The sequence below is a fragment of the Cibotium barometz genome, chromosome 29 (assembly GCF_041138505.1).
Source record: "Cibotium barometz isolate CiBa-2024 chromosome 29, ASM4113850v1, whole genome shotgun sequence".
In the NCBI taxonomy this organism is placed as follows: Eukaryota; Viridiplantae; Streptophyta; class Polypodiopsida; order Cyatheales; family Cibotiaceae; genus Cibotium; species Cibotium barometz.
Window position 1 is genome coordinate 15,396,835 of NC_141074.1, and position 72,089 is coordinate 15,468,923.

At 39.8% G+C, this 72,089-nt stretch overlaps 1 protein-coding gene across 1 annotated transcript; it reads left to right on the forward strand.

Moving 5' to 3' along the window:
• Positions 1 to 25,762: 25,762 nt before the first annotated feature.
• LOC147621897 (uncharacterized) lies at positions 25,763 to 28,746 on the forward strand. Its single transcript, XM_086822915.1, has 6 exons — positions 25,763 to 27,058; positions 27,198 to 27,265; positions 27,442 to 27,619; positions 27,702 to 27,818; positions 27,892 to 28,049; positions 28,330 to 28,746. The coding sequence occupies exons 1-6, from the start codon at positions 26,809 to 26,811 to the stop codon at positions 28,510 to 28,512; spliced, it is 954 nt and encodes a 317-aa protein (XP_086679041.1). The 5' UTR covers positions 25,763 to 26,808; the 3' UTR covers positions 28,513 to 28,746.
• The last annotated feature ends 43,343 nt before the right edge of the window (positions 28,747 to 72,089 follow it).

A 72,089-nucleotide genomic window follows, 5' to 3' on the forward strand; every position in this document is an offset into this window, starting at 1 on the left:
GGGACCATTCTTTTCACTAAAACAGGTCACCTTGAAGATATTCTTCTCTTTGTGTGGGGACCATGTCATTTCTATGACTATTAGGGTCGAGTACTGCTACAACCAGTGTCAAAGAAACCGTCCTTTAGTGTAATTTTCACAATGCAAATTGAGAAAAACATGTTCTAATTTTGCATAGCCTTCAATTAAAAGATTCAAAATTTTAAAGTTTGTCATAAAACTGATTAACTTATGCATTAAAAATAGATTGAGCTTGAAGGTCGTCCTTTTTTCACTAGCCAGAAAAAAGGGTTTATTTTTGACATTGGCTACAACTACCACTCCTCCTTTACCTCTCGTGAAAAAGAAGAAGAATGGGAAGGGCACTAAGGGTAGTTCGAATTCTCTCGGAGACTTTACACGCACATTCATAAGTCATAAAGTATAGCTACAAAAGTAATTTCTTTTGCTTTTCACTTCTCATCTTTCAAAACCTAGGATACATCATATTTCATCAAGTATAACTACAAAGTGATGTTTTTCTTTCGTGTAAATAAGAAAAGATCCCTTTTTATGTGGTGAGTTTTTGTACAATATATTTTTGTAAATGTAGAAAACCATCCATGGAGGCCAATGATTTTATATTCACGTGATCACAATTTTTTTTTGTTAATAACATGTGTTAACATGTTAACATGTTAACATGTTCCCAAAAAAGCCGGTGGGAGGTTCCCTAGTAACCGGCTAAAATCCCGCCGGGATTTTGCAATACCCGGCGGTCCCGCCGGGAGTATTAAAACCCCAGCGGTTCCCGCCGGGGTTGTCATCTAGCCTGGTGGGCTACAATATTGTATATATATGGGCCCGAGGGGCCCTTTGGGAGTTCATTGCTGACAGTATACACAGGTAATGACAGTTGTGGGTGTGTGTGTTCGTGCGGGCAGCCGCCCATTGTCGCAATGCGCGGTAGGATGTGGGTGGTCCGCCACACGAGGGGTGTGTGTGTCAGGCCATTCTTCAGAATGGTGCTTATCCTGGGGCATATAGTCGGTAACGCGGCTAGTTTGTGTCCTATGGTAAGTATGGCACGCCGTAGCGGTACTAGTCGGTAACGTGGCAAGCATAGTATCGTTATGGCGATGTCACCTTCCCTTCCCTTCCCTTTGTCAAATACAGGCATATGGTCATTAACGCGACCAGTGTATGTCCGTATCCTATTCGTATTTCCATAGAATCGGGCGGCATTTTGTGCGGCAAGTTGGTATCGTCCGCTAGTGCATATATTATTTTTTGCATATTGCGGCATTTGATCGTTAAAGCGGTCGAAAAAATGTCGTGAATTTGCTTGATTTGACTTGCATTGTTTTTATTGTGTGTGATCCATGCGATACTTGGTTGGTAACACGGCATGAGTATTTCATGGATCAAAGTTTACATCATATTGTCTTTAAGTTTAATTTCATGATAATGTGACTCGAAAAAATAAATCTCTCTCTCTCTCTCTCTTCCTCCCCCCTCTCTCTCTCTCATGATACACTTCACAACTCTCTCTCTCTCTCGATACACTTCACAACTCTTTCTCTCTCTCTCTCTCTCTCTCATGATACACTTCACAACACGATAGGTATGTAGATTAGGAGTTCTTTTTTTCTCTTAAAATATACATAATCCCTAATAAGTTTTCTTTTCTCTCTCTATTTTCTGCTTTCCCCTGAAGAGCGTAAAATCGTTCTACGAGCAATTCACATTGAAGTAGTCATCGCAGTATCACAATGTGCAGAAGACATCATCAAAAAGACAATGAGTGTGAGATACTCATGGGAGATCTATTAGAGTAGATATGGGAAAATGCACAGCGTCGACTTCCAAGCGGAGGCAACACTGAGTTGCTTGATAGGCAAAAGATAGCAGACTTCAACCATCAACATATAACATGAACTATTTTGGGGAGCATGCGTGTAGCATGCAATGATCTTAGAGATGCTGCCCCGCGTGAAGCTAATATGCATCGTCTACAGTTATGGGACGTTGTATGGAGTGAGCAAAGAGTCAAGAGCAAGGTGCTGGATGGAGAGTCCCTCCCCAAAAGAGTGCGCATTGCCCAGGACATCGCTGCAACGTCCAGCCAGGCAGATGCGAGTGGGACGGGTGCCATTAATCGCACAATCTACAATTCTATGTGCACACACCTCATTGGCATCCCGCACGAGGCTTTGCTCGAAGAGCGAACAATAGGCTCTGGTGTTTTTGGCACAGTAAAAGAGTATACAGTTAGAGGTATATCATTTTTGCCAGAGCACATTACTTTTTGCGGAAAGCACTACAAAGGAGAAGGCAGCGCCAAGTTTGAGAGCTTCCAGGTAGAGCAGGGCATGCAGGTTCTACACCCATCAATTGTCAGGTGTATTTCCTTCACAAAAGAATCTCCTTAGATCACTATTTTCCCATACTATAATGGCGGTTCGCTTGGTGATACTCTTCTAAAGGTCCCCTTCAGATTCAGTGAGTTCACCAGAGTAATTTTCCATTTGGATCGAGGATGGAGAAAACTCCCCGCCTGATAATATTCCTTTAAGTCATCTAGAACTTTCTAAAATAAAACAAATAGTAATAACCATGCCACATATTATGCATGCCCTTGTGGAAGGCCTAGCGGCTGCACATTTGGCAGGAATTGTACATACCGACCTACATCCATTCAATGTAGTGTTGGATTTTACAAAAGAGTTGAAGCCACGCGTAGGTATTATCGATTGGGGGTTACTGCTGAGAGTGCCCAAAAAACGAATGTCTCTCAATTTTGTATTTGAAGTAGACAAGAACCCTGAGAAGGTAGCACAGGCGGTCTCCTACACAGACACAGAGCGAAAAAAATGGCCGTGGATAGCCCCGAAAATTTATGATCCGTTTTTGGCAGATGCATACACTCCTGCATCTGATGTTTTTGCTTTAGGGTATTTGTTACAAATTTTATATGACTTTTGGCAGAAAGTACAAGAGTTGTGGATGGACAATAGTTCCTATGACAAAGTTACCATGGATACTATTATTTATAGAGTCAAAAATTGGATGTGTCTACCTAATCGCGACGAGCGGAAATCTATTTTGCAAGTAGTGAAATTTTTTAGATCACTAAATACTGACCCAACGAGGGCACAACGTCCTCTTGTAGAGCTATCGGTGTCATTCACCCCAATTTTGTAATGATACAGTATCAGGAGATTAAGTTTCAAGAATGGCTCTTTGTTTGTCTCTCTTCAAAATTTGATATGTGTGCATTGTTTGAAATATTTTCTCATTGAGTCTTTGTTATATCTCTCTCCTCTTGTGGTGTTTAAGTTTATGTTTTCTCTTCAAAATTTGATGTGCACGCATTGTTTGAAGTATTCTTTGAGTCAAATGGATATTTCTCATTGAGTCTTTGCAATACATATCTCATCTCGTGGTGTTAAACTTTAAGTTTTTGAGAGTAATGGTAAATTTATCTTACGTTGATCTTTACAGTTCATTAAAATCCTAAAGTCATTTACGTTCATGCAGATATGGCAGAAGCGCAAGCAAACGAGCATCAAGAGTTAGCCAAGAAGGCATATGAGCAAATGAAGGCCCTTGCACATGGACTGATAGCCCGCGAAGCTACGAGAACAGCATGCAGGTTGTCGAAATGGACAAATCCTACTTATGCCCAATGGAAAGACATAAATAAACGCATAACCACAGAGATGATAAAGGAAATATGGCCATGTCCAGATGGCGAGATTAAGAAGGGAAGATGGAAGGTTTCACGTTGCACTCATAATGATATCAAAATTAATGGCGAGCGCATTTTCTTGGAGGTGTACGGTCGTCCTCTCCATAACGCCGATGCTCAACTCTATTTTGCTAAGATGCTATATGCACAATTTATCCTAGAAACTCCAGTGGACTTCACCTCTAGAGAGGCCACTGTCAACACCCACGACATACGTGAAGAGACAGTGACATTCACAAGGGAGGAACTTGATCTCATGGTGGAGGGCGCTGGATTGGAGTTAAACAAGGTCAAAGAAAGCTTAGGGACACAGCTAGCAGAGAAGGAGAAAGAAGCTGTACGATTATCTCAAGCGTCAACTCCTCCCCCGGCCAATAGATGGATTCAAGAGTAGCTCACAAAGATCAGCCAAGATGTATAGACCATCTTTTCACGTATAGCTCTTGTGCGCCAAGGGAACCACATCTCTCATTTTTTGATACATCCTGATCTTGTGGGAGTTTCTGCTGAGGCTACTAGTTCCTCCACCCCCCAATGTCCTGTATGTTACAAAGTATTCGATGGGTGGAGCGGCCAGTATATACTGCCCTGTGGACACTACTACCACTTAATATGTTTAGTGAGGCAAATGCAAAATATTTCCACATGTGCATTGTGCAGTGTCCCAATAAATCAAGGTATTTATACAGTGTTCAGCATGGCTAGCGAATATAAACCACCAGGACCTTTAGATGCAACTCCTAGTACAATTTGCAATTTATTTCAAGATGAAAGCTAAGAAAGACATAAATCCTACTTTTGTATTGATAATTTCTCCAAATACAATCATTTGTACAAGTATTTTTTATGAAATTAATGAAATGACTTCTTCCTCTATGTCAGTATCTTGCTCCAAAATTCTTTCACCGTTTACCCTCTCGTCTGCTAAATTAAGCTCGTCTAAGTCAATGTCCAAATTGTCTTCTATCTCAAGGCTAGTGCACGATGTACGTCCAACATCAAAGTTCTCATCTACTACATCGTCACAATCGTATATCTATCTGGGCATATCTTCTTCATACTCTTCGCTTTCAATGTCTCGCAAGATCTTTTCATTGCAATACATGTAAACAAGTTTATCTGCTCGATCTGCAAGAAGTCGATTGCGAATAGTACTGTGAATATATTTGTACATGCTCCAGTTTCTTTCTGAGCCTGAGTTTGAAGAGCACTGACTTAGAACCTTCATCGCAAGGTTGCGCAATAAAGCATAATGCTCACCACCATTCATCATCCACCACTTCCATGCAGGTTTCTCTTTAGCCATTTGTTGAACAAGAGAGTTGGAAAATAAACCCTCTTTCAATCGAAATGAGGTCATCTCCTTTATGCACTTTACACGATCATCAACATTATTATAAAAAGTGTTTACCACGTTATAAAAATCTTGAACCACCTCAATGTTGGACATCAAATCCATATTCTAGTATTCAAGATCTAACATGTAAGCAGCACTGTGTAGTGGTGAATGCACTCCAATCCATCTAGCATGGAAGTACTTCAATAGGACTTTTCTTTGTCTAATGGAGAATGGTACACTCCATTGCTTTTCCACCACTGAATGCTCTAATTTCTCAGGACACTCCAAACTCCGCTGGACAGTCCACCATTGCATCCATGCTTTCTCGAGATTAGGCGCTCTTTGATCAAGACTTCGTATAGCATACATAACAAGCATCATTACATGGTATGCATCTATCACACTGTTCCACCAACTTCTTCTCGTAAGCGCTGCCTTCAAGAATTTGATTTTCTCTTTCACTTTTTCAGGTTGAGTGCTCTTCCAGTCATGAAATGTCATGCATGTAAATGTTTCGCAAACTGCATCTTTATTTTGAAGAAGAGACTCAAAAGTGTAAAAGTGAGTGCAAAACCTGGTCTCCGCTGGAAGCTTTAACATAACTCACATGCGAGGTCGAGAAATATCTAACACTCTCTTTATCTTGAGCATGAATCTCACAAGCTGGCGAGAAGTGTCGAGGATTGAGGCAAACCATTTGGTATCATCACTTTTATACCAATCTTTTAATACAAGATTCAAACTATGAGTATTACAGCCTATCGAAAAAACATGTGGATAGTGTCGCTTTAGGATTTCGGATGCATTCTTGCAATTCTTTGCATTGTCCATGACGATTTGGACTACATTTTTGGAACCCACTTCCTCTATCATCACAGAGCTAATGACTTGAGCAATGTAAGCCCCCAGTTTTGATTGAACCAGCAGAATCCACGGCACGGATGAAAGTCTCACCTCTAGGTGAAATAACCATTATATTAATTAATGGTTTTCTTTGTACATTAGACCATCCATCACTTACTATACTACATCTAGAAAGCTCTATATTGCTAAGAATTATTCTTTGTACACGTTCTTTTACTTGCGCATAACATTTCTCTAATAGATCATTTTGCATAGCATGTAGGCGGTGAAAACCCTGGTCCAAACTCACCAATTTTCTTCCATGCTCTCTTCCAATGCTCATTATCCACCATCATCATAGCACTCCCAGAAAAGTAAATCGCTGCCAGCAAGAGCGAGTTGTGCATCATTGAGCTGACCTTGACGTAGGCTTTCTTGCAATGAAGTTTGATGCATGGGTATATTTCCTACGTCAAAGTTTCGTTTGCAGGAAGATGCATTGGGTAGATTACTTTCTGGTTGCACATTGACATTCGGAGTACAAGCAGGCAATGTAGCTAGAGTTTGATGATTAGAACAACAGTGTTCTTGTTGCCTTGATACATTAACAGTAGGAGTGTAATGTTTTCTTGAATCTTTCTTTTGAATTTCTTCTCTTATGCGTTTGGCCACTGCAGGTGCAGAGGGGTGGGTACATGACTTTTTCTTCGCTCCACCTAAAAAGTGTTCTCTTAGTTGAGGTGCCCCACTTGATTTTACTGCGTGGCATAGCTTACACTCCCAATCTATGAATCGATCACCAACGTTAATTGCATATTGCCACTCTATCCCAGGTGCCTTTTTTTTCCTACTATTTGGAATTTGGACTCTATTGGAGGTATCACTGGATCCAACATTGTCCTCCATCTCAAATAACCTATTCAACCAAGCATATAACAATGAATACACAAATGAAAAAATAACAAAGTCACTCACGTATTACAAAACATACATTAGTAGACAAACTACTTCGAAACTATCTTGACAAACACAAAAGATCATCACATAACACAAAACTACTTCGAAACTATCTTGCAAGGTCTGACTACAAAACTACTTCAAAACTATCATGCACATTGCACCTCGAATGAAGGATGCCTTTTGTACCCAATTAAGGATACTTTACACAATCAAAGATCTATGCTTGCCCAATACTCTAGTATAGGACAATAGACCTTCTCTAACATTCACAAAGAAAATCAAAGATCTATGCTTGCCCAATACTCTAGTATAGGACAATAGACCCTTGTCTACTCTAAACTATATCAAGTATCAAGAACCAATACAAGCCCCTAAGCAGGACTCTTGGCTCCATCAAACCATTCATAAAGCAGAATGAGGTAGATTACCTACGTAGCTCAAATGCAAAGCTGAATGACTCCAACTTTATCCCTAAATCTCCGCAAGTATTAGCTACGAACCACACCCTGCCCCCAATTCAAAGAACTAAGGACGAAGGCTCAATAGCCTTAGGCCCCTAAGATAAGGACGTTCTTCCCAAGAGGACACTTCTAGCAACTCGAGAGCTCTACAAGTACTTTGAGGAGAGATATCACGTCCCCAAAACAAGGACTATCTCCCCAAAAGTTGCATGATGGGTGTTGGGCAATGTTTATAAACATGACAATACCCCGCCGGGTTTCTTTGGTTTTTTCAGTGGACCGAGAAAACCAAAGAAACTCGGCGGGGTTACGGGACTAGTAGGTTTCGGCAGGTCATTGCTCTCATGTGAATATATAATGTGATCACAAGTTTTAATATGTTAACAACAGGTTTTGTTAACGTGATCACGAAATTGTGAAGACGTTAATGAAATCCCTGATGGAGGCTTTTCATGGGCCTAAATTTTGGCACTTCAGCAAAACTTTTGCTACAGCTTTATAGTTATCATGTGCTCAAATACATTTGGGATGTGATGAATGCTCGCACTGCCTGCATTCAAAAACAGAGGTAGATGTGCCTACTTTTGAGTCTTGAATTGGCACATTAATATTCGAAATGTGGCACGACTGTTGTTTTTGTGGCTCGACTGTTGTTTATATACATACAATACGTAGCGTGGACCGCCACCATCATATTGTTTATCTACCACCGATAGCGACATCTCCGATGAGCTTCTGAATGCCGCCGCGAGCTACCACCATGGCTGTGCACAGTGCCATTGCTTGTTGGAGGGCGCGCGATTTCAAAGGCAGGATCTTCACGTTTCTCTGCTCGGAGGGCCCGAGTCCCGGCGCGCGCGATTTCAAAGGCACCCACTTTCTTGAGGAATTATGAGCGCAGTGCAGCTCGCGCCGCCCAGATGCAGGAAAGCATGAGCGCAGTGCGGCTCGCGACGACAGTATACTGTGAGACGACAGTATGTGTGCGGGTCGTCTTGCTGTGCCACACAAAATTCAAAAGTTGAAAGTTGAAAACATCACGATGGGCAAATTTATCATCCCTTCCATGGATATGCATCGGGTTGTTTTCTACATTTATTTATTTATTCCAGTGAGAGGTCTCTCTATAAATATAAAAAAAAGAGACCAAAAAAGTCTACAAAACAAAACATCCAGGTGGCTAACAAATCACCGTATATCTCACCCACACTACTCATTGTCATTGCGTTGAGGAGATAGGGGTGGACAAGAGAAATCTACTAGGTCCACAAGGCAAGAGAGAAGAACAAAATCATCCTCCCAAAACATATCCAAATGTAGAACTTCATGAACTAAATATCCCTCCTTTGGAACGTAGATAGGAGGCTGCATATGAACATAAAATTGTATATCAACCAGAAACACCTCCAGAAGCCAATCAAACTGAACATCTATGGAAAGAGAAACTCATCCAAAAGTGCATGTTATCCATAAGCAATCTACAAATGTTTCAATCTAGTGCATAACCAAGAAAGCCAGTCAAGTCCAAACACTTTCCCCAGCAGGAGATCCCAAGCTTGCACAAAGAAAACCTCTCGGCAAAATAGGCTGATGAGTGGGCTTTTCTCCTAATCACAATCCAAGTAGACATAGGTTTTTAAGCTTTATACATAAAGCCTTTGCATAAGCTCATGCATAAAGATTTATGCATACGCCCATGCATAAAAGTTATATATAAGCCTTTTCTTATGAATGCATGCTTTGTTAAAACATGCATCCGTAAGCTTCAAAAAAAATGTACTAAAGAAAAAGAAATCCACTCGGAAGTGCTATAAAGACATGAATAAAAGAAAGGTTCAATGCTTGCAAAAGACACCGTTGCTTGAGAGAGCTTCAAGTAGCCAAAGAATGAATTCTCTTAATCTAGCCACAAGAGAAGAGATTAGTAGAATTAGGTGATTTATTTTGTTATGCATACATTGAATCATAATAGATTCTCAGGGGATGCACTACTAAGAAACCCTATGTATCACATGCATTCAACGAGTACTTAAAAAACCCCTTACTTGTAAATTTTTCATGAATAAAATGACCCCTTTCTCTTTATAGACTTACAGGTTCTTTTTCAAAATTCATTTAAAAAACCCTTTCTATAAATGTATTTTTGTAAATTTATCTTAAAATTTTGAAGACACGTATGCTAGTCATGCGAACAACATGGAAAAATGTATCATGATCATCAACTCCTGCAACTTGTATCTTTTTGCAACCAACCGAGCTTTGAACTTATCAAAAGATCCATCAGCCTTTCTCTTTGTTTTATATACCCATTTGCACTTAATAGGAACATGATCAGGAGGCAAATCAGTATAAGAACCCATGTACCTTTGGAAATCAAAGAATCATATTCGGCTTGCATAGCCTCTTGCTAGTGATCCTTTTGTTGTGGAGAAGAGATAACTTCTGTATAGGTTGCTAGATCTTCATAAACATTAATAGCATTTTCAAAATTGTCATCATAGACATGATTTGAACCATGGTCAATATCAATGGGAAGATCAATGTATATATCAAGATTATCACTAGAATCCTTCGTAGGGCCTTCAAAATCCTTCATAGAAGAAGAAGGCTACAAAACATCTTGAGAGATACAATGATTATTTAAAAAAAAAAGAAAAAGCAGTGAGTAAGGATTGTGTATCATCAGAATCCTTACTAGACCATGTACCTCCCATCAAACGTTCATCGAATAGAGCATCATGACTCATGATGATTTTCTGAGAAGTAGGATCACAAAATTTGTATCCTTTAGAAATATTACAATATCCAAAAAATAAAAATTTCAAACTAGGAGGACCCAAATTTTGTCATGTTTCTTTTGGCACGTGAATATACGCAATGTATCTAAAGGTACAAAAATGTGATACAGAAGGAGTTTTCCTCGAGGGGGTCGCTCACAAAAAAATGTGAATATCACGTGCGTTCAACAGAAGCATATTTTTAATTTATGAAACTTATAGAAATATATTTACATAAGGGTATGATTTAAATTTTTTTCAAAAAAATTTATAAAGAAAAGGGGATATTATATGGATTAAAAAATTCACAGATAAGGGATTTAAAATATAGGCCTTGAACGCACGCGATAGGTATATTCTACATAGAGTGACCCCCTCGAGGAGTTTTCTCTATCCAAATTGTAATGGGAATCTTACCAGCAGGTGCAATTGTGGAAAGATGATTTTGAACAAAGACTTCTGTATGAACTGCTTCACCCAAAAGCTCCTAGATAATCCAGAATGAATAAGAATACATATCTCATAGCATTAAGAGTGGTTTGATTCTTATGCTCTATAATGTCATTTCGTTGAGGAGAATATGGGATAGTGAACTGATGATGAATTCCTTGTTCAATACAATAGTCATCGAAGAGATTTGAAATATATTTTCCACCATTGTCACTACGTAGAGTCTTGATAGAGCCACCAGTATGAAGTTCAACTGCTTTTTGATATTGCTTAAATATGGATAAGGCTTTAGAATTATGCCTCAAGAGAAAAACATACGTGAAACGAGAAAAATCATCAATGAAGGTAATGAAATAACAATAGTGAGATTTAGAGGGAGGAAAAGGTCCACAAATATCCATATGAATGAGATCTAAAAGGGCATGTGAATGTGTAAAGGTAGAGATATGAAAAGGTTGTCAATGATACTTGCCAAGAGCACAATACTCACAAATGTCCATATGAGGATGAGCTTTAAGATCCATACCTCTGACGAGATCACGATGATGAATATCAAGAAGCTTTGCAAAATCCAAATGGACAAAACAATGATGCCATAACTTGCAATCAAGATCTCTTGGAGCAATAATAGCATTTGCAACACCATCATTCAAAGAGAGCTCAAACAGATTATCACGTCAAGGAGCTACTGTGAAAGTATGCCCACCCTTCTTAACTCGACACTTTGCATGATCAAAACCAACAAAAAGACCAAGATCAACAAGCCGGGCAACAGAAAGAAGATTCCTTTAAAGATCTGGAACATGCAAAAATCCTTGAAATATTCTCGTAGAGGAAAGGATGCCAAGATATAGATCGCCAACACCCATGACTTGACAAAGTGTGCTACATGCTTTTCATATTTTAATCCAAAAATAGCCAGTGAGATTAATCACTGGAATTCTGCAAAACATGAATAAGAGATTGATGAAACATAGAACATGCACATGAATGGAATTAGCACAATTGATACTTCCTTTCTCTTCTCTTCACAATAGCAAGATTGATGATGCTTTGATACCATGTTGGAAATACACGAACACGAAGAGATAGGGACAAAGTGATTCAGAGAGAGAGAAGGAGGAAGAGAGTTACACCATATACGCTCCCAAAAGACTAGTTCATATTGATTATGAGTTTGTATATATAGTTGAGATCTAGATTAAGTTAGGGTGTGATGTATATAGCTCCAACAATTGTTCTTATCTCCGGCCTCCTCCTATTATGTGCCTGACATGTGGGAGCTATCCCATAGTCCCCCCCACATCCATGCTTCCCACCACCTTCCCTACCCCTCTCACTTCTACTTTCCCTACTCTTGGCCCTTTAGCTTCTCCTAGTTCTTAGTGCACTCCTATCCTATCCACGGTGCCATCTCCCCAGCATCATGCGGCATGCTCATGATTCCACTTAGGTGGTGATAGTTCCAGGGCTTCTTAGAGCTATCGGTGAGATCAAGTAGTGGGGGAGGTGGGTGCCACAAATGCTTTAGGGGAGGTGCATGGTCACCTTTGCCTATATAGCATGCAACAGGCCCGGGGAGGGTGGGATGATTTAATATTACCTAAATAAGTAGGGAATGCCTTATATGGATGACACGGGATGGAGAGATTATTATACCTTTTGTTATTTCGTCAACCAAACCCCCTTTTGTTATTTAGTCAACCAAACCTATAAGGATGCCTTCAAACCATGGGATAAATAGAAAGATAATACTTCATGTATGTAGTGTAGTGCATGCATGAGCGATTTCCAAACCCACCACCACACACACATATTTTTTCGATGTGAGGAATTACATTATTAAGATCCTCAATAATAGGAGGTCTCGAGCAAGGAGGTACACAAAAGAGGGAAAACAAATTCCTGCCAATTGCACCATTAAGGACTGGAAGAAGTTAAAGAAGAAAGGAAGGAATACCCTCAACAGAAAGCGGCACATGCAAGTCAAGTGTTGAACTTTGGTGCAATGAAGTATGGATCCAGAGGAAAAGCAAGCTAGCTCGCATGATTTTTAAGTTCTCCTTGCAATTTTTACTAACTTTACTTCATGTGTCATCGCGTTACCATTTTTTACTAACTTTGCCATTTTTTACTAACTTTACTTCATGTGTCATCGTTACCCTTTTCATATGTGTGTCATGTATGTTGAAATGCATGTAGGAAAGAGTAACAGGTCACGCCCCAACGTCTATGAAGAATAGGTACCACAAACACCACCATGAAGGGCACACTTGGGAGTGGCTCTAGACGCCAAGGATTGATCACCAAAATAGATATCCAAGGAGCTCAACAAGGCAACTTGTGAGACTCTAAACTTGATTTATAATTATTTTACTTGTAGCTAACATATTTGCATTGTATTTTCTTTTAACATAGCTGGAAGATGAGAATGTTTAAAGTGACGGTGATTGATGAAGGTGGTGGTGCATGTGGTGAAGATGCAGTGGAAGATAAAGATGAAGATGCACAAACGAACACAATGAATTAATTTAATTAGTGCCTTTGTATTTAGTCATTTTTGGGACATAAACACTTTTAGTATTTTGCAACTTTGTATATAATTTGAAATTAATAAAAACCATGACATTGTTGTTTGTGTTTTAAGTGTTTGTCTTAAAAAAAGTTTAAATAATGTTTTTTGGGGCAAACTCTATGTGGCTCTAGCCACGTATGGCTATACGCATAAAGCCTTATGAATAAAGCTCTATGTAGAAGCTCTAAAAAAATGCATATAGAAATTAAAACCCCAATACCCAAGGGTGCAATAAATATAAATGAGAAGAACAAGAGCATTGGAGTTTACCTCAAGAGATGACGCTCGGGGTACTCTGTTAAGAAATAGGATATGAGAATGTAGTGGTAATGATGATTAATCACTTAGATTATGAAGCATAAACAAACTCATCAATACACATACACAATGCTAATGTGATATGTGAATAGATGCACTTAGCATATGAAGGACCAACACATAAACACCATGAAGGGAAATGATAAACAATGAATAGCACAAGATTATCTTAATGCAAAAGAAGCTAGCCTTATGCCCACAAAGGATTCACAAAGTATATTGCCAAAAAATGGTTACTTGCACTAAGCAATTACAAAGGCTCCTCTCATCACTCGCAACAATGACTGTAGGGGCCTTTTTATAAAGGGTTTCTAGAGGGAAGTGCATAATCTCCCGGATGTCTCCACCTTCCCTTGATTGTCTCACCAAACTCACCATAAAGTGACTCTACCATCAAGGGTGATACCTACCATGCCTACACTAGTCAATCGTGGTAATTGGAGACCTTATGACCTTAGAACTTGTATCCCTAATGTGCACATAACATTTATCCACAAAGGACTAATACTAATGGATGCTAGATCACTAAAATCTCAACACCTTCTTTTGATCAAGCATCCATACCACGCAGGGTGTGCTTGGATTAGATCTACCACTAAGATAAAGATTCACTAAGGCATCACTATGATAAAATGAATGCCACACAAACTCTATAAGTATCACAAGCTTTAGAAAAGTGTATCAGTGGTGGCCACATTGGCCTCATGATGACTACTCTAGGTTTCTTATCTTGTTTCTTCTTGTTCTCCTCATCCCACTTCTTCTGGAAACACACTTTGGCTTCATTCCCTTTATTCTTATAGCAATAACAAGTCCTGAGGAACTTCTTCTTCGTCTTCTCATCCATGATGAGAGCCGATTCCACTTCATCCTATGATGTGGACTCCTTTGAAGTCTTCTTTGCTTCCATTCTTGTTTCTTCAAGGATCAAGGATGAGGCAACCTGATGCCAGGGTCATGTTGGTTTTGTTGTCTACTAGAGCAAACACACATTGCTCTTAGACATTAGGCATGTTGTTGGCAAGTAAGATGAAGAGTGCTTCCTCTTCATCAATGGTAACCCCTGCTCCATTGAGTTGATCTATTAAACTCCTTACATTGTTCACATGGTTACCCACTATCTCCTTGTCATCCATTTCTAGCATGTAGATATTCTTTCAAAGAAACATCCGTGCTACTGCATTGACTTGGCCAATTATGGATCTAAGATGAGTCCATGCTTCATGAGAGATCTTAGAGGAGCTCACTTGATTAATCTGGTTTTCCTCTAACCCATAGATAATAAATGATAATGACTTTGAGTCATTTCTCATCCACTTAGTGACACTGTCAAGATCCCTCGAAGGCTTTCTCTCTATGCCACTGACTATGGCCCAGAGTTCCCGATCTACCAATACCATTTGCCTTTGATTCATTGCTCGTCCACTTAGCGATACTGTCAGGATGCCTGGAAGGATTTCTCTCTATGACATTGTCTATGGCCCAGAGTTCCCAATATACCAATCCCATTTGCATTTTTGATACTCCATGTATGGTATTTTGAACCATCAAACCTCTCAGATTTCTCTAAGGAGTGTCCATAGTGATGACTTAATGAACTAGACATAGTTCAACACTATCTCAACTCACACATGTTGATAAAGTGAGATCCTACATTATATGATTTCTCACACAGAGGGGCCCAATAAGATAAACTCTATCCATATGCACACAAAGTGAAACTCACACACAACAGAGTCAAAATTGATCTTCCCCAAATAAATGCATTAGAGTACACATAAGTTCTGAGAATTTAAGGGATTGTGCAAGGTGGTAGTATTGGGGTAGTGTCTTTGCTCTTTCAATTTTATGAGAATCTTTGGATTCTTTGAGTTGTGTCTTGGTTGGAGTGTGAATGAAACTAGGCATGATATACTCTCTTCACTCAGAAGTTGTAATGTGCTCTTTATAGACTGAGAGCATGTTACATGTTGTCACAAAGACATTCATACATATTTCCACTTAGGATGGTGAAACTAAGCCAAGGATGTGATGCTCACACGATGTCTTAAATGATTTCAACCTTAGTCTTTATAAACCTTAGTCTTTATAAACCTTTAACCACTAAGGTAATTTTAAAAAATCTTTTCCTCCTAAAAATGAGGAGGAAAGTGATCAAGTGGTGGATGCCAATTTCTTCCTCAATCCAAGGAGAAATGCATGTTGTTATGCTGAAGTAGTTTGGCTATCATCTCTGAGCTAGAGGGAACCCTTGAATATTTAATTGATTACCATCTAATTTGTGATTAATTAGTGGTCTAATTAACTCTTGGTTTCTATAGAAGAGCACAGCAGAGTTTATTTGCAGAAATACTTCAATATGTTCACATAAATGGCTTTTTTGGTCAGATTTGTTTCTAAGCCAGTTGACCACACATAGTATTACAGGATCCTTGTGGAAGTTTGTGGAATATGCTATAGTGCAAGGCTAATGAAAGCCACCAAAGACTGAGATTTTCTTCTCCTTGATACTCCCACCTGGTTAACTCAGGGGGTTCAATGTAAGTATACCACGTGAGTTAATTGAAGGGGTTTTTGAATTCAAAAATTAAAGGTTAATTTACATAAATACATTTATAGAAGTGGTTTTTAATCAATTTTGAAAAAAAACCCATAATTACATAAAGAAAAAGGAGTCATTTTATTCATGAAAAATGCACAAATTAGGGGTTTTTTAAATACCCTTTGAAAGCACATGATACGTAGGGTATCTTAGCAGCAGCACTGCACCTCCCGAGCTAGTTAATGGGTTGGAAGATGTCGATTTGTACAACTATAATGCAAATTAAATAGGGGTAATATTGCTAGGCTTGAGCACTGTGAGTTGGGCTATTACTACCCTAACAAATCCAAGGTGTTTTGGAATAAATTGACCTCAGTTTTATCCTCAAAATAGACTCATTTTTTGCGCTCATAGAGATTGATTTTTTTGCATTGTTTTTGCACTTAGTAAACAGATTACTTATACCTCCACTTTCGACATCTTGTTTTTATTGCTTCTTGTAGTCTAACCACCTTTTAATGTAGTTGTATGAGCTAAATTAGATGAAGTCCTTCTTCTCTTTTCAATTCCTTGAGAAAATTCTTTAAGCTGCTCCACTTTTCACTCTTCTCACAAAGACTTGATCACACCCACAATAGTGTGACCCTAGTTTATAAATCCCCTCTCTCAAACTTAACAATGCCACTTTATTAAGCTATATAATGATGTATTTAGGATTTCAAAAAAAATCACTCCTAAAATATGGCTGTACTCTTTGTTGCTCGAGCATGCAAACTAATGACGCAATAAATGTTGTAATGAAGTAACAAATGCAGATGATTAGCCTTTACTTTGCAACCAATGCAAGAAATACATGAAATGTTAAAACTCTCACCACTTTCCCACAAATGACAAGAGAAAAACAATGTAGAAAACCCACAACACAAAGATATGTCCTCTCAACACATGAAAGAGCACACTCCCATAGAAAGGATCTCTAATACCACGTTAAGAAATAGGAGATGAGAATGCAATTCTAATGATGGTTAATCACTTACATTATAAATCATAAAGAAACTCATCAATAAATATACACAATGCTAATGCGATATATGAATTGATGCACTTAGCATATAAAGGACTAACACATAAGCACCACGAAGGGAAATGATAAACAATTAATACCAAAAGATCACCTTACTGCAAGAGAAGATATCTTTCTACCAAGAAAAGATCCACCAAGTATATTGCCAACAAAGGCTCCTCCCATCATTCACAAAGAGTGTAGGGACCTGTTTATATAGGGTTTCTAGAGGGAAGCACTTAAGCTCCCTAGGATGTCTCCACCTTTCCCTGATTATCTCACCAGACTTACCATAAAGTGACTCCACCATCAAGGGTGCTACCTACAATGCCAAATTGGCTAATCATGATGATTGGAGACCTTATGACCTTAGGCCCTCTATCCCTAAGGTGCATATAACATTTATCCACTAATGACTAATGCGAATGGATTCTAGATCGCTAAATCCTCAACATACTTGAGTCATCATATGTGGATAGGATAAACCTTTTTCACCTACATAACACAAAATGCTTAAAGATTAAATAACATAAAGTTTTAATAGCATAAGGTTCTGTGCTTTATGCATGCATTAAACTCTATGCTCTATGCATAAGGCTTATGGATAAATCCATATGCATAAATCTATATGCTTATGGATAAATCCATATGCATAAAGCTCTATGCTTAAATTAAGCCTTATGCATAAAACTCAGTGCATAAGCCTTATGCATAAAGTTTGCATAAAGAACTATGCATAAACTGTATGCATAGAGCCTCATGCATAATCTGTATGCTTTATACGTGCATTAAGCTCTACGCATAAAGCCTTATGCATAGATATCTATACATAAGCTTTATGCATAGAGCCTTACGCATAAGCTCTATGCCTTAAATCTTATGCATAAAGCCATATACATAAGAACTATGCATAAGGCTTGCATAAAGCTCTATGCATAAGCTCTACGCATAAATCGTTATGCATAAAGCTCTTTGCTTAGAGCCTTATGCATAAGGCTTATGCATAAACACTTATACATAAAGATTTATTAACTACGCTAATCCCTAAACCCGACACCCAAAGGGTGTAATAAACATGAGCTTGCATTAACGATTATATGAATCAGAGAGCTTACATCTTTATTGTCAAATGAGGGGACAAAAATTCAAGACCTATAAAACATAACATTAAAACAAGTTATTAGTAACACATTTGTAAGAAAAAAAGAGTATACAAGCTTTATGCACAAAGCATAATGCATGCTTTAATATTATGTATAGATCTTAAAGTTTATGTGTAAATATTATATATGCTTTAATCTTATGCATAGAGCTCTATGCATAAGACTACATGCATAGAGCTTGCATAAGCCTTATGGTTAAGGCTTATGCATAAGACTATGCTTAAGGCTTAAGGCTTATGCATAAGCCTATCTATAATCCCTATGCTAATGCATAAGCCTATCCTTAAACCTTATGCATAAGCCTATACATAAGCCCTATGCTTATGGTAAAGGATTGTGCATAAGCCAATGCTTAAGGCTTAAGGCTTATGCATAAGCATATGCTTAAGCCTTAAGCCCTATGCATAAGCCTATGCTTATGGTTAAGGCTTATACATAAGCCTATGCTTAAGGCTTATGCATAAGCCTTAAGCCCTATGACCAAGGCTTATGAATAAGCCTATGATTAAGGCCTATGCATAAGCCTTAAGTCATATGCAGAAGGCCTAAGGCTTACACATAAGCCTATGCTTAAAGCTTTAGTCTTATACATAGGGCTTAACGCTTATGCATAAGCCTTGTACATAAGCCTTAAGCATAAGCTTATACATATTCCCTATACATATGCTTATACATAAGCCTAATGTGTAGTTCTATGCATGCATGAAGTTTAAATATGTAACTAATCACTTTTTCTCATGTTATGTTTTGTAGGTCTTACATTGTTGTCCTCTCCTTTGGCTTGACATTGTCAAGGTAATCTCTATTATTCATATGCACCCTTATGTTTTTTTCACCCTTGGGTGTGGAGTTTAGGGTTTAGGCTTATGCATAGAGGGATGGGGCATTATTGTAGACCATCTAGAATGCTGGTTAAGTCAAGTTAGGAGTGGTTATCCCCGTGAGTAGGTAGTTATGGTGGAGGGGAGGCCCTCAATCTTTTCATTGACACTCTCTTGTAAAATAGAAGTTTCCTTTGGCTTTAATAGTGAGAAGCATGTGGAAAGTTCTCATAAGCTATTCCAAAAGGGACACTTTCCACCTTGGTGTTCTAATAAGCAGTATTGTAGAAGGTTTCAATAATGTTCTAATATCACATGTTACCTCTTTTTTTAAAGCTTTAGTCATTATTTTGCTAGAGCATTCTTTTGTTGTTGCCTCTTTTGTTAGAGCATTCTTATGTTGTTGCCTCTTTTGTTTTGTAGCTCTTGCACTAATCCTCTCTTTCAGCTTCACATAAGAGGGGTAAGCTCTCTTCTTCTTTTGATTTCTTACAACATGTTTTTCCGTTATTGCACTTGTGGGTGCTGGGTCTAGGTATAGCTCTATGCATAGGCTCTTGCAAGCTCTATTCATAAAGCTTCTATGCATAAGGCTTTATACGTAGAGCTTTATGTATAAGGCTCTATGCATAGAATTTATGCATCAGTCTCTATGCATATAGCTTTATGCAAAAGGCTCTATGGGTAGGCTCTATGCATAAGACTCTATGCATAAGACTCTGTGTAGGCTCTATGCATAGAGTTTTATACATAAGGCTATCTTAAGGCTTTATGCATAAGTCCTTTATGTTTTATGCTTCAACAAAATTGACTCTTATGCATGTATTTGGGTTGGGTGGTATGTATAGGAATTGTTGATCAACCCATCGCAAGACCTTGATGTCACAAATCTATGCTATCTATTATCAACGAACAATATGGGTAGAAACCTTGGTCTCAGTTTACTCAGACACAGGTATGGTTCTATCAAACCTTTTCACATACATAAAGTTAACCCTTTATGCGTTCTATAAGTCTTATCATTTAATCTTATATGCAAGGGGGCTTACCATTGGGCCAGTTAACACCATGGCACACGACAATCTACCCCACTTGGCTAGTCGGGGTAGGCCATGCCTTTGATAAGCACAGGTGTGAGTGGCACAGGTCTAAGTGGTGTAGGCCCATCACGATATGGCCACCTTTCTCAAATGGACCTAACCCCCTCTAGCTAACATCCATCTTCACCCATGACAGTGACGTAGTAGGGAGTTGGAGGGGCTAGTAGACATGCTAGCAGGGGGAGCATGCTGCTTTTGCTTTCGCAAAAGTAACACTAGGTATTCCGATGTGTCTCCCAAATAGGGGGTCTATTTATTTGCTCATTTTATGAGATAGTCCCCAGGAGACCGATTCCACCATTTGATCCACACAACCTACCATACAACATGGATGTCGATGATGCTCTCGTGGATGAATGCACAAGGGAAGCAAGCAATGAACCACATGCATGTACTTGCTAACCTGGAGTTCATGAACTCCTTCAAAAAGTGGAAAGCACAAGATAAGCTTTCAAAGCAATATGTCATTGATGTGGTTAAGTTGGAGTTTCCTATTCCACATGCAGGCCTTTGCTTTGCGGAGGAGTGGATGGAAGAGAATAATGAAGCTTTTGCTCTCTAATAGGAGAGAAAATATCAAGAGAGCAGCAAAGAAAGCCATGTGTTTGCATGCAAGAGGAGTGGACAGCTTCGTGAGAAAGCACCCCCATGCTTTCCAACAACAAACGGCGGCAAGTTCTTCCCAACTATGGAAGCGAGGGGCTTCATACTTTGGCTCGGAAGGGAAGTGTTTCATTGCTCGTTTTGTAAGTACCTATTATACTAATCATTTTCTTCTCCTCTTTCATTTGTTTTGTACTATATTGTTTTCTTTAGCCAATTGTAAGTTTTCTTAATTATTTTTTGTAGAGGGAAGTTGTTGGGCACGACCCAAAAAAGGAGGAGTACAATTATGCCTATAGAGTCCCCTGTCTACAATTGTTAGCATGGATGTGTACGTGAGGTGTACACTTGGACGAGTCCATTTTGGGGACTCATGAAGACAAGGTAACTAGTGAAACGACCCTTCACTTATCTATATCTAATTGTATTTTATTGCCCTATGCTTACCTTACATTTGATGGCATGTATGTAGGATGAAGGAGAAGAGGAAGAGGAAAATCCAGATTATGAGCATGAAGCGGTAGAAGGAAGTGAAGAGGAGGACAAAGACAATGATGAGAATGATGAGGACTTGAAATCTGATGAGGATTCCGATTAGGCACCTCTTCATTGATATATATTTTTGTATATATGGCCAAAGGCCCAATAATTTATGAAATATAATAAATTTTGGGCTCACTTGCATTATTCTCAATCTATGCATTTTTCATGTTTACGTTTCTATCATAAAACTGTAACTCTATTTTAATTTTAGAAAAGAGTTGGAGCAGACAGGGGAGTCTATAGCATAGGACTCCCTAGTCTATTCCCAACTATGTTTTTATTAGGCAGTACTTTCGCTATTGAACATCAAAAATAGCAACGAAAAATCGCTCCTCAACAGCGCTATTTTGCTTGGTGAACAACATAATTTCTATGCTCAACAATGCTATTTCACTGCTCGGGAGTGAACTCATTCAGTAAAATAATAGCTTTTTTAACAATGAAAATAACCCGACATCTCCCTACCCTTCTAGTTATAAAAGCATTGCTATTTTCACTGCTATACCGTCATTTTGCTGTAGTGGGCTTAAATTGGGTATGGATGGGGTGAGCCCATCTGGATTGAGATTTATATCATAGTCCACATGGCCCATTGTTGTTGTGATTTACAATATTCCTTCATGGATGTCCATCAAGAAGGGTCATGTGATGCTTGTGCTTCTTGTGCCCGAGAAGCAGAAGGTAAAGAATATAGATGTATACCTTAAGCCCTTGATTGATGATCTTGAGCAATTATGGAGAGTCAAAAGGGTGCATGATGTTTCTCATCCAATTTCTTCACATAATGTGATGGTGAAGGGTATCTTGATGTGGAGTATGCATGATTTTCAGGGCTATACGGAGTGCTTAGATACGTCAGTGAATAAATCGATTGTTATCTCCACATGCATACCTTTCATTTATAGCTCTAATGTATTATAATGTCTATTAACTTTCAATTCTTACATGCCATTTTGGTAGGTCTCACAACTAAAGGATATTATGCATGTCCAATTTGGGGATCATCACTCATATCCAAACAAACACATGCACTAAAGAAAGTGGTGCATGATGAAGATCATAGATTTCTTCCTCCAAGCCACCCTAATTGTGCTCCATCAAAGGTTTCTCTGATTGTGAGAAGAGGTGCAGACTGGGAAGCCATGTGGCATTCTCCTTCTACTACAATGCCATTGGAGGGAAGATGGAGAGTGGGATGCGAGATGAAGGGTGACTCCGATCACAGCACCCGTTGGCAAGAAAAGATACTCAATCTTCTATCATCTACCATATTGGACAAAGTTAAGAATAAATCATCTTTTGGATTCAATGCAAATTTTTAAGAATGTGGCATCAATGATTTGGGACCCTCTAATTGGTAAAAAAGACACCAATGCAATAAGGAATGACATAAAGGATACTGAATGCATGAAAAGGGCATGGCTAAGGATAGTCAATGACAAGGTGGTTTTACGAACAAATGTGCCATGGAGATTGACAAGGCAAGAAGAAAAGAATGTCAAAATCAAATTTCATCTTTTTGTACACCAACCAGTGTTATGCACTCATTTAAGGGTGAATTTACAATAACAAAGAAGAAAGGTGAGCATCAATTGTATGGTCTCAAATCATATGATTGACATAAGGTGATGTAGGTACGTACATAACTATATCTATTTTTGGAAAATTTGATGTTTATGTTGTGTGGACTCTATATTAATCTTTAATTATTTTTAAAAATTGATAACACTAGTTCATACTTCCAATATCAATTGGTGGGTATGGAGAAGAGAAAGCTCAAAATGCCATGTATAAATTAGGTAGACTGGGAAGGTGAGTTCTAGTCAAAACTATAGATTTATGCTTTTGGTATAACATATAGCTATGAAATTATCTATTATTCTTTAATTTATGATTTCTTCCTTTGTTAAATCGGTCAATAGTGTTAAAGGAGATTCATCAAGATGTCATTGTTGAGAAGGCTTGAATTGAGTCAATCGAGGTGGTGTGTATGATTGAAGAAAGCTTTCCAAGAAGCAGACTCACAACTCAATTGCACCTTCCAGTACATTTGACAAATTATATAGCTATAGGTGGCATTGTCTCATAGCCAGTGGATATTCTTTCTTAGTCGTTAACGCTTCATGAAAACCTTGAAGAAATTTGTGAGGTAAAGAGAAAGGCCAAAATGAAGCATGGGAGAGGGAGAGTTGGTGCAATAATCCCTCCTATACATCTCAAAATATTTGAAACAAATTGATCCATCTATGCCTAGATTCATGCATATCCATGAGGATGAACAAATGGTGTCACATGCAAAAGGACGCATTCGAAAGATGGATGAGTCCATGCGCAAAAAGATCATTACATTTTATCTTCTTAACACTTCTATGATGGAAAAAAGTCAATATTAGATAATTTGGAAAAAATCTCATATTTTGGGAATCCATTACTCCATATAGTTTTGGACATATCTTAAACATACCAACTTCGAATTTGTCAAAGATCATAGATTTAGATTCTACTCTTTAAGATCTTTCTAATGATATGTCACATGAGGAGGTTTTGACAAACTGTTATAGAAGTTCACCATGATCCCATTTTTCAAACGGGAATGGAAATTTTCCCAAATTATCTAATATGGTGTTAAAAGTAGACTAAGAAATATGAAGATGCAAGAAAGAAAAGGATAGAGGAGAGAAGAGAATTTAAGAGATCAACACAAAGGCACATGGCATACCCACGTGACCTTAAGGCTCTTCCAAAGGATTGCAATATTGAATGGCTTAGAGATGCCCTAGAGAAGGCGAAAGGATGGGAGAGGATATTAAAAGAGAAGAATGAGAGTATGCAAGGGGATGCGACCACCATGTAAATAAAGATGTTTTGAATATTTAACTAACATATATTGTATTTTGCTAAAATATATAATGTTGAATACTAAATTCCTTACATATAAGATATATTTAAGATTTTTAATTAGGTTGCAGTATAAAGTGCATAATGCAATGTGGTCAAAAGGTCGACATTTTTGCACTCAACATGTGGACTCCAAGAGAACCACATATGATTGTGTTGTAATGATAAGTTTTAACCAAGATAGTCGAGCTGGTAGAAGAGATAATAACATTATAGCGGTGCAAGAAACTTGAATATTGTGTGGAGCAATTCAAGATAACTTGGAGATCGGATTTAGAGCTTTTAAAGTGTTTATCTTTGATGTTAAGTGGTTGAAAGTGGTATATAGAGACACTCAAGCAACCTTCAAGAAGTATGCAAGTGGAGTTTTTGCCATCACCTCAACTAAATTATGGCAAGATTCAAGAGACACATACATTTTACCACAACATTGTGAACAGGTTTGTACTTGATTTTCAATTTTGATAAATCCATAGATAAAAGGAAGGCATTATATATATTTTCTTGTAAATATTTTATGGTTATTCTTTTTAGGTTGTGTTTCATCTGGACCAGAGTGATCCTAATTGGTGGTATGTAATACAAGTCTCTCCTAGATCTAAATGTATAGTTCAAGATCAAGCTATTGAAGAAAAAATGCATGATGGACAATCAATGTAAGATGCAACTAACAATTAAGATGACCATCATAAGGACCAAGAAATAGAACAAACCCATTCAGAATTTGAGGAATGCAATACAAATGAAGATATACTATCTTTGGTTTCATCAAATGAAATCAATGAGCGTATAAGTCATAACCATGATAATAATACCTATACATCTTCTTCAAATAGTGGAATAGGACTTTGTATTGATATAGGAGCCATCAAAATGATGGATTTAGAGATACACCAATCAGCATCCATGCATAGATTTATTGCAAGATCGATTTGATGACGGTACTTGTTAAATATATATATCATCATAATACATGTACATATTAATCGGTTCGTATCAATTAGGTGATTTTGTTGTTTTATTTCAAAAAGATTTGGATGTTTGTCAAGCTTTTGGAATTTAATTTCTTTTAAGTCTTAATTTCCACTCAAGTTTAACATTTTGTTTTTTTATAGTGGCACTAAACAACGTTTATACTGGTGGTTATATCGGTGTTTATATGACGTCGCTTAGTGACAGTTTTCCAGAGCTGCTCAGTGGGCACACACATAGTAGTGTAACGTAAAATGCCGCTAATTCTTACTTTTGTTGTAGTGATCTCATCTTTCTAAACCTAGCATACATCATATTTCATCAAGTACAACTACAAAGCAACATCTTTCTTTCATGTAAATAAGAAAAGATCCCTTCCTCTGTGGTGAGTTTTTGTATAAGATATTTTTTAAAACATAGAAAATAACCCATGGAGGCTTGATATGGGCTTGAATTTGGGCACTTCTGTGGAGCAAACACTTTTGTTGTAGCTTTGTAGATGTCATGTGCTCGAATGCATTTGGGTTGTGAGGAATGCTAATGTTCTTTTGTTACTTATTTCCAACATTTATATCAAGCAAGAGGTTGGTCTTCCTGTGCCTAGATTATGATCGGGAGAAGAGCCCACTCACCACCATATTGCTCTGAGAGGTTTTCTTTGTGTAGGATTGGGATTTCCTACTTGGAGAAGTGTTTGGACCTAATTGGCTTTCTTGGTTATGCACTAGACTATAGCAATTGTAGATTGCTTGTGGACAATATGCACCTTTGGATGACTCTCTCTTTCCAATTGATTGCCTTCGACTAGATGCTCAATTTGATTGGCTTCCTAAGGTGTTTCTTGGTTGGTACACAAGGCAATGTTTTCTGGCCACGGGAGGAGTTGGATGTTCATATACAACCTCGTGCCCAATTGTGGAGGAGGGATCTTTGGTTCATGAAGTTCTATGTTTGGATATGTTTTGGGAGGATGATTTTGTTCTTCCCTCTCCCCCTGTGGAACTAGTAGATTTCTCTAGTCCACCCACATCCCCTAAGGGCACTGAGTAGACCAACTTCTGGTTTTGGGTGAGATATAGCCGGCTTCAATTTGTTACACCCACCTGGATGTTTTGTTTTGTAGACTTTTGGGTCTCTTTTTCCTATATTTATATTTATAGAGACCCTCTCATGTACATATTTCTTTTTTAAATTTACTTATCGTAGAACACAACCCACATGGGTAAGGCATGGCTCATGATGTTTGCCGCTTTAACCAAGCGTGCAACGCGCACGTCTGAACTAGAAAAGGACCGCCGTGGATATCGATCAACACAATCGCGAGCTGCACTGTGCTCATACTTTCCTCCATCTGGGCGGCGCGATCTGCACTACTGTGCTCATACTTGGCTTTCAATTTCTCAACCAGGTGGGTCACTGTGGATCGTGCGCGTCGGGACTCGGGCCCTCGTGAAGACCCTGCGTTTGAAATCGTGCGCTATCGGGCCCTCCAACAAGCTGCTCGCATTATTGAAGCCATCCACAGTGACACATTCCAACGCGAGCTTCTTGTCCACCTACGTCTCTACGGCAGTCTGTATAAAACGCAAGGCGATCTCGCTCAATTAGATACCAAGCAAGGTGCTTGCGCCCACATACACACTTGCTGCTATGGCACGCTCAGCATACAGCTTGTTGAAGTCCCGCATCCTGTATAACGTCCTCTTCATAGCTGCACTAGTGTTAATGCACAATCATGAATTAGCAAAGGCACAGCAGCAATGCGGACCAGGGGCGAATGGCCAGTCCTGCGGCAACGGGAATTGCTGCAGCCAATATGGCTACTGCGGCAAAGACTCGGCTCACTGCGGAAGCGGATGCCAGAGTAAATACGGGAAATGCAGTGGATCCTGCTTCCCTGGTAATGAGCGTCTACTCTAGTCTACATATGCAGTCCATTTTTTTGCGGTCGATCTTGCATGGCAACAAGAGCAGCCGTGGTGTGTGCTGCTGCTAGTTCGAATCGTACTAGGCCTTATAACGGCGGTTCTGATCTGCAGGCACAGCCATGGTGCTAACTCGCGGCGGCATTGAGAAGCCCATCGGAGAAGCCGCTATCGGTGACGAGGTGAGCGACTTCTCTCAAGCTCTCTATTTCTCTCAAGCCCTCTATTTGTAGTACACCACCTCACGGTCGTCCTCTCGCTACTATATTATTGTACGTTATGTATGTATATGAACAATATCATGGATATTATGTATGTAGATAAACAATATAATCTTGGTCGCACAAGCTGTTTGCAGGTGGCGGTGTGGATCCATGAGAATGGCGAGATCGAGTATGACGAGGTGTATGCGCATGGCCATGAGGATGCCTCCACCTTGTCGGAATTTGTGGTGCTCACTCTCAGCAGCCTGCAGAATGCAAACGTGACCAAGACACTCGAGCTCACCCCTGATCACTTCGTCGTCATTTTCGGAGGTTGGCACGTGTAGTAGTGTAATTTTGATGGTGTGGGAATAGTAATGACAGTTACATTAAGGGAACCTGCCTCTCTCTACAGGAAATGTTGCTGCCACGCCGGAGTACAAAAAGGCGAAGGACGTGATCGTAGGCGACAAGCTGATGGCAGTTGCCGCCGATGGCGCCCAGCTTCCACTCTCCAACTTTGTTGTGTCTGGTAAGTTACAATCTTTCTTTCTTCATCTACCCTCACGATCACCAAGTACGTAGCTGAGGATTGCTTTTTGCAGCTATTAAACAAGAGACTTTGAAGGGATTGTACAACCCCTTCACGCTCCGCGGAACGATACTAGTCAATCACGTACTTGCATCTTGCCACAGCGACTGGTTTCTGGACTCGGCCTTTGATCGCCTCGGCCTCTCACGCTTCCTCCCTGCCACATATCAGGTTGCTGATCCTCTACTTTTCCCCTTTGCATGATGACTCGCTCCCACCCACCAATGATGAGTCTTTGTGCATCGCATGTAAACCACACGTTTTTGTCATGGCCGCAAGAACGCACGTACACAACTCCTTCAAGAAAATGGATGTATAATAATATATCATCTATGACTCATGCACGTGCGTACACAAAAATAACAAGTGCGCCACATATTTTTTTGGTGTCCTCACAACATTCCACCATTTCAAGACTCCAATTCACATCTGCCTCTGTTTTTGTATGCAGGCAGTGCTTGCACCTGTAAGAATGATGTACAAAGGGATGGGCAGAGATGCATATGCAAAGCTGTACAGACAATTGGACTCTCGCTTGGACATTGCGAGATCGGGAAGTGACTTCCAGGGATACATCAAGCTTCTCGGAATGACTTTGTCTCCTAGCTCCTACAAAAGTAGTCAAATCGCCTAGTGTACTAGCTAGGCTCACCATGAGGATCGTTCCGATGTACCTATAAATAAGAATATGAAAGCAATATGTGCACCTACTGTGCACCTATTATGCTAGTCTCAAAGGGGGTCCTCACGTACGTATGCAAAGCTACCCAATCACAAATAACAAATGCTCATGTACCTGCACTCCTATGCGAGTACATGGATAATCATAAATAAGATCTAGTCTACCAACAACTAAGGTTTTCTATAAGAGTGTCCCTCTTTCTATTCACACACACACACACACACACATAGAGAAATGATGCAATTCTCCATGCTATGGTAATGCAACACCCCAAGGTTAGTTATACAAGACTTTAATGCACCCGTTCACCCAAGACCACCAATACATAGAAACTGTAGAAGATTGCAATAACAGTTCATTGCATACAACGGGGCCTCGTCTCACGCTCATCACCATAATCATCCACATAATTCATAATTCACATGAAATTTCACATCATAGCATAAATTGCTCAAAAAACTCAAAGGTTACATAATTCAACGATATAGAAGAAATTGCCATGAATCCTTGATTGTGAAGACCACGTCACACTATGATGACGGAGCTCGAACCTCGTGACTAGCCTCGAGCTTTCCTCGCTCTCACTCACACTTGTGCTCGTATTCGACTTCCCTGAGAGGTCTGACAATAATTACAATCTTATGAATATGAATAATTCCTTGTATAGATCAAAGTCTTGATCTCACACTATAACTAACTATAGTCCTCTAATAACTGCAACTAAAGTACTCTAATCCCTAAACTACACTCGTCTCTACAATCTACCTCTGACAATAGTAGCATATTCAATAATGTCTTAACATTGTGCTTTTGTCTCATAATATAAAGGTCAAAGTACTCAAATCATCCAAAAGGCATCTCATGCACAAGTGAATGTGGGCAAAATATTTATACACGACCAAAAAGGAGACACATTTGAAAATGCATGCTTTATATTCTTTGTATCCACGTCCTCTAAATCTGTTAAAGCACCCTATATATGACCTCTTATCAACTTATTAATTTGTAATTTTATTGTAGGATGCATATACATTTCAATACACTTATTTACATTAAATCTTACAGAATGTAATTTTGATTCTCTTAACACAAATGTGTTCATCTTTTCTTTCATGTTTATATATATATTATTTTTATATATTTATTTACAATAAACCTTACGAACTATAATTATCACTTTCTTAACACAAATGAGACAAAGGATGAACACAAATGTGTCTATCTTTTGTCTCACATTTATACAAAAAAATTTTAGCAATGAAGAGAGAGAGAAAGAGAGAGTGATAGAAATTATGCAATTCTTCATGATGCTATGATAATGCAACACCTCGAGATTAGTTGTTATACAAGAACTATAATGCACCCATTCACCCAAGACCACCAATACATGGAAATTGTAGAAGATTGCAATAACAATTCATTGCACCTCTGATCACCATAATCATCCACTACATAATTCAAATTTCACAGCAAATTTCACATCATAACATAAACTACTCAAAAAACTCAAAGATTGCATGATTCAATGATATAGAAGAAATTGCCATGAATCTTTGATTGTGATGGCGTTCTAGAATTTGGAAACCACGCACTATGGCGGACCTCGAACCTTGTGACCACCCTCAAACTTTGCTCACTCTCACCACTCGCACTTGTGCTTGCATTCACTACAAGTGATGGGGAGCATAATCGTGCACCATATCCACGTGAAGAGGAGAGAGAAAAATGAGAGGAGACCTCGGCACGTGCACATGGTGTACACAATTTCAGTACACGTCTATAGCCGTGCGCGGCTATAGACTATAGGCACAGCTATACTTGCATGTATAGCCACATACTAGAAAATAATTTCAGACATTCCCAAGAGCTCAAAATATCCCAATATCACAATAGAAGAAGCACAAAATGTGATCCCAATATCACAACAAAAGAAGCACAAAATGTGGTCCTAATATCATAAAAGAAGAAGCACCAAGTGTATTGTAATACAATCATATATGGACTAAATCAAGAATGACAAAGTGAGAAATTGTTTAATGAATTAGGTTGATTGATCTTTGCCCAACATCTGTCATATTTTCCATCAGATCCATACATGCTAATTGGTCTATCTCAAGATCCATATATCCCATTGCAATATTAACAAAAATATCCATCCCACTAGAGCAATGGACTCAACATCATCATTATTATGGATTCAATTTCTTCTCATTATCTTGGATAGGGACACCTTCATCTTGATTAGTTGGTCGTATCCCACATTATTGAGGACACTCAAACTCATCGCCGATCACTTCATCATCATTTTTGAGGTTGGCACATGTAGTACTCTAGCACAAAAGTATATTTTTGCTAGTTTATGTAGCATTGTGGGAACCTGTCTATATGTAGCAAATGTTGATGCCACGCCAGAGTACAAAAAGGCAAAGGATGTGATTGTAGGAAACGAAATGATGGCAGTCTCGGCGAGCACTACAATAGAACGAGGGTGTTGCAAAACGAAAATAGCAACAATTTTATAACTAGAAGGGTAGGGAGATGTCGGGTCCATTTTGATGCTAAAAAAGCTACTGTTTTTGTTGAGCATAAAAAATAGGAGTGAAATATCACTGCTGCTGAGTAGCGATACTTTGTTGATAATAAGCAGCAAAATTTTACTGATGAGCAACGTTATTTTGTTACTATTTCCTCTCCTCAACAGGCGAAATTACTATGTAATAAAAAAAGATGAGCCAGACTGGGGATTCCACATAGGACTCCCCAGTCTGCTCCAACTCTTTTCTTTAAATTAAAACAAAGTCATAGTTTTGTGATACAAACATAAATATGGAAAAGGCATAGACTTAGAAGAATGCAAGTGAGTCCAAAATGTATTATGTTTCACGAATTGTCAGGCCTTTGGCCATATATGCAAGACATATATCAAAGAAGAGGTGGCTAATTGAAAACCTCATAATCTTTGTCCTCCTCTTCACTTCCTTCTACCGCTTCATGCTTGTGATCTTGAACTTTCTCTTTCTCTTCCCCTTTATCCTATATACATGCCATCAAGTAATACAATAGATATGTACCTACATACATAGTAATCATGTTTACTATTTACCAATACATAACTTGTGAGTGCATGAGAATACGGAATATGTAATATAACTTAGCTAGTGAATTGAGAAGAAGATTCATACCTCACCAAGCTTCCCATTTTGTAAATAGCCTCTCTCATACAATGTCAAGATCATGAATGTATCCCATCTTGTAATAATTTCATATGTGTTGCTTCATCAATATCTATATCTAATGGAAGCTCAATGAAAGGTTCTATATCAATATCACTATTATTATCCAATGAAGCATTATCATGATTGATAGGTGACTCGTCATATTCTTCGGATTGATGTTCCTCATTCTCTTGATCGGCGTCCTCCAAAATGTTTTATTCATCGTCATTTTTCAATGAGCTAATTTGAGGTAGTACTTACACCTCATCTAGAGATTATACCTTTACCTCTTGATCTTGAAAGATATGTTTTGAACAAGGGGAAACTTGTATAACATACCACCACTTTGGATCAATTCGATCGATGTGCAATACAACCTAATATCACAAAGCAAACGGGTTACACTTTATTATATTATATCAAGATTTATTGTTGGGATTAGTTGGATAATAACCTCTTGATAGTGTTGAGGTAGTATGAAAGTATCTTTCTCATCATTCCAAAACTTGGTGGAATCAATTTGAAAGAACCCATTTGGATGGTTCTTCACAGTTGCTTGAGCACCTCTATATATCACCTTGAACCATTTAACATCAAAGATAAATAGACTAAATTCTCTAAACCCAACCTCAAGAATATCTTGAATAGTTCCACAATACTCAAGAGTGTTCTCTATGACATTGGTATCATGTCTACTAGCTCGACTCTCTTGCTCCTCAAAAGCTACCATCACACTATAATCAAATGTGTTTATTTTAGAATCCACATGCTCCGTGTGCAAGTGCCTTCCCTCTAACCATATTGCATTATATAGTTTATACTAATATTAAACAAAAGCATGACATTTAGTATAGTGTGTCAAACCAGGTATATAGCGATCGAAGCATGAGATAAAGATGAAGAATGTACTTACTTGAGGGTCACATCCTCTTGCATACTCATGCTATTCTCTTGTGATCATCTCTCCATTTTGCAATGCCATTGATATTGCCATACGAAACCATTCTATATTAATCACATTTACTAAAGATTCCAAGCCAATCAAGAATGACATTTGCTCTTTTGAAATCTCTTCTCTCATCCTTTAGTCTATTGATTGTATCCTTGCATCTCCCAATTCAATTCTCCTTAATGGAACTATTTAAAATGTAGAATGTATTCACCTTTTGGCATAATTCTTCATCCAATTTTTGTTGCCTTCCTTTTCCTTGTGGCACATTACTGATTAGTTGGTCATCCTCCTCATTGTTGCACAATTGTGGCATGGAAGGATCTATGCGAGAGAGATGTTTTGAGATATACACAAGAGACTCTTTCATCAACCAGCCCTCTTCCATACTTGCTTCTAGCCTTTCTCTTTGTATCACAAAGTCCTTTAAGGTTTTCATGAACCTTTCAAGGAAAAACATCCATCAAACATGAACAACACCACAAAGCACCACTTTATCAACCAAATGTACCATAAGGTGCAATTGGCTAATGAGAATTGTTCTAGGAAAGTTGTCCTCAATCATACACACTGCCTCAATAACATTGAGACAAGCCATCTCAATGGACGTAGGATCTATCTCCTTTAAGGATATATACCTACATACATAGCAATCATGTTTACTATTTACCAATACATAACTTGTGAGTGCATGAGAATACCAAATATGTAATATAACTTAGCTAGTGCATTGAGGAGAAGATTCATACCTCACCAGGCTTCCCATTTTGTAAATAGCATCTCTCACCTTCTTATCTCCACAACCAACTATAGCAATGATAAGAATAAACTATGTATAGAAAAAACTGGAAGTTAGTATATGAGCCTACAAATTATGTACCATAAAGAGAAAATGAATAAGTGAATATTTATACACTTGTAATATCTAGTGCTAATCCTTTTTCTTGAGGCCATATAATTATACCTCTCCTTTCTTTTTGGTCTTTTGAAGTCACCCCTCAATGAATACATTACTTCTGCTGGTCAATCACACTTTTCACCGTATTATGCTCCTTCTTGGTTAATACCCATGGTGGTTCCTTTGTTAAGACCACATTACCACTCTCACTTTCAATTTGCCATGCACTTTGAAGACGTCCAATGTTTTGTAAGTTATTACTTGAACCCTTTGTATCAATTTGCCATGCACTTTGAAGGCGTCCAATGTTTTGTAAGTTATCCCTTGAACCCTTTGTATCGATTTTACCAATTAAACGGTCCCAAATATTTTTTGCCAAATTAAACGGTCCGCCATTATATTCTTCGCCCGCCAAATTCTTGAAGATATGCATAGGATCTAAGAGATTATTGATCTTCATGTCACACCAATATTGAAGTTGAAAGAAGATTGAGTGTCTAGACATCCCATCGGGTGGTGGATTGGGTGTGGTTGTCCATGCCTCAAACCAATCTCTACCTCTCATCATCAAGTGTTGAGACATCATGTCCCACATACTTGGGATGTAAAGGAGGGAGAAATCGATGATGTTTGTCATACACCACCTTTGTAAGTGTAGAGGGTCTTTTCAAAACAAGTGATGGTCCACAAATCGCACATGCACGATGTTGAGAGATTGCCAAACCTATTTTAAAATTGAGATGATTGATAGGTAGAGATATAAACTTAAAATTTAAAGCTTAAAGTTATCCGGATCAAATGTGTACCTAAACATAAGGAGAACCCGAATAGTCATGCATCGTCCAAAGCGAAACTCCTTTCACATCTTCCTCACGCCTATTTATCAGCCTTAAAACATCATGGACTTTCACACCTTACCATAGTGTCTCAAGCTCCTCAATCAAAGGCACAAGGCACACATCCATGTTCTCGCCACCTTATACTTGCCTGCTGGTACAAGGAGAGCAAGCATGATATAACGTTTCTTGATTGCCACCCATGGAGGGAGGTTGTAATTCACCAATACAATAAGCCAAGTAGATCATGATGTGGACTTGAAGCCAAATGGGCTTACTGATGATGAAAAATAGATCAAGAGAGAGGGAGCACACATAGAAGAGCAAACCCTAATATATATTACAAACCCTAACCATAGAGTGAAGCCATCTCCCTTCTCACACAATGCATAAAAGCCATGATCCATAATCTACAACACACTACTTATGTTGTGTCCACACACAGCTAACCCTAGCTAATGTCGCTGGACGCGGTCATTTATGTCTCACACATGTTACTACCTAACATACTAGTACATAGTGCAGCTGGCATAAGCTAACATTGAGCTTGAATCTCAACAGCCCCTCTCAAGCTCATGATGTACTGCCATAGATGAAGATGTAGATGAGCTTGGGCTATCAAAGCTTTCATCTCAACACTTCACTTTTCTCTCTGAGAAAGTAAATCCAAGTCATTCTGCTGAAATCATCAATGAATGTCACATAATACAAGGTGTCTTTAATGAATGGGTTTTGTGCAGGACCCCATACATCACTATGAACTATCTCAAGTGGCATGCTACTCATGTTGCCTTTTTTAGGAAATGGCAACCTTGCTTGCTTTCCAAACTGACAAGCATCACAAACATGCATATTCCCATCATACTTGAATCTAGGCAGCCCACTAATAATGCCTCTTGCCTGCATGTTCTTTAACCTTTGTATGTGAAAAGATGCAGGGGAGAAGAAAGCTTGAGCTCTTGTAAGCATACACACACTCACAAAACCCTAAAAGAGAACACACAAGGTGAGAGGCTAAAAATCTTCTTCTTCTTCACACAACACTCAACACACCATATACAAAGATAAGAGTACACACCATATGAAAAGGTACTCAACCAAATACATACTAGGGTTCTCTATAGTGTGAACCCAACTAAATGAGCTAGTGGTATAACTATGCCAATCTCAAGAATGGCTGTCACACAACCTGTCATCCCACTGGCCGCATATCATCCATGATCTCATCAACCATGCCAGTGGCGTAAGTGTGGGGCCTATCCCCCAGGCAGGTCATCAGTGTCCACCGCCTCACTAGATGAGCTCGATATCTCAACACTCCCCCTCGAGCTCAACTCCATCTCATGTACACCAAGCAAAGCCCTGAATCTGTGGAGCTTCTCTTTACCCAAAGCTTTGGTGAAGATGTCAGCGACCTGATCCTCTGTGCTGACATAAACAAGGTCAATGTCTCCTGCAAAATTTTCTCTTTGACAAAATGGTAGTGGATCTCTATATGCTTCATGCGAGCACAAAAAACTGGGTTCTTGGCCAACTGTATACTGCTAATGTTGTCACAAAAAATGACAACTTGTCTATCCACTGATAGACCCAAATCTGCAAGTAGCTTTCTCAACCAAGCTACCTCACATGTTGTCATAGCACACTACAAGGGATTGGGCTCATACCCGCGCTCTTAGCCGCTAAAAATGACTTGTGAAAAAAAGTAGCGGGCCCGTGTATCAGCGCGTGTATAATCGCGGCCAGAGACATGCGTGTAAAAACGCGTGTACAGTACCTCTCAGACGCGCGTATACACGGGTGTGTAGCCGCGTTTTTTTTCGCAGACGCGTTAATACACGCCAGTATACACGCTTCTTATTCTATTAGACGCGGTTATACACGGGTGTATAGCCGCATCCTGTTTAGTTCCAATGTCCCAGACGCGTTTTTACTTGCGTCTATACACGCGTTTCTTTTATTTAGATGCGCTTATACACGCGTTACTGCCAGTTTATACGCGTTTATACACGCGTAATTTCCAGTGTATCCGCGCAGATACACGCAATTTTTAGCAGTTTTGACGCGTTTATACACGCGAACAGAGAGCAAAAAAAAAATCCAGAGAGTGCTATTTGGTGCCTGAATACTGTTCCAGCATTCCAGCACCCAATAGCACTCTCTGGTTTAGGGTTTTTGGTGCATTAGACCATCCCATTAGACCATCCACGAAGAACATATGCACGAGGGAGATTAAGACAAGAACGACATGAATGCATACATTGTCATTACACGATTCAAGACAGCCATGAATGTAATACTATCGATCAATCAATTCAATATTACTATCAAAATTTCATACATGTATACAAGGGAGTCCATATCTCGAAGTAGCCCATGGCTTGAGTTTACAAAAAAATATATACAATCACATCCTAAATATGGAATGTGATACTACAAATCTGAGTACTACTCAGACCCAGATGATGACTCGGTGCTCCCCTCATGCTCAGATGAGCTCGCATCGGTCGGAATGTCCGAGGAGTAGTGCTCACGTCCACCCTCTGCAGCGGCGGCCGGTGGATCATCAGCAGCTTGTGCCTGTTCAAGTAATATATAGTATATAAGTATATATATATATATATGCAATTCAATAAACCAAAACCATTCGTTACGAATTTTGAAGTACCTGTCGACCGTATGGTCTCATGGCCAACTCAAACTGCGCATCCGTAATACGTCCCTCGGCTCTGAAGATGGCCCACGTGTCACGTCTGCTATGCCGGCGAGCATACGCAGTATCGTGGGTTGTGGGCTTCCTCCCCGTATCATAATCAACACAATTTGTAAGATTAAAACAATTCATAGAATCAATGAATTAAGTAAACAATCAAATAAAGTGACAGGATACTTACGAACTCTGCCTCCCATGACTCGACGCCGCTAGATCCGAAATGCGAAGATCCAACGGTCTCCATCTAGATCCGTCGTGCCTCCACATGCTGCCTGCTTTTCACGCCACCCTCTGCTCGTTTCTTTGCCTCCTTCCACTCGCGTTTATGCGCAGTGGCAGGTTTCTCGGCAGGATAGCCACCCGCAGCTACATTTAGCCGGTCATCGTATGCGAGTTTTTTAAGGTGAGATCTTTTATTACTTAAGATCTCCCTTATTCGCGTCCTTCCCCATACATCCGAGAATGTAGCATGTGGGGGATTGGGGTACCGACTGTGTACAGCCTCTATCACCTCCCCAACTAATCGGCTATTTTGATCTTTAAATTTAATAAAATAATTTCTATATGAGTTTGATACTACCCCACGCATGTACTCCATTACCTCCCTCCCCCTCGCATCCATCACTATCCCGCCCCTATCCGTCACATCATAGCAAACCACTCTCTCCATCTCTCTCATCTCCTCCTCTTCCGAACTGTCTCCTCTAACTCTTCTCCCTCTATCTCCTCTCTCATCCCGTGCCCTACTACCTCCCCCACCTCCCCCACCAAAGCACCCGCCGCATCCTCCACTCCCACTCTTCCTACTGCTGCGGGTGGAGTCACGACTGGGGGATTGTCTACGTGACGGTGGCTGTGAGCCCTGACGTGACGGTGGCTCTGAGGGAGCACGTGATGGTGGCTGTGAGGGTGTACGTGAGTGTGTCTGGGACGAGGTATGTCTCCTCGGTGGACGTGGAAGAGGAGAAGCTGCATGCCGTCTCGTCGGACTCGGAGGAATAGACGGCACTGGAGTGCCCTGGATACTCGCGGTAGGGGTATAGACACCAGGCAGGGAAGGAGGGGGATGGGCATACATATACTCTGTAAGCTCAATCGGACCAGGTTGGTGCCCAAAGTGATTCATCATCTCCATCAACCAATTGCTATACGCAAATGGATCGGATGAAGAACCTGGAATATCCATAAAGAACCTGCAACAAAACATCATCATGTACATCATGGGCTGTCTCTTGACTCACACATTGTCATTACACAAGTCAAATGCCTGCAAACCATGAAATCTGAAACGCCGCAGTTTTCTGTCTGCAGAAACGCGTGTATACACCCGTCAAAAAACGCGTGTATATACCCGGCAAAAAACGCGTGTATATGCGCGTGGAAAAACTCTGCAGACAGGTTACACGCGCTCCTACACGCGTTCGTACAAGCGACCTGCGAAAAAAATTTCTCGAAAAGACCGACCCCCCGACAAAAACAGAATGTCCTTATAAAAGGACCAGCCATTGTCGCCCCTGTCAGGATGCAGCAACCCAATCGTGTGCAAAAAGACAAACCCAAAGAGCAAAGAGCAAAGTAAACAAATCTGACAAAAGAGACAAGGCACAGGACAAAGTGACTCACCTCTGAAAAAGTGAGTCCTCTCTGCTCCTTCTCTGCTCCCTCCTTCACCCGTGTGTGTGCTCCTTTCTCTGCTCCCTCCTTACTGTTGGAAGAGGCGAAAACAGGCGAAAACTCATGCACTGTTGATTTCTAAGTTCAAAATCTATATTTGGAGAAGGCGGGCTATTTTTAGTTTAAATATGCCGCCGCGTTTATATTCGCGTTTATTAACGCAGGTATATTCGCGTGTAAATGATTTTAGCTGCGTTTATACACGCGTTTTGCAGAAATTAGCCGCGTGAATACACGCGTTTTTTAGAAAGTAGCCGCATTTATACACGCAAGTTTTAGGAGATAGCCGCGTGAATACACGCGTTTTTGTGCTTTCATTAAAAATATATAATGAGTTTGTGTTTTCTGGTTTGTACACAGGATGTCATCAACCTCTTCAAGCAGTTCTGGGGAAGATGAGACAATGCGTCATCGTAATCGCGATGTGTGGTTGGGACAACGGATCAAATGTATGTGTAATCGATGTCAAGGATGCATTGTACGAGCACGTCGAATTACCTTGAATCACATCTCCATGTATGGAGAATGGAATCAAACAGGTTTAGAGGTGAGTAGATGTAAATTGATGGTATTCAAATGACTCATGGTATCCAAATTAAATTAATAGAGTTGTAACATATAATTTGATAAATTGAAGCAGGATGCAGTACCACACCCTAACATGGTACCCTACGCGCGACGAGAGCACGTAAAGCGTCGACGAGATGATGCTGGAGCTTCGGGATCTAATGTCAGAGATGAGTGGGAAAGGGACGACAATAGCCCTGCACCCCACGAAGTTGTGGAAGAGGAGGTGCTTGATGATATGGTGCGGAATCTTTTTAAGGATGATCCCAAAGGTATGGACGACGATGATATGGAACAAGAGCATCTTTATAAAGCTTCATCGACACCGGTGTTTGAAGGGTGCACATTCTCAGTTTTACGTGCTTCCCTTGAACTACTTAATATACAAACAATTTATGGATGGAGCAATGCAAGTCTTGACGCATTGTTGAAGTAAGCATTCTAACTTATAAATTTGAATTAGTGGTTTAAGGTTTAGGATTTAAGACTAATTATAATTGATGATATTGGATGCAGGCTATTGTCAAACATGCTTCCAAAGGAAAATAGACTGCCCACCTCAAGAGACATAGCGAGGCGCTATGTGACATCTCTTGGAGGACTGGATTATGATAAAATACATGCATGCGTCAATGATTGCATTCTCTTTCGTGGGACGCATAAGGAGGCTCTGACATGTCCCACTTGTGGTGAAGCAAGGTACAGAACAGATATGAAGAGTTTTGATGTACCTCGTAAAGTCTTGCGACACTTTCCTATAATTCCTCGCATCAAACACATGTTCAAGTGCAAATCCATAGCAGAGCTCATGTCATGGCATTCCTCACATCGATCGGATGATGGCATGTGGAGAATTCCCGCAGACACTCCTGCTTGGAAGCATATTGAAGATGAGTGGCCCAGCTTTAAAACAGAGCCCAGAAACTTGAGACTTGGCCTGGGTATGGATGGAGTGAATCCATTTGGTTTCAAAAGCACCGCGTACAGCGTGTGGCCAGTTGTGCTGGTGAATTATAACCTTCCACCATCAATGGCGATCAAGAAGGGACATCTTATGTTATCCCTTCTAATTCCAGGGAAACATAAAGTCAAGCATATGGATGTTTATCTTGAACCACTGATTGATGAGTTGGAGGAACTATGGAGAGGTGTTGCGGTGGTGGACATTAGTAGGCCTCCTTCCTCTCGACACTTCGACTTAAAAGCAGTGTTGATGTGGACAATGCATGACTTTCCAGGATACAGCGATTGTTCTAGTAAGAATTCTAATTACCTCCCTACTCTAGTACTATTGGCTATATATATTAATTAGACGGTTTGACTTTATTATTCTAACTTTTATTTATATTTTAACAGGTTTGAAAACATCGGGTAAACATGCATGTCCTGTTTGTGGCCCTTCGTTAGTACATGAGTATGCTGATGGTTTGTGTAAGACTATATTCGATAATCATCATCGATTTCTCCCCTCAGATCATCCTAAATATGTTGCTAGTAAGAGTAACATTCCTCCACAAACACTTCGTGCAAAAGATTGGAAGCGTATTTGGGAGTCTACAACTATTCTTCCTCCAGATGGCATGAACAGGTATAGTGATGTTTTTTCAATCTTGTTTTGTGTAGTCTCTAATTGGATTAAAGGTCACATAGAGCAATCCCTTGTGCAGGTACTCCATTTTTTTCCGGCTGCCATATTGGACCCATCTTAAGATCAACCATCTTCTTGATCCCATGCACATCTTCAAGAATGTGGGATCTGGTATTTGGGAACATATTACTGGTAAACGAGACAATGTTAGCGTACGTGAGGACTTGCGGGTCGCAGGACGTATGCGTCAAGCTTGGCCACGAGAGGTGGGTGGGCACGTTCGTCTTCGCCTGCACCATGGATTATATCAAAGAAAGAGGAGAAGCAGGTAAAGCAGGCCATCACCACTTTGCGTACTCCCACTGGATGCATGAGATCATTGAAGGGAGCCTTTACAACCACTAAGAAAAGAGGCGTTGAGCAACTATATGGGTTGAAGTCCCACGATTGGCACAAGATGCTTCAAGTAAGTGTTTTCCAAGTCTTGTACGTACGTTGAAATTAAATTTTGTAATGCCATAAACCATAAATGTGCTCTTATGTGCGCAGTTCATACTACCTACTAGCATCGACCATTGTGCGAATAAGAGTTTGAAAAAATGTATTTATAAGATGGGCGAGCTTGTGAGGTATGTAAAACCCATGCTCAGATCACCCTTCATTATACCTTGCAAAATGAACGTGCATGAGGTATAACGTACTATTTATTTATTTTTCAGATATGTTAGTTCCAAAGCAATTGATCCAGCCACGTTGGATGATGCGCGCGTTATGGCAGTGGAGGTGGTTTGTTTGGTAGAGGAGACTTTTCCGCGAACCATTCTCACAAGTCAACTACATCTCATTGTGCATTTAGTGGACGAAATTGCTTTATGTGGTACTGTGCATGCACGTTGGATGTTCTTCCTAGAGCGCTTCATGAAGACCTTAAAAGACTTTGTGAGGCAAAGTGCAAGGCCTGAAGGAAGCATGGCCGAGGGTTGGTTGATACAAGAGTCTCTTGTATATATTTCATAATTTCTTGGTCAGGTGGACAGCTCTTTGCCACGACTATGGAGCAATGAAGAGGACTTGAGGATGACCTCTATTGTGCCTCAAGGAAAAGGACAGAGTAAAGTAATTGACAGAACATTGATTGATGATCTCAATTTCACTTGTATCCTTAATAGTGATGTGATGAGCAGATGGGTTACAAGATATGAGGATGCAAAGACAAAAAGGCAAGCAGAAAGAGCTCTCTTTCGGAGGCAACATGGCTCTCGGAAGGCGTACCCTAAGCATCTAGCAACACTTCCGAATGATATCCATGTTGATTGGTTGCATGAGGAAATGGAGAGAGCAGAGAGTGACGAGGGGCTGCATATCACGGCGGAAGAATGGGAGTATGCACGAGGATGCATGTCAAAGGTACATAGAACTAATGTTTTGCATTAGTTGTAAGTGATTTTCTTTTAATATTTATTCACATTGCTTACACAAATATTGCTTCTATTTTGGTCCAGTGCACTATGTTCAATGCTATATGGTGTGAAGGCAAGCATTTTCGAACACAAAGAATTGATGAAAATAGAAATACACAAGATTGCGGTGTCATTAGTAGCTTTGAGGGAGCTAATGGAAAAATGGATGATTATTGTGGCATAATCCAAGACATATTTAGGCTTGACTTTCGTCGCTTCTTTGTGTATGTTTTGGATGTCAAATGGCAAATGAACGTGGTGGAAAAAGGGCCTGATGCAACGATAAAACGCCATGCAAGTGGATATGTAACTATTGACTCTACAAAGTTCTGGCAAACAAAGAAAGATAGGCTCGTATTGCCACAACAATGCGAGCAGGTATGCATTTTTTTACTAATGTGTTTCATGTACATATATATCTAAGCTCGCGTACCCCTTGACTTTTGATATGCTAATTAATTACTGTACTGTGTGTATTTGAGTAGGTTATCTATCTACCAATGGTGCATGACATCAAATGGTGGTACGTCATCCCTATTGCACCACGTTCCAAAGTGATGTATAATACATTCACTGATATGGAGCATATGGAGGATGTAACAAGCCGCAATGAAGATGACGTCGAACATGCCATTGAAGATGTTGTGATCGATGATCAAGAAATAAGAGATGATCGTGATAATGAGGATGAGCATGCCATTTCTCATGATCATGAGAATGACCCTACCATTGAGGATGATGGTGATGTTGATGAGGATGATCAGGACATCGATACCATTATCAATGGAGTACAGAATATCGATAGTGGAATAAATTTAATCGTAGCCTTACCAATTGATCAAATGGATATTGATGTTGATCGTTTGACAAGGATGGATCTTATTGAAGATGAGATCGAACCCTAACCAATCCGTCACTGTATGTTCTAAATTGATGACATTTCTATCATCTCATATGCATGATTTATTTTTGAATATATTTCATTGTTGTAAATGCATGTAGTGGGATTGTGTAATGATGTATACTGTAATGTACTATGAGATGGTTTAAGAAAAATAGTTTTTAATTCTGTTAAGGAATTCAGTTTTTTTTCAGTTTTTCTCTGCCATGCGTGTATTAATCCGTGTACAGTGGCGTGTATTTTTCCGTGTATAATAGCGAGTATTACCCCGTAAATATTATCGTGTATTTATGCGTGTATTACTACGTGTATATAAACGCATTTATACACGCGTTGATAAATGCAAATATACACGCGAAGTTAAATGCTAAAATACACGCGCTCGATTTTATTCAAATACAAGCGCGACCATACACGCGTTCGTAATTTATCGCGTGTATGAAACGCGTGTATGGCAGCATTGTCTTGTAGTGGCAGCACCTCTGTACTGGATAGAGCAACCGTAGGCTGCTTCTTGCTGCTCCAAGTCACAGCAGCACTCCCCAAAGAAAATGTGTAGCCACTAGTAGATCTTCTATCTGAGATACTACCATCCCAATCAGGATCTGTATACCCATGTACACATATCTCTGTCCTAGTTTCATAAAATAGTCCACAATGCAAAGTAGACCTCACATACCTCAGTATGCGTCTCAATGCATCAAAATGGGGCTTTCGAGGAACCTGCATAAACTAACTCAACAACAACTGAACCACTAGATGAGGACTCTCCTGTTCCACTCAAAGACTGTGATTGCTACCTTGCATTCTATGCAACCACATTTCTACTCACATCAGTCCCAACACTTCTTTTTTAGTATCATACCAGCTGCTTATCTCATCAAAAACAACATCCCTGCTTACCCTCAACTCACGTGTAGTAGGAGGGTTATAACACCTGTATCTCTTTTGCTCAAGGGAATACCCAATAAACACACATTTTTCAGCTTTTGGATCCAGCTTAGTTCTTAGCTCATCTGACACGCACATATGCAATGCATCCAAAGACTTTTAGATGAGACAAATCGAGTTTTTTGCCAGTAAACCTCTCCTCTGGAGTTACATCATGTATGGCTCTAGTTGGAGTCCTGTTCATGATGTAAACTGATATAAAAACAGCCTCAGTCCAATAGCTATGCGGCATATTCTTCTCTCCCATCAATGCTCATGCAATCTCAGCAATGTGCCTGTTTTTTCGCTCAGCAACTCCATTTTGCTACGGAGTGTATCTGCATGTAAACTGTCTATAAATACCATTCTTCTTCAAAAAGTTAGAGAACTCATTGGAGAAGTACTCTCCCCCTCCATCTGACCTTAGGCACTTTACATGTTTCCCTGTTTGCTTTTCAACCATAACTTTGAAATTCTGAAAATGAGTGAACACCTCACCCTTCTCCTTCACTCATGAAGTATACCCACACTTTCCTTGTGTGGTCATCAATAAATGTCACATAATACCTGCAGCCTCCCATAGACATCGTCTTTGTAGGACCCCATACATCTGAATGCACAACATCTAGTGCATTTCTGCTCACATTTCTGTCATGTGGGAATACATGCTTTGTTTGTTTTTCAAATTGGCATGCTTCACATATTTTCTGCATACCTTCAACTTTAAACTTTGGCAGCCTTATCACAATTCCTTTAGTCTGCATAGACTTCATTCTCTACACATTCACATGTCCAATTCTTTTATGCCAAATGTCTGTGTCTGCAACAATTCCTGAACCATTTGCAAACATCGCAGCACTCACTTCACGCATGTTTACATTCAATGTAAACATTCTGCCCACTCTATTGCCTTTTGCAACCAACCTGCACTTGTCTTTAAAGTCTTCAACATAACAACCACATCAGGGTTAAACCGAACCTCCAAACCCTACTCAATCATCTGGCCAACTAAAACCAGATTCTTTGTTATGTTTGGAACATGAAGTAAATCTATAACGTACTTCACTTTGCCATCCTGCATAGACAATGGCACATCTCCAACATGGGCAATTGGATGAGCAGTGTCATTTCCGTGTTTCCATAGAACGTGGTCTTTCAAGGTTTTTCATCTTCTTGAACCACTCCCCATGACTTGTCATGTTATTCGAAGCACCTCAATCAACGTATCATACATCATCTTTATATGCTGCTTCAACATTTTCAAACATGGCATTAACGACATGCTACATAACAAACAACTTTTCATTATCCTCATTGTTTCTGCTTAAGGATGCATAGTTGTTTTGCTGCAATTTTCCATTTTGCATGTCAGCCTGCTTCTTATAACAATCTGCCTGCACATGTCGAGGCTTACCACAATAAAATCATCCACGTGTATGATTATATTGCCTTTGCCAATTTCCATGACCTCTTTGACTCCCCCTGCCTCTGAATTGGCCTCTTCCACCTGCGTGTTGTTGTTGTGAATTCTGGGACTGTTGTTGTTGCTCCTGCTGGCCATAATTTTGATTACCTGTTTGACCACCTCCTTGGCCGTGTCCACGGCCTCCTCTACCTAGTCCTCTTCTTGAACTTGTGTAGAAGGCCTATTGTTCTGAATTGTTTTTGTTTTGTGAAGACTGTTGGTCTTCACCCAAGGAGGCCGTGTCCACGGCCTCCTCTATCTCGTCCTCTTCCTGAACTTGTGTAGAAGGCCTATTGTTCTGAATTGTTTTTGTTTTGTGAAGACTATTGGTCTTCACCCAAGCTCTTCCCTTCTATAATCAACATAGACACCAAATCTGTGAAATTGGAAATGTTTTCCCAAGTTTGAATAGACATCTTGAACGCCTTGTATTGTGGCTCGAGACCATGTAGACAGACTTCTACCTTATCATCATCATCTACTGAAACGCCAATAGATGCAAGGGATTCCACAATACCCTTGATCTTCAATGCATAGTCATTCATATAGACATACTCTTTTTCTCCACAGTATGAAGTTCATTCTTCAACTGTATCTTTCGTGTCTTGGTATTTATTTCATAGAGTTTTACCAAGGTGTCCCACGCCTCCTTGGGGGACTTGGCATCTTGTATGTGCCCAATCATGGTGTCCTGTATACTGATAGAGAGCCAATACATAACTTTTCTAGCTCCTTGGTTCCAATCCTTGAAGTCTTTCACATCTGTAGCAATCGGATTGATCTCCGGTATCTCTGATGCCTCTACATGCTCACCTTCTATGTAGTCCCAACAGTAATCCTTTCCCATTAGAAAATTTGTTAACCTGAATCTCCAAGCATGGAAGTTATTCTTATCAAGCTTCTCAGCAATAATCTGGTTTATGCCATCATTTGACATCTTGCGAAACACACAAATTTACTAGAAACAACACTCTGGTTTTGTCCTGCAAGCACAAACTGCTATATTTTCTACAGCGGTACTGTACTACACTTAAATGTCACAACCAATGACCTCAATGTGCATACATACACCCACAGAAAACTATTGACCTCCTTGCAGCACACACAATGTCTGCACAACCAATCTGTCTTCCTATAGTTCTTAAAATAGAGTTCTGCATAGAATTGATGACTTACGCGCAGTGCTCGAAATTGTCTGCTTTCTGAAAAATGGAGATCCTAACGCACCCGAAACACGTTTTTTGCCCAAAAAATTAGTTCGATAGGACAACACAATTGCCCTATAGCTTTACGAACGAAAGCTCCTCAATCAGAGATCGTTTGTCAGTGCCTCCCATAGAGCTCCCCGACAAGGGTGTAGTCGCCAACACAAATAGGAAAGATTAGGTGAAGCTCTTACCCTCGTACCGCTTCCTCTGATTCTCTTACTTGGAGCTCAGCCCTTAGCATGAACCAGACTCTCATACCATGAAAAGATGCAGGGGAGAAGAGAGCTTGAGCTCTTGCAAGCACACACACACTCACAAAACCCTAAAAGAGCACACACAAGGTGAGAGGCTAAAAATCTTCTTCTTCTTCACACAACACTCAACACACCATATACAAAGATAAGAGTACACACCATATGAAAAGGTACTCAACCAAATACATACTAGGGTTCTCTATAGTGTGAACCCAACTAAATGAGCTAGTGGTATAACTATGCCAGTCTCAAGAATGGCTATCACACAGCCTGTCATCCCACTGGCCGCATATCATCCATGATCTCACCAACCATGCTAGTGGTGTAAGTGTGGGGCCTATCCACCAGGCGGGTCATCAATGTCCACCACCTCACTAGATGAGCTCGATATCTCAATAGTATGTTCACATGTCCAATCCTTTTATGCCACATGTCAATGTCCTATACCACATTTTGGCTTTTAGAGAACATGGCTGATTTCAACTTAGGAATCCCAGCATCCAAGTAAAATAACATGCCTTCTTTCTTGACTTTGGCAATGACTCTATATCCATTTTTGAAATCCTCAACGAAGCATCCATGCTCGTTGAAACGAACTTGTAAACCTTGTTCCACCATTTGACCAATTGAGGCCAAACTTTTTGTAGAAGGCAGATACAAGACATCTGCCATAGACTTTGTTTCACCATTGTGCATAACAAATGGTACACTTCCAACAAGTGTGATAGCATGTTGGGTATCATCTCCTGTCTCCACATAGCCTTTCGCATCCATAGGCTTCATATGTTCAAACCATTTGCCAATGACAAGTCATATGGTGGTTTGATGCTCCAGAGTCCATATACTAAGTGTCATCACTATCACCATTTGTCATCATAGATCCCACATGTTTCATGGTGGCAAACAAGTGATTTGCGCTGTCATCTGTCGGAAATTTCGGACACGGAATCACCTACCTCTATAGCTGTCCATCCAACAGCCTTAGAAATACTAACACCAACGAGGGCACCACCAGCCCCACCGGCTGGAACACTACTCACACGGTTCACCGCACCACCCACACCAGAAAAATAGCACAAAGCAAACCATAGACAAAATAATTTCCCAACAACACATACAATCTTGTTCCCACGTGTAAACATACACAGCACCATCCACAAGCAGTGCTAAAACCAAGGCTGTTTTCCACAACAACTTTATACTATTTTCACAGTCTCAAACAGCCCTCGCTGAATTGAATAGGCTGTCATAAAGTGTAAATACATGAACACCGCGTTCCGACCAGGTCCCTTGAATCTCAAGACAAGGAGTACCAAACAGCCTTGAGTTCACAAACCCACACAAGCCTGTCTCCTATCTTTTCCTGAGATACATCCCTGAGCCCCTGTACATGCAACCAAACCTCCATGCATACAGTTGTAAATGCAGCCATAAAAAATAGCCCACCAGCTCGTCCTCCAAAACAGCCCCGAAGCTTTCCTTGCATTTGGCGCCACCTTCTTTTTCACTTTGCTCTCTCCCTTAGCTTCATTACCGCCGACACCAGCCTCCTTCTCTTGATTCTCTGCTTGTGCCTCAATTGAAGGCAACTCTCTTGCGCTACCAGCAACACTCCCAGCTACAAAAAAGCAAAACCAGGCGGCCCTCTCAAGCAATCACTGCTAGCAAAGGCGGCTCTCTCTACATGTCGGCACCACACTCCTCTCTTCTCGTCTTCTCTACTGCAGCCAGGCAGCGTACCTTTCTCTTTCTCCTTGCAGTCCCCAACTCGTCGATGTCCCCAGTCGCGCCAGCCGCCTCACCCAGCCCACCAAAAACCTTACCCAAGGCTCCCTCTCACCTCGCCAGCAGCCAACACCCAAACCCCGCTTGCTACAGCTATACTCTCTCCGTCCTTGCTACCAACCACCGCCAGCGCCAGTGCCACACACAACACCTACCCTTCAAAACTCTCTCTCCTCTCCGTCGGCAACATCTCGCACTACTAGCAACACTGCCAGCTCTCCAAAGCAAAAACCCAGCACTCCCTCTATCATCCACTCTCCCTCTTCAGAGGCGGCTACCTTCACACCGTACCTTGGTCGCCATCACCATAGCCTCAAGTTTGCAGCAGCGAGCAACTTCACTGTCTCCGCCAGCTTGCTCCAGCGTTAGCAATACAAAATGATACACACCCTTCGTTCTATACCAGCGGCGATAGCAACCCCCGAAACAGACCACATTCACGTGCTATGTGGCAGCTGCGTTCTAGACACTACAGCAACAAAGACCAAAGCGAGACCAACCTTCCCACTCTCTTTTCAAGCTCTTCTTTTTTTGCCCTCTGTTGTCTCCTTTTTCAAAGCCGCCCTCTGTATAGTAGGCGGCCAGGTGGACATAGCCACCTTGGTATCTCGAAGGCCCTAGAAGATGGCCAGCATCAACCTTTCCACTAACCTTTAGCATTCTCGATCAGCTGCACCTAACTTACCAAACACGTCAATTCCCCATGCTCTACCAACCTCTTTCACATGTTTACTAATATGGCTAACACCTACGCACTATAGGCATCCACGACTTCCAAAACGAATGCAAGAGCTGCCCTTTTGCCATCGTCAACACACCCTTTAGAGCTGCCACCATCAAAAGCCTTCCGCAAGCTTTCCACATATTGGAGACCAACTTTCCTCAAGGCCATACACACCGCTGCAATAAAAAAACTTCCAATCTCAAGCACCTGCTCCCAAAAAAAAACATGCGTGTACTAGCTCACTACCAAGCCATCCACTCTGTACATCTGTCGCCAGGGCATTCAAGGCAAAGCTTTTTGACATGCCATGCATCCCATATGTACACAAGCCGAAAACACTTTTCAGAATTTGGCCTGATATGCTTTGCCCAACCCCTAGCCTGCTGAATCATTTATGATCAGAAGCAAAAAGCATATGACCACGTTTCCCTCCGTCAATCCTTTGAGCATCATACAAGGTAACCAAAACATCTCTATTCCATGTGTTCAAAAAAACACTGTCATCTTCCAAAGACGTAGTTTGCCTTCCCACATCCCACCACATAACATAAGAACTTCTGGAAACAAAGCTCTTGACATACATAGCATCCTGCCTCGTCTCAATTCCAAAATCACTGATATGATCAATGCTAATATTGGAAAACCAGTGAAGCAACTCCTACTGAGGGTAATAACTGATGAAAGCTTCATCAAAAAAGACCTGCTGTGCTATAGCACTTTGTTGTCCATCAACATAAGAAACATCACCATCAAAGCCAACCACTACAGGCAAAACAAACTCCCCTTTCAAAAGGCACCATTGCCAAAGCATCCACCTCAGTTCCTGTATGCTCACCTTTATCAATGCCAATAAGAAATTCATCTATCTCAGCATCCATAATCTCCTCCATAGCATCAATATCGTTCTTCATAGTCTTTTGGTGTTGCTCCTCCTTCATAGCATCAATTCTACTTGTGGCTTTCTTAAAATTAATGCACATCTGGTCATCCAACTCCAACTCAGGTTCATCATCCTGCAGTTTCTATATCCCATTCATCCCACAAAGGTTCATCATCCAAAGACTCAAAAGCATACTCTTTCACATCACATGCATACCTTTGCTCATGATTCACTTGTACTTCCTCGCATTCTTCCTGTATGGCCTCTTCTTGTTGGGTAACCTTATCACTAAGCACTTCCTCATCAATAACCAGGACAGCCATCTCTCCATCCTCCTCACTGGATGAAGTGTCTTCTGTTCCCTCACTAGTAGTAGTACTACCAGTTGTATCATCAATACTCGAATCAGCTTCACTTTCCCTTTCATCATCAAAACAGGCCTTTGATTATCCATATTAAACTACTTTTTATCTCCTCGCCTGTCATACAAAGTAATGACCCCTTTCCTCCAATCTTGAACAGCCTTCACCGCTCTTAGCCATGGTCTTCCCAAAATGATGGGGAATGCACCCATTCCTGCTAGCATAACATAACAATCCACAAGCACCTTTATATCAAAAGCCTGCAGTTCTAACTTCTTGATCACACCTAAGCATTTGATCTTGTGGTGATTGGCCAACCGAATACGAAAACCAGACGCTTCAGTAATGTTAAGACCAAGCCTCTCCACAGCTGCTAGTGCGATTACACAAATTTGTGCACCACCATCTATATATGCTTTTCCCAAATTCTTCCCTTTGTACCATACATCCACCACAAGACATATATCAGGCAACTCCTCAACAGATAAAATAGTCACTATCCCTCTGGCAGGCTCCTTCTCTCTCGGGTTCACAAGTCTTTTCCATTGACACTTCAATTTGGAAGCTAACTCTATCAGTTACCCAAAAGTAATATTAGCTTTCCTTCCAGCCATGTCCTCCTGCAAATTGTAGCTATCCTGCCCAACCCCTAGTGGAAAATCAGTCACTTGAAACTTCCTACGAGACTTTTGCTTCCGCTTGATCTTTACATCCCCTCCTTCCTTCACTTTACCTTTCTTCTTGCTAGGCCCTGCAGCTCATCCCTGCCTTCCCTTTCCTGTGGCGTCCGTTTTCCCAAAGGCATTACATCAGCTTCTGTCTCCTTTGTCTTCTCAAGGGTGACCACATTCGCCACCTTAGTTTTACCTTTTTCCTCATTTGTCAATCCAGAGGTCCCTGCTTCACCTTTAATTTCAATTCCATAATCATTTGCCCTATTGGGAATCTGAGAGGGTAAGGGGTACATATCACCCCCCATTCGCGGCGGTTTATCACAGTCACGACTTATATGCCCCATATCACCACAATTCCAACATGTAGGAATAAATCGTCTACCCCTGCCAAAACCACGACCACTTCCATAGCCTGCTGTCTGACCTTCAACCCATTCCTGATTATAGCCTCTGCCTCGGCCACGTCCACCACCTGTGTTTCCTATCATTTTCAAACTCAGATTCTTCATACAATCCACTATTTGCCTCATGTCCTGTTGAAGCCCTTCATCAAAAGCTGTAACAGCTGTGGGTGCCACCTTTGTCCCCTGTGGTGTGGCATTATTCACTTGAGCTTCTATTGGTTGTACTCTTTCTAGCACGGTTCTCATCGACCACTTCTACCCTTCTAATTTCAGGCCTCACTGCCACTGGAACCATCCCCAACTGGTTCATCCGTTGCAACTTCCAATCCTTTGATTTGGCAATCTCCACCGCATCCTCATAAGATTTGGGCTTCTTTAATTCAACCTTCCACCGAATGCCTCCCTTCAATCCTGCAACAAAACGATCCTTCTTCATCATGTCTGGAGGTACTTGATCCTCACCCAAAGCCCTACATAAAGTCTCCCACAACAAAGAAAATTTCTTCACATAATCATCAATTGGCTCCAATTCGCCCTGTATCAACCCCTGCACTTCATGCCAAACTCTATCTTGATCCTCAATCTTTTTGAACCTGTTCAAAAGTGTAGTCTTTAATCCATCCTTGGTCATTGGAATGCGTGGCTCAGCATCTCTTAATGACTCTTCAAAAGTTTTGAACCATGCCCTTGCATCTCCCTTCAAACATATATTCAGCAAACCGCAACACCTGTACCGGCTCATTGATGTGGTTACTTATGCACGCAACCTCCATTCTTTCAAGAAAATCTGCTACATCTTCATTAGGACCACCAAAAAACTCTGGATATGACATTATTTTGATCTCCAAGCTTCACCTCAATTCCCAAGAAAAATAAGAAAAACACCTTCCCTGAAACCTTCAACTCCTAGGGCATACACCTTTGTAAACAAATACCTAAGCTCTCCTTAGTTGGGGCACCAGAAGGCTGTCGAAAATTCCAGACACGGAATCACCTGCCTCTATAGCTGTCCATCCAACAGCCTTGGAAATACTAACACCAACGGGGGCACCACCAGCCACCACCACTGGCTGGAACACTACTCACACGGTTCACCACACCACCCACACCAGAAAAATAGCACAAAGCAAGGGCACCATAGACAAAATAATTTCCCAACAACACATACAGTCTTGTTCCCACGTGTAAACATACACAGCACCATCCACAAACAGTGATAAAACCAAGGCTATTTTCCACAACAACTCTATACTATTTTCACAGTTTCAAAGAGCCCTCGCTGAATTGCATAGGTTGTCACAAACTGTAAATACATGAACACCGCGTTCCGACCAGGTCCCTTGATTCTTAAGACAAGGAGTACCAAACAGCCTCGAGTTCACAAACCCACACAAGCATGTCTCCTATCTTTTCTTGTCTTTTCCTGAGATACATCCCCGAGCCCCTGTACACGTAGCCAAACCTCCATGCATACAGCTATAAATGTAGCCATTAAAAATAGCCCACCAGCTCGTCCTCCAAAATAGCCCCGAAGCTTTCCCTGCAGTTGGCGCCACCTTCTTTTTCACTCTGCTCTCTCCCTTAGCTTCATTACCCCTGACACTAGCCTCCTTCTCTTGATTCTCTGCCTGTGCCTCAACTGAAGGCAACTCTCTTGCGCTACCAGAGCAACAGTGCCAGCTACTACAAAGCAAAACCACGCAGCCCTCTCGAGCAATCACCGCTAGCAAAGGCGGCTCTCTCTACATGTCCGCACCACATTCCTCTCTTCTCGTCTTCTCTATTGCAGCCAGGCAGCGTACCTTTCTCTTTCTCCTTGCAGTCCCCAGCCTGTCGATGTCCTCGAGTCGCCGCCACCAGCCCGCAGCCAGCCCACCAAAAACCTTACCCAAGGCTCCCTCTCACCTCGTTGCCAGCAACTGCAGCCAACACCCAAACCCCGCTTGCTACAGCTATACTCTCTCCGTCCTTGCTACCAACCACCGCCGGTGCCAGCGCCACATGTAACACGCAACACCTACCCTTCAAAACTTTCTCTCCGCTTCGTCTTAATTGAAGGCAACATCTGGCGCTACCAGGAACACTGCCAACTCTCCAAAGCAAAAACCCAACACTCCCTCTATCATCCACTCTCCCTCTTCAGAGGCGGCTACCTTCACACAGTACCCTGGTCGCCATCACCATAGCCTCGAGTTTGCAGCAACGAGCAACTTTACTGTCTCCACCAGCTTACTCTAGCGGTAGCAATACAAAACGACACACACCCTTCGTTCTATACCAATGGTGGCGGCGGCAGCAACCCCCGAAACAGACCACACTCACGTGCTATGTGGCAGCTGTGTTCTAGCCACTACAACAACAAAGACCAAAGCTAAGCCAACCTTCCCACTCTCTTTTCAAGCTCTTCTTTTTTTGCCCTCTATTGTCTCCTTTTGCGAAGCCGCCCTCTGTATAGTAGGCGGCCACGTGGACATGGTCTTCACCAGCCACCTTGGTATCTCGAAGGCCCTGGAAGATGGCCACCATCAACCTTTCCACTAACCTTTAGCATTCTCGATTAGCTGCACCTCAACTTACCAAACATGTCGATTCCCCATGCTCTGCCAACCTCTTTCACATGTTTACTAGTATGGCCAACACCTACACACTATAGGCGTCCCCACGACTTCCAAAACAAATGCAAGAGCTGCCCTTTTGCCATCGTCAACACACCCTTTAGAGCTGCCACCATCAAAAGCCTTCCGCAAGCTTTCCACATATTGGAGACCAACTTTCCTTAAGGCCATACACACACTGCTGCAATAAAAAAACTTCCAACCTCAAGCACCTGCTCCCAAAAAAAAACATGCGTGTACTAGCTCACTACCAAGCCATCCACTTTGTACATCTGCCAGGGCATTCAGGGCAAAGCTTTTTCACATGCCATGCATCCCATATGTACACAAGTCCAAAACACTTTTCAGAATTTTGCCTGACACCATTATTACTGCTTGATGCAAAATTTCCACCATTTGCATAATGTCCACCATGTTGTGCTCTACCCCCTCTCAAATCATTTGTTTGCGGAAACAATCATGTGCCATATGACCAAAGTTCCCACAGTAATGGCATTCCACATTTTGCATAGATGTTGGTTGGCCTTGCCAACATCCTCTACCATGAGGATTACCTCTGTCTCTCTGAGGTGTATATCCACGACCACCTCTAGCACCATATGTAGGCTGAAAATTCTGTTGTGGTGACCTATCCTGCCATCCATGACCATTACCACGACCATATGATACAAATCTCCCCCTGCCTCTAAATCCCCTTTGTGAATAAAAAGCCTGATTTCTGCCATAATCATCATGGCTAGTAGATGCATCATGAAACGAGTCACTGAGTTTGATTTTCTCAACAAGCAAGAGTGAAACCAACTCATGAAAATCTGGTAAACATGTACTCCGAACAGAGATAGATGTATCAAAAGACTTGTACTCCTTACCAAGACCACGTAAGGCAATGTCTACCAAATCATCATCAGGCATGGGGGCATTGATTGCATCTGCATACTTCTTTATCTCTTGTACATAATCATGGATGCTCCTTCCTTTCCGCTTCACATTATGAATCTGTTGTCTCAACTGAGACTTACGAGCACTAGTGTGTGTATCAAATAGCTTTACCAATGTATCCCATGCATCCTTGGGATTCTTAGCATCATGTTTATGTATGAGTATAGCATCCAAGATATATATAGACAAGTAATGCAAAACTTTGTATGCTCTCTCTTACCATTTGTGTAGTTTGTCGGGGTAGTTCTGGCTCTGGCTCCACACCTCAAGGTTCCAAAACCCTTTTCCTTTCAGAAAGCTTTTAATCTTGTACTTCCATGCCTGGAAGTTCTTCCTATCCAGCTTTTCACCCACAATCTATACTGGGTTGTCTGACATATTTGCTCAATGCAAATGTACCTTCCGCACACGTCCAAATCTATAAACGAGCCTTCCTCAACTCAACCACACTCTAATAAGTGTTCCAGATACTCCAAAGTACTCAACGAACTTCACTGTTGATGTAGAAAATCAAACTGATTGCATCCAAATTGAACTGGCATACATAGTCCAAAGTGCCCTATTTTGGCACACTTTCCAAGGCTTCAAATTGCAATGTAGTGGTTCAATCAAGTGTGGATAACTTGCATTGGCACCTAAACAAGCTCAATGTTGCATATCAACACCAACCAAGCTGCGTACATACCAAATTTATCAAATCCCCTTCTTTGTTTTGAGAAAAACCAGTAAAACTAGTAATAATCCCGCTCTAATTTCTTTAATCCTTGTGCAAATTGAGAGCCTAGGCATTCATTATCTTAGAAATGATGTGTACTAAGTCCATGTAAAAGGAATTAGTCTAATTGTGAATATATGAGTGAGTAATTAGTCTATTAATCACTCATTAATCGCTATTAATAGCTCTACTAATCCTTCATTAATCAACTCAAATCTTAATGTTGCTCAAGGTTGAACTTGCAAATACCTTCTCCGCTTCAATATATACCCAATTTCTAAGCTTTCCATGCATTCATATCATCCATTTGGCATCAAAAGACCTCAACATTGTGAACTATTTGCAAAGAATGCACTCCTAGCCTACGGAATTCAGCGCCGCTTGCTTGTAGGGATTTTTGGAGAGTTTGCACACATAAATGATTGCTTATAAGCCTTAGAAATGACCTAAGGTAGGTTTCCAACAAGTCAACGCACTGATTTGATGCAAAAACCTTCACAAATTGCTTCAATTTTGAGCATATACTCACTGTTTTGGAGTAGGTTTCAAAACCAAAAAAATTCTCTTGTTTTAATGCATCAATCTTGTTCTAGATTTACTCTAGGGTTTTCACATGAGTTGCCAATACATTAATCCTTGTCACATACATGTTCCTTTGACAAATTGCATCCATTTGCACAATATATCACTGCTTTCAAGCTCCAATAGAAAGCTTGCAAAAACCAAAATTTTCTTTTACTTTGGGCAACCCTCATTTGCCTTGTTTGTGCTTGAATCACTTGCAATCTGCTCAAGGGTGTTTAGCTTTGCTTACCCGTGGTCCTTAGCTCTCTGATTTGTTGAGTATTTGTGTGCTCCAAGCTTCACAGCTCTAATTGTTCTCTTCACAGCTTCTTCTCCCTCTTCTCACTCTCACTCATAAACCCTAATTAGAGAGCACCAAGCTCTGATATCATGATGAAAAATAGATCAAGAGAGAGGGAACATAGAAGAGCAAACCCTAATGTATATTGCAAACCTTAACCATGTGAAGCCATCTCCCTTCTCACACAATGCATAAAAGCCATGCTCCATAATCTACAACACACTACTTGTGTTGTGTGCACACACGGGTAACCCTAGCTAATGTCCACACAACTATGACAGCTGGACGCGGTCATTTATATCTCACACATGCTACTACCTAACATGCCAGCACCACATAGTGCAATTGGAATAAGCTCACATTGAGCTTAAATCTCAACACTTACACTATCCATACCCAAGCCAAGACGTAAGTGACAGGGCTCATCTTTAAACTATGGCTATTGATCCTTCACATTTTCCATTCCGGTGAATCACTTTACAATCCTCATGATGTCATCGGTTGAGCGATGAGTAGCATGCCATATCATGATTTCTGCACTCCCCTTTAAACATGTGTTGGATGCGAGGAATGATAGGGAAGTGCCTCAACACCTTCCAAAGAACTTTGTCTCCTTGTAGATCATACCTATAGTGGCTCTCTCCACATTGTAGACATTATGTTACATCTTTATTAACCCCTCTAAATAGCATGCAATCATTGGGACATGTATGTATTTTTGTGTAATCCATACCTAGCATAAAGAGCATTTTATGCCACCCATGACATGAGTCCGATAATAGATTTTGAGGGGGAAACATCTTCTTGTTGAGAAGCCTACAACATAACATAAGAAATTATATGTCAAAATATTTACAAGGAGAGTATATACAACATGAGTCATTTTCTATTTAAGAGATAGAATGAGGTGATCTTACCTAAGAGGACTTGTGACACTTGCATCACTCCATCCATCAATTGTTTGCAAGTTTAATAGCTTCAAGTTTGCTCACAGTGTGGAGTACAAACATCCCTCATACAAAGGGGTGCTTATCTCTCTATGCAAGGTTTCACTACAAGAGAATGAGAACATAGACGTGCAAACTAGAGAGAGATGGAAGTGAAAGAGGGGCCTTTCGACTTGGTGGGGTTTACATAGCTATATACGCGGCTACATGCACGTTTACAAGTGCATCTATAAGCACTTCTCTAGGTGTGTCTATAAGAACGTCTATACTCATATAGACGTGCTTATAGATGTGCCTATAGAGGCAAGTATAGACGCTCTCTTTTAAAAAAATTGAATAATCCTGCCCGCGTTGTCGATGTCGCAACTATTTTTGCTTCTCTTCCCTCCCCTCTGCTGCCTGTGCTGTACCTCTTCCTCATGATGGCTGCACCTCACCCTTTGTCCTCTCCTCACAAAGTCTCCTCTCAAATCTCCTCCAAGTCTCCTCCCAAGGACGATTCCTCACAAGGTAATCTCTATCCCACTTGTCGTTCCCACCTCTTCATATATTTATGGTTTTTGAATGGTATGTTTAGAATTAGGGTTTTTGATTGGTATTCTCTTCACTCTCTCTTTCTCTCTCTCTGATGCATAAGCTTCTTATGTTTAAAATTTTTGAATGGTATTCTCTTCTCTCTCTCTCTCTCTCTCTCTCTCTCTCTCTCTCTCTCTTTCTTATGCATAAGCCTAAGAGAGTTATACTTAAACCTCCTTATGCATAAGGCTTAAACCTCCTTGCGTTTCTATTCACACTTTTAGGGTTTTGTATTACTAATTCTTTTCGTAACTTTTTATTTTGTTTTGTTTTATAGGTCTTATAATCCTCTCTTTGAACTTCATCAAAAAGAGGTAAATGCTTTTCTCTCTTTCCACTCTTTCCTCTCTTTTTGATTTTGTATGTATGCTGCATTATTAGGTTCTTAGGATGTATGCATTACTAATCCTTTCCTCACCCTTCTGTTGGTTTTGTAGGTCTTATATTCTTCTCTTTCAACATCACCAAAAAGAGGTAAGTGCTTTCCTCTTTTTCCTCTATTTTTATCTACCAAAAAGAGGGGTTTTGTTTTGTAGGTACTCTATGCATAGAGCTTAATCTATGAATAGAGCTCTAATAATCATAGAGCTTAATCTATGAATAGATCTCTAATCAAAGAGCTTAATCTATGCATTAAGCTCTATTCATAGAGCTTAATGCATAGATTAAGCTCTATGCATGCATTCATAATGCATAAAGATCTATACATAGATTAAGTTCTATGCATAGAGCTTAATATTTTTGATTTTGTATGTATGCATTAAGTTCTTAGGGCTTTTGTATGTATGTACTACTAATCCTTTCCTCACCCTTGTGTTGGTTTTGTAAGTCTTCTAATCTTCTCTTTCAACATCACCAAAAAGAGGTAAGTGCTTCCCTATCTTTTTATCCTCTCTTTCCTCTATTTTTATCTACCAAAAAGAAGGATTTTGTTTTGTAGGACCTCTATGCATAGAGATTAATCTATGAATAGAGCTCTAATCATAGAGCTTAATATATGCATTAAGCTCTACTCGTAGAGCTTACTGCATAGATTAAGCGTTCTATGCATGCATTCATAATGCATAGATATCTATGCATAGATTAAGCTTTATGCATGCATTAAGCTCTATTCATAGAGCTTTATGCATGCATATAGCTGAATCTATGCATGAATTAAGCTCTATGCATGCATGCTTAATGCATAGTACTGGGGTACGGTTTAGTTTAGGCTCTACATATAGCTTAATCTATGCATGAACTAAGCTCTATGCATGCATGAATTAAGCTCTATGCATGCTTAATGCATAGTACCGGGGTACGGTTTAGTTTAGGCTAGCGTGGCTTGTATAGTGCTTTATGCATAAGCCTCATGCATAGCTTTATGCATAAGGCCTCATGCATGCTTTATGCATACGGCCTCATGCATGCTTTATGCATAAGCCTTATGCATAAGCTTTGTACATAAGCCTTATGCATAAGCTTTGTGCATAAGGCCTCATGCATAGCTTTATGCTTAAAGCTTTATACATAAGGCCTCATGCATGCTTTATGTATAAGCTTTAGCATAGCTTGCATAAGTCATGCATAGCGGCATAGTTTGCATAACGCTTGCATAAGCTTTTGTTGTATGCATTACTAATCCTTTCCTCACCCTTTTGTTGGTTTTGTAGGTCCTCGTAACTTCTCTTTCAACATCACAAAAAAGAGGTAAGTGCTTTTCAATATTTCCTCTATTATTATTGCACCCTTGGGTGCTGGGCATTTGTTTTGTAGGTTTGCACATAAGCTTTATGCATAATGCGTTATGCATGCTTTATGCATAAGACCTCATGCATAAGGCCTCATGCATAGCTTTATGCATAAGGTCTCATGCATAGCTTTATGCATTAGGCCTCATGCATAGTTTTATGCTTAAGGCCTCATGCCTAAGGCCTTATACATAAGCCTTATGCATAAGCTTTATACATAAAGCGTTATGCTTAAATCTTTATTATGCATAAGGTCTCATGCATAAAGCATTATGGTTAAATCTTTATGCATAAGGCCTCATGCATGCTTTATGCATAAGCTTTAGCATAGCTTGCATAAGGCTTGCATAGCGGCATAGTTTTCATCAAGCTTGCATAGCAGCATAGCTCACACAAGCTTTAGCATAGCTTGCATAAGCTTTTGTATCTATGCATAGAGCTCTATGCATGCATTAAGCTCTATGCATAGAGCTTAATCTTCTCGATTTTGTATGTATGCACTAGTTCTTAGGACTTTTGTATGTATGCTTTACTAATCCTTTCCTCACCCTTTTGTTAGTTTTTGTAGGTCTTCTAATCTTCTCTTTCAACATCACCAAAAAGAGGTAAGTGCTTTCCTCTCCTTCCTATCTTTTTATCTTCTCTTTCTTGTATTTTTTTCTACCGAAAAGAGGGGTTTTGTTTTGTAGATCCGCTATGCATAGAGCTTAATCGATAAATACTATGCATAAGCTTAATGCATGAAGCCTATGCCTAAAAACCTATACATTAAGACTATGCGTAGGCGTAAAGCATTACGCTTAATGCATTATCTTAATGCATAGGTTTTTAGGCTTTATGCATAAAGCCTTTGCATAAGCTCATGCATATATAAGCCTTTTCTTATGCATGCATGCTTTGTTAAAGCATGCATGCGTAAGATTAAAAAATGAATGTACTAAAGAAAAAGAAATCCACTTGAAGGTGCTATAAAAACACGAATGAATGAAAGGTTCTTACCTCTAATGCTCGCAAAGAAGACACCGTTACTTGAGAGAGCTTCAAGTAGCAAAAGAATGGTTTCTCTTAATCTAGCCACAAGAGAAGAGATTAGTAAGAATTAGGTTATTTATTTTGTTATGCATACATTGAATCATGATAGACTCTCGGGGGGTGCACTACTAAGAAACCCTATGTATCACATGCGTTCAAGGGGTATTTTAAAAACCCCTTACTTATATTTTTTTCATGAATAAAATGACCTCTTTTTCTTTATAGACTTACATGTTTTTTTTCAAAATTGATTAAAAAATCATTTTTGTAAATATATTTTTATAAATTTATCTTAAAATTTTGAATTAAAAAACCTCTTCATTTGAATGCATGTCGTATACTTACATATTTTTAGGTGAACCCCCCTAGGATAAAACATGCATAGAGTAATGGAAAACCTTACCTTTCTTGGAAGGAGAGGCTTGCTTGTGAGGCTTATTCTTATGAAAAGGGGGAAGGGAAAGGAGAAGGGCATCATAACAAGGACAAGGGCATCTTAGCAAGGAGAAGGGCATCATAGCAAGGACAAGGGCATTTGAGCTACAACCTCCTTGGAAGGAGAAGATGAGATATGTGGCCGCACCGTGCATGGGATTCGAAATCCTAAAATTATAGTATGCAGCTAGAGGCATGACTATAGCCATGTGACCACATACAACTATTGCCATGCCTATAGCCATGTACCATGCGCATGCCCTCTCTCACTACTCTCTCTCATCCTTGCACAGATACCTTGCGTGGCTATGCTCTCCGCCTCTTGTAGTCTTTATGCATATGGCTTTATGCATAAGGATTAAAGCATAGATCTTATGCATATGGCTTTATGCATAAGGATTAAAGCATAGATCTTATGCATAAGGCTCGATGCATAGAGCTTATGCATGGAGTTCTATGCATAAGACTTTATGCATAGAGCTTAATGCATGCATAAATCCTTATTTATAAAGTATAGAGCCTTATGCATTCAGTTTAGTGCATGAAGCTTATGCCTAAGCTTCACGTAAAATCACGCATAAAGCTTTAAGCATAGAGAATGCATTCATAAAGCTTAGAGCATATACATAAAGTCTTATGCATGCCTAAGCTTATACATAAAGCATAGAGCTTATGCACACATAAAGCTTTACGCTTAAATTATATTTATATAGCTTTATACATAGAACTTCATGGAAGCTTTATGCACACATAAAGCTTTATGCTTAAATTATATTTATATAGCTTTATACATAGAACTTCATGGAAGCTTTATGCACACATTTAAGTTTAAGCTTTATGCACACATAAAGCTTTACGCTTAAATTATATTTATATAGCTTTATACATAGAACTTCATGGAAGCTTTAAGCTTATGCATTAAAGCTCATTGCATAGGATTATGCATAAAGCTCTATGCATACATAATGTATACACATGATAAATACATTCTTTAAGTCCTCCTTGTTATATACACATGATAGTCTTGTTTTTATAATGTAGACATGTGGGGGGAGGATCCAGACTTGATCTCAGCGGCTCAAAGAATGGCAGGCGAAGAATCCGAGATAAAAAGGATGTCTGGCCCGCCATTTGAAGATAGAATGTAGACTTGAGACGTGGGGGGAGGATCCAGACTTGATCTCAGCGGCTCAAAGAATGGCAGGCAAAGAATCCGAGATAAAAAGGATGTCTGGCCCACCATTTGAAGATAGAATGTAGACTTGAGAATGGATGTGAGTCATAGGAAATCATTGATTGCTAAGGCTATCAAGTGTGGTGGCCTTCAACTTCTAGGAGAATCAGATAAAGATTAGAAGAAGGCAAAAAAGGCATATCAATAAAATCCCCATCTATTCAAGGAACAAAGAGAAGAAGCCCAAGTACAACAACATAAAAGAGGGGCTTCTCATCTTGGATCGAGTGGAAGGTCATCTTTCTTTGCTCAATTTGAAAATTTTTGGACCCTTAACATTTTGTATTTAAAATTTTGGTTTTTAAAGAATGTAAACATATATAAATTGTTCTTCTTTAATGTGTGTTTAATGTAGAAAAATATGGTGGCCACTCTCCTTCTTGTGACTACGACTATGCTTATCATAATGGGATCTCCGGCTATGTTTGAATGGTTGCATCCAACAGGGTGTCACTTTAAACTATGATTCTATGCTCGCTGTTGTAAGTTACTTGTTTGAACAAGTTTTAAAATTTCAAATTCTTTTGGTTTTAGAAGTTTTTAGAAATTTATCTAATTTGTATTTTAATATTACTTAATCTGATGTGATATAGAAAGATGAAGAAGAGGCAATAGGAGAGGAGGATGAGGATGATGATGAGGAGGAGGATGAGTAGAGACCGGCATACTTTTATTTACCTTTGTCTGTGTGTATTTCCCATTTTGTTACTCGAGACTCAATGTAGCTTGCCTATCATGGCATTTTGGCTTTAATACAATATGTAACTTGCCTTTTATGGCATTTTGGAGTTAATACAAACAAGTTTTTAGGAGTGAATATATTTTAAATGTATGTTTCACATATATTTTGATATGTTGATATGTTTGTGTATATAGAAATTAGATCTTTCTTCAACATATTGAATTAAAATGGGGTAGGTTGGGGATAATACCCAAATCGTCCCAATTTTGTTTTTGTTCTGAACACTGTTGAGTGGCGATTATAGCATCGTTTGTTTTTTTATCAGCACCACTAATAGCGTGGGTTATATCGATGCTTGTAACATGGGTTATATTAGTGCTCATAGCGTGGGTTCTAACAACGCTTATAGCATGGGTTATAGTAGCGATGCTTATAGCAGAAAAAAATAGCATTGCTTATACCCCGATACTTTTCTAGTTTCCTTTATAAAAGCCATAATATAAACGCCGCTACCTTCTCTTTTTGTTGTAGTGGATGTGAAAAGTAAAAAAAAATTCTTTTGTAGCTATAGTGGATGACTTATTATGTGTGTGTAAAGTCTCCATAAATCCAAGCCTGAGTGTTTGTATGGTTGTGTGAGTAAGGCTTCTGTGTCGGAAGAAGCTTGTATGAAGTGTTGATTGGGAATTTAATTTGCTGGGTGTTTATCTTGGTCAATGGTGCCCCTGTTTTGGCTGTTCTTTTTTGTGTGGGTGGTGTGGTGAATTTTGAGAGAAGTGTTCCAGCCGGTGGTGGTTGGCTGGTGGTGCCTCCGTTCGTGGTGTTTGTTTCCAAGGCTGTTGGAGTGGACAGCTATAGAGGCAGGTGATTCCGTGTCCGAAATTTTTGACATCCGCATGGTGCATGCCTAGGAAGCACCTGTACTCCTAGTGTATGTCAATAGCTACCAACATGCATTGGAAGCTACCGACATGCCTATGTAGCATTTGGCATGCATGCATTAGAAGCTACCAGCATGCCTAGGTAGTATGCGACATGCATTAGGTGCTCCCAGTGCATGCCGATAGCTTTTAGTGCATGTAAGAAGTTATCAGCATGCATTGAAAGCTATCGGCATGCGTAGGTAGCACCCAATATGTATTGGGTGCTCTTGGTGCATGTTGGCATATACCAAGTAGCATGGGTATGTTAGTAGTTATCGGCATGGTAGGTAGCACTCGACACGGAAAGGGAGCTCCTAGTGCATTCGGGTAGCTACCGGCATGCCTAGTAGCACTCATCTATGCATAAGCCTTATTCATACTATGCATAAGGCACATGTCTATGCCTTATGCATACTATGCATGAGACTTATGCTACATAGCATTTATAACTTGCATGAGGCTATGCATTCCAAGCATGGATAAAACTATGCATAAGCCTCATGCATAAACCTTTACGTATAAGCCACCGCATACATGAGGCTTATGGTTTAGCCTTACGAATACATGAGACTTATGAATTAGCCTTATGAATATGCCTAATACATAAGCCTTATGTATGTGGATTATGCATAAGGTTTATGCATGAGCTTATACATAAGCCTCATGTATGTGGCTTATGCATAAAACCTCATGCATAAAGCTTATATACCTGGCATATGCATTAGCCATATGCATAAGTTTTATACATAAGACTTGTGCATATAGCTTTATACATGATGCTTATGCATAAGCCTCATCATGCATAGGCTCATGTATAAGGCTTATCATCGCTAATGCATAAGCTTTATATGTGAGGCTTATGCATGAGGCTTTATGCACATGTCCCATGCATAAACTTTATGTATAAGCCTTATGTATGAGGCTTATGCATATGACTAATTCATAAGTCTCATGCATCAGGTTTATGCACTACCCTTATGTATGAGGCTTATGCATATGGCTAATGCATAAGATTTATGCACTTGCCTCATACATGAGGGCTAAGGCATATGGCCACCTCTTGAGAGGAGCTATGTTATCCATAGAGGAGAGAAAAAATAACAAATCTTAAAACTTACAGACCCTATAACATATAAAAGCATAAGAGAGGAAACACAAAAGAGAGAGATATCTTACCTTATGAGGCTTGTATGTGTGGATAACCTACAAAATCAAACCAAATAAAGAAAAACATTTATTAGTAACCCTAATAGAAAGCATATACAAAACCTTAATCTTAATAGAAAACTTATCAAATCTTTCTTTTTCCATTATCATTATAGCTTAACCCTAACCCTAGCTTCTACAAACAAACCCTAATAGAGAGCTTTGATGGAGTGCTCTCCACCATCAAAGATCTCTATCAGGGTTTCTATGTAAAATCTAGGGTTAGGGTTAAGATTTAATGATAAGGAAAAAATAAGAAAATAAAAACTTAAAAGAGAGGAAAGAGAAAGAAAATAATCACAAGAAAGCTTGTTTAAATAGGAGATGAAAGAAAAGAGGACATAATAGTCTTAAGCTTGAGGAGGATAGGGTAGGAGAGGTAGAAGAGATATATTAGATATGAACCTGCAAAAAACCCAAGGTATCAAGGTTAGGACATTTAAATGATAAAATCGACATGCGGCGTGACAAAAGAAGTGGGATTACTTTTTCTAGGCCATGCTGCTTAGTAGTGTTTTATTTTTTTATAGTGTAGAAGCACTTTTTCATTGCTAAAAACGCTGTTGCGCAGCGAGAAAGCATTACTAAATAGCAAAAAAACATTGCTAATAGCGCTTCTGAGCAGCATTTTTAGTAGCAAAAAAGCGTTGCTCATCAGCAACTCTTTTTCACTCCTCAGCAACATTAAAAGCCCCGACACTCTCCCTTCCAAAACGCTTTTTCACTGTTGAGTAGCATTAAAAGCCTTGATACTCTCCCTTTCAAAACATTGCTATGCCCTCGATGTGTTATAGTTTTCTCACTCGCATCCAAGATGGTCATGCTAGGGACTTTGGTGCCTATGATTACTGTGATTACAGTAGTATCAGAGCATCTACACTTTCTCTCCTTCTTCAGCTGGATGGTGTGTGCTCCTCACTTTCACTAATTTATTAATGCTAGATAAGCTGATGGCAATGAAATTAAGGGGGCCATAGTGTACCTTTCACATAGAGGTACTTTCTATCGATCCCACACCTCTACTCTAGTTCATTCATTATGCCTCTGAGTCATACAACAAGAAGGTAATGTCACAGGGGGTATAGGAATAAACATCATCATGTCTACCTGGCTAAGAAAGCTTGTGTGTTGATTCCCCCAAATACAAGGAGTTGACAGATGAAAATTATATCTCTATATATATATATATATATATATATATATATATATATATATATATATATATATAATCATCTAAGGCCTCCTCTATCCCTCTACCACCCTTTTTGGGGGTAATGGACGCCTGGGATTGGAGGTGATGAGGAACCCTTCTCCATTACATCTAAGACGATCATGCTAGGGTCTTTGGTACTTGTGATTATAATGGCATGGAGGCATTGGCATCTACCCAAACTAGTTAAAGCTTGGACATTTTTGGTTAGCATTTTCCAATCATCACAAATATCATGCTTGGCCATGCTCTTGAGAACATGTATACCATTTGTGGTGTTTTCAGAAAATGTATGCCTAAACATATGTTCGTCATTTTTGGGATGTTATCTAGGGAAACCCAACCAAGATGTTTTTGTTCCTAGCTTGAATACACATGTTGTGGCTAGCACCACATTGTGTGAAAAATTTATAAAATGTGCAAATATTACTACTACCAACCATGAGGTTTACTTGAAGGAGATACCTTGGAAAACTAGTCTACAATGTAAGTTGTTGCTCTATTGCATTCTACTAGCAATTGTAAGCTTCTCATCTTTACAAATATTTGGGGCTCACTCTAGTGTGCATAGTATAGTGAAAGAGTTGTATTCTCTACCTTTTTACTCATTTCATAGTATTTCTTAATTAAGATGTTGTTAGAAATTTTTTGTTCATAGCATGGTATATTATGTGTTGAGGTTACTAAAGTAGTATCAATACTTTTTTATTTTTGTATGTGTGTATCATCTTGTTGTTTTGGTGTAGATTCTCAACATTATTGATCTAGAACTTGGTGATGATTGATGGTCTAGAGTATGGGCACACAAATTGGGAGCACATTGCCATGCTACTTTGGAGAAGTTAAATCTACTTGCCCTATGTGATATCCCCCACTAGTGAGTTAAAAATCTATTGGTTATCCTTAGTGGAATTTGAAAAGGCCACAAAAACCATGTTGAACACAGCCCGTGGGGACCATATTTACAGACATTGAGGTATAGTCTTCTTTTGCATTTTGTCTGCCCATTCGAAAAGCTATTATAAAAATCTCTTGCTTATGCCTTCCTTAAATTTTATGTTTGACATGTCTCTTTGCTGCACACTATACAACTTGGTTTTGGTTTTGTAGTCGGATTTGACAAAAAGTAATGTTAGGAAAAATATTGCACAGAGAATTGGTTGTGTTTAAAGAATTTTGTTTGTTCCTAGTGGTGTTGTGATCTTTGAATATTTCTCTTGGTTTAACTATTAGAAAATGGTGAAGGTTGAGAAAAGGAAATACTTATCTCCACTAAAGGCCTTAAGAAGATTTACTTAACCTAGATGGAAGCTCAAGGAGTGGTCTATAGGTAGCAACTTGTGTGTATATTTTTTTTGGAAAGTGAAGCATAGAATCTTATTGTCTTTATTCATTACCAAAAATTGGTACAATGAGTATGCCTTGTATATATATGGAGGTTTTTGGCTCATTTGTGAGAAAAAAGGGGCAAATACCCACTATTTCATTAAAAGCAAAGTAGTGGTGGTTGGTGTAGTACCAAATGAGGCCACTAGTATGTTTTCCTCCACCTATGCATGAATTCTTAAAGTGGGAATTAGAAAACGGTCTATGGTGGATAGATCTAGAGAAGGATTAGGTATTCGAGAGAGACAAGGAGCTTCATGAGTGACAAGTTATGCTAGACTAGTCCAGGGTAGTTGAGAGGCTAGTTAAGAGGGCAAAGACAACGTGAGGGAGAGGTATAAAAACTCACTTGTGTCTTGGGCATTTTTTATTTAATGAATTTCATGTGTGTCTATGAACTCAATATTTGTGGTTCTAAGAAGGTGATGTGGGGAGAAACATATAGAGACAACCACACTGATGATAACGATGCTAAGGTGTCAGAGGATATATCCCTACATGGTAAGTGCCATCTTTGGCTAAATAAATTTCTTTTCAGAAATACTTATTGTGGATTACCATGACAATAAAGTGAGTGTTGGTGATACTATGAAAGTACTTGCAAAGAGAAAAACCAATTATATGTATTAGCGAGACTATGCACATGGGGACATTTGTCTTAGTGATGAGTCTAAATGTCTTGCTATTGTTGGAGACTACATTTCTATTTGGGAGGGATTTCTCAAGTGGGATGAGAAATCCAACATACATAAATATCCATGAGCATATGTTGAGGTTTAGAGCATAGGGTCGTGAGTATGCTAGGAAGGGGGGGTCTCTTACTTGGGTGGTAGATTTTGTGTTTTTGGATATTCCTTTTGGAGGTGTTCATGGTCCCGTCTCATAACCTCATTGGGACATTGTCTCACAGAGGATCATGTCCACTATGAAGTTTTATTGTGGTACATTTTCACTCTCAAATTCAAGCTAGTTTCTTATTATGGCACATCCATGGGAGGTAATCCCAAATGCTTGGACTACTTGCTTTAAATATTTTGTTTTGTATCTTATTGTTATGGTGGAATACATTAATGATGATTTCACATTATGTGGTGGGAAAAAATATCGGTTGGTTAGATTGGAACTAACGTATATCCGGTCTAGAGATATGGCAACAACCGATTGTTGTCATGCACCATTGTCCCTCTAGTTACTATGCGATTGGAGGTTTTATATAGAGGTAGTATTTCCATTGTTGATTGGATCTCTATGTTGCATCCAAACTTGTAGCATTCTCTTAGATTTGACCATTTTTTGGCTTTAATTTACAGTGTGCTTCTTCTATGCTCTTTGTGGTGCGTAGACAAGGGGTGGTCCATAGTCAATCTACTTATGGACACACACAAGGACGCAAACACCTGGTTGCACCAATTTGAAGACAATGCACCCGCTTTGTCTAGAAAGTCAAAGTCAGGGTGTGTTAATTGCTTGTGCAATGATGAATATTAGCCTTCTTTATAAGAGGACTTTTGCCATGCCTCGCTTGATTTTTTGGTTTGCTTGAAGTGTGGTAGACCTCAATGCATGCATAGAGCCTTTAGGGTTTTATATTTTTTGGACTTTATGCTTTTAGAGTTAGCCCTATGCATGCATTGAGAGATTATAGCTCTCAATGAATGCATAGAGAATGCATAGAGTTCTTAATGCTCTCAATGCATGCATAGAGCTCTTTAGGCTTTATGCTAGCTTTATTAAATATGCTACTAATCACTTTATTTAATCCTATATTTTGTAGGTCTTGCAATAATCCTCTCCTTTTGCTTCATAAAAAAGAGGAAAGGCCTCTTTTTCTTTTAATTGTCAATGCAAGATCTTCCTTTATTCAACCCTTGGGTGCCAGGTTTAGGTTTAGTTTTATTTCACCCTCTATGCATATGATTCCAAGCTTTATGCATAAATCTCTATGCATAGGCTTGCAACCAAGCATTATGCATAAAGCTCTATACATAGGCTTGCAAGCTTTATAATATAAGCTCTATGCAAGCTTTATTAAACATGCTACTAATGACTTTGTAGGTCTTGCACTAATCCTCTCCTTCGGCTTCACAAAAAGAGGTAAGACCTCTTTTTCTTATAATGCTCTATGCAAGATCTATGTTTATTGCATCCTTGGGTGATGGGTTTAGGTTTAGCTTAGTGCATAAAGCTTATGCATAACCTCTATGCATAGAGCATATGGAAGCCTATGCATAAGAGCTTTATGCATAGAGCCTTTGCAAGCTTATGCATAGAGCTTGATGCATAGGTTTTATGCATAAAGCTTATGCAAGAATATGTATAAGAGATTTATACATATAGCCTATGTAAGTTTATGCATAGAGCTTTATGCATAGGCTTTATGGATAGGCTCTATGCATAGCTTTATGCGTAGGCTCCATGATGCAAAGATTTTTACATAGGCTCTAAGCTTTATACATAAAGCTTTATGTGTAAGCATGCATAGGGTCTAAGTGTAAATATTATGCATATGCTTTATGCATAAATATTATTTATGCATGAATAAAGCTTTATGCATAGCCTCTATGCATAAAGCCTTTATGAATGTGTTATGCTTCATGAATTTTCCTCTAATGCATGTATTTGGTTTGGGTTATATGTATAGGAAATGTTGATGGACCCTAGTCTAAGGACCTAAATGTCATAAAACTGCTCAATATCATCAACTAGCATAATGGGAAGCAGATGTGGACACAATTTCACAAATACATATATGTTTTGACATCATTTTCACATTATTTATCCAATTATATATTTAAGGCCCTCTTTATGCATTTTCTAAGTCAATTCATGCATTCTTATATGCAGACCAACCAATCTTTTGCATATGGAAAATTTACTTCATATGATTAGTAGTCGTCTCCATGGGGACAACCCACTCCATTGATAGGCGTAGGTCCAAGTGCTTCAGGCCCATCACACTATGGTTGTGATGAGTCTACACTACCAACATCAACTAGACCCACCCCTTCTCCCTCACATCCATCTTCACCACGACGTCATAGGGAGTTTGGGGGGTCTAGTTAGATGTAGTAGCAGGGGGGGAGTAGGGTGCTTTTGCTTTAGATAAAGCAGCACTAAATCTCGTGACTCGTCTTCCCAATGGGGGAAGTTCTGCATCTTCTCATTTTAAGCCACCCCCAAGGAGAGCCATCTCACAATTTGATCCATGAACACTACCATATAACATAGATGCCAATGGGGTAGTGATGATGGATGGCAGAGGGAAGTAAGTCATCATGTACTTGCAAACTTGGAGTTCACAAACTCCTTTAAGAAGTGGAAAGCACAAGATGAGCTATCAAAATAATATGTTATTGATGTGCTCAATACTAAGTTTATTGTTCCACATCCAGGCCTCATCTTCTCCAAAGATTGAATGAAGAAAAGGATAAATCTTCTCCTCTCTAATAGGAGAGAAAATATTAAGAGAGCGGGGGATAATAACATTGACATGGAGTAGCTAAGCGTTTTCTCGTAAGAGGAGTGGAGTCACGGGTGGAGCTTTGTG

Coding starts and splice junctions, on each gene's coding strand:
- LOC147621897 (XM_086822915.1), top strand. CDS start 26,809: ATGGCACGCTCAGCATACAGCTTGTTGAAGTCCCGCATCCTGTATAAC. Junction 27,266..27,441: donor AAGCCGCTATCGGTGACGAG/GTGAGCGACTTC, acceptor AGCTGTTTGCAG/GTGGCGGTGTGGATCCATGA. Junction 28,050..28,329: donor TCCTCCCTGCCACATATCAG/GTTGCTGATCCT, acceptor TTTTGTATGCAG/GCAGTGCTTGCACCTGTAAG.